This window comes from Monodon monoceros, unplaced genomic scaffold (genome assembly GCF_005190385.1).
Source record: "Monodon monoceros isolate NGI ecotype Baffin Bay Population unplaced genomic scaffold, NGI_Narwhal_1 Super_Scaffold_12, whole genome shotgun sequence".
In the NCBI taxonomy this organism is placed as follows: domain Eukaryota; kingdom Metazoa; phylum Chordata; class Mammalia; order Artiodactyla; family Monodontidae; genus Monodon; species Monodon monoceros.
Genome location: NW_021703768.1, coordinates 155,333,454 through 155,394,401, shown reverse-complemented (window position 1 = coordinate 155,394,401; position 60,948 = coordinate 155,333,454). Strand labels below are relative to the sequence as shown.

At 42.3% G+C, this 60,948-nt stretch overlaps 1 protein-coding gene across 1 annotated transcript; it reads right to left on the bottom strand.

Moving 5' to 3' along the window:
* Positions 1-573: 573 nt before the first annotated feature.
* On the bottom strand, positions 574-45,957 carry LYPD8 (LY6/PLAUR domain containing 8). The gene is made up of 6 exons (XM_029219091.1): positions 45,722-45,957; positions 7,385-7,485; positions 6,885-7,004; positions 4,908-5,063; positions 3,248-3,385; positions 574-1,140 (listed from the first exon to the last, which is right to left on the bottom strand). Exons 1-6 carry the CDS (start codon positions 45,955-45,957, stop codon positions 902-904), a joined length of 990 nt encoding a protein of 329 aa, XP_029074924.1. The 3' UTR covers positions 574-901.
* Between the last annotated feature and the right edge of the window lie 14,991 nt (positions 45,958-60,948).

The window sequence follows — 60,948 nt, the reverse complement described above, 5'->3', positions numbered from 1 at the left end:
GATGAGCTACCATCAGATGGCCTTTCTGGTGGCTTTGGTCTTAATCGTCATCAGCAAGCCTGGACAATAAAGACCCACACTGGGTTACACCTTTAAAAGTTTTTATTACAGAAAACCCCATTCTTCCAGGTCCAGCTCAAGGCCCCCCTTATTTACTAAAACTGGGCTTCTGTGCATATTGGATTGAATGGTTTTCTTGCTCCCTGGGTATCTGCTGTGGAGTTGAGGACTCTGCCTTTGATTGTAGTTCTCTGAGAGGAGGGGCTGGGCCTCTGTAGCCATGTTCCATTCTGCACAAGGCTTAGAGACACCTAGTCAGCAGGGCACTGACAGCATTATGCCCCTGCCTGGGAGGTTAGGCAGGGGAATCTGACAACTTTCAGCAACCCCTGTGCACCCACTTTGGGTCTGGTGGTGATAGTGTCCTAGACAATGTCACTGTGGGCCCGAGACTACAGCCAGTTCAATTGCTGAAGAGCCAAATATCAGTGCTGGGGTCAACACAGGGCATTATGGCTGGGCCCCCCCCCCCCGAGTGTGAGGATGGGGACAGCGGCATGTTGATCCCCAGAAGTGCAGGGCTGTAAGCAAAAGATGCCAGCAAGGTGGAAGGGTCTGCTTCTCAGAAGCAAATTAGACAGGGATCAGGGAGGTCCTGAGAGCCCACACACAAAGGTGCAAAGATTTCAAAGGCAAGTAACTGGGAAGTGGTGCTGGACAGTGGCTTGAAGGAAGCCCAGCCCAGAACATATCAGGACAGATTTGGTCATTGAATGAATCAATGCTTTAATAATAAGGAATAATGTGGCTATCATAGGGCATTACCTGGAAGGCTGTGACTGCTACTGCTACTCACTGAGCAGTGTTAAACAGGGGACGGGAGGGTTTGAGGGTGCAGATCTCAGAGCAGCAACCTCAGCAGGAGAAGGCTGGCAAGGGTCAAGGGTGTGCAGAAGCCTTTAGAGCCAGTGTCACTGGTGGTGCTCAGGGGAGTGGGAGTGGGTGTTGAGGAGGCATTGGAGCTGTCTCCACACTCAAACTTTAGGAAAGTGACTCCTCCAACCATCCGATTTCCAGTAGCCAGGAACTCACAGGTGGAGATGATGACATTGGAGCAGCCTTTCAGCACGAGCTTCATCTCTGTGAATTCAAAAGAGACAGTAAGGACTTCACAGCCCCTTTGCCCTTCCTCCCCAGTCTTCTCAATGACCTGCAAGAGCTGAAACAGGTCTGTTCCTGACACAGGAGCTTGGAAGAAGCAGCCCAGGATCAAGAACACCAAATGGTAATGGCAGAGTGGCTGTGGAGGTGAGGGCCTAGATACCCTTTCCAAATCAGTCCTGCAGGAAACCGAGGCTCCTGGAGGTGGATGCGAACCTGAGCTCACGGGTTAGGGCCAGAGCTGAACCTAAGACTGAACTCTTCAGTGTTTTCCTGAGTAGCTGGCAGGTGGTGAAATCCAGGGACAGGCTCAGACCCTCCGTAGTCCTCTGCTCTCAATCCAGGAGGGAGGCAGCATTTCAGACCTGCTCCTGGCCTCCCCTCTTCTAAGCTCTGCTTTCCATCCCCACTCCTCTCTGGACCTGAGTTCTCTCTGCCTGAGTTTTCCCTGAGAAGAGGGAAAAACAGCCAGAGGGGATGCAGAGAGACCTCTGTGTCTTAACTCTAAATCTGTGTTGTGATGTGTTTAACCCCGTTTTAAGGTGCAGGTCCTAGGAAAAGACAAGGGAATTTGCAAAGATGTGATTGTGATTGCAGCTACCTTTTACTGAGTACTTACTATGTGCCAGTATTGCTCTGTAGGCTGCAAGTCAAACAGCCCTGGAGGAGAGGCAGCTCACAGGGGAGGAAGGGGCTGGAGGAGGTGACTGGCTACTTGTTAGAGGCAGGGCTGCAATTTGAGTTCAAGACTGACTCCATACGTGGTCTGAGAAGGAGGGGGAAGCCTCCACATCCCAGTAAAGAAAGCAATTCGTTGCTGCTTTAGAGCAAATATCAGTGCTGGAGGTTGAATTAGAGTGTGTTAGGAAGATGTGTTGCCTGGCACATGGCTACAGTATTTTTTTTTTAGCATCTTTACTGGAGTATAATTGTTCTACAATGGTGTGTTAGTTTCTGCTTTATAACGAAGTGAATCAGCTATACATATACATATATCCCCATATCCCTTCCCTCTTGTGTTTCCCTCCCACCCTCCCAATCCCACCCCTCTAGGTGGACAAAAAGCACCAAGCAGATCTCCCTGTGTCATACAGCTTGGGCAAAAACAAAAACAAAATCCTACATTTATGATGGCTTTGATCTGTCTGGCTTTCAGATTAAGTCAAAGGTGGCGCAGTGGTTGAGAGTCTGCCTGCCGATGCAGGGGACACGGGCTCATGCTCCGGTCCGGGAAGATCCCACGTGCCGCGGAGCGGCTGGGCCCGTGAGCCATGGCCGCTGAGCCTGCGCGTCTGGAGCCTGTGCTCCGCAACGGGAGAGGCCACAACAGTGAGAGGCCCATGTACCGCAAAAAAAAAAAAAATAGCCTTTTTTATTTATTGGTTTTGTATTGTGTGATGGTTAATTTGTATCTCATAATGGTTAATATGAAATTACTTTTGTAGAAAAGAACAGTTGGTTGGTTTTTTTTTGAGAGAAATCATCAGTATTGTTTATTTTCAAGTTTACAATGACTTTTTTTTAAGTATGAAATGCTGTATTGGTTGTACACCACCACCACAGGGGAATAGATCATGACTAAAATGTTAAATAGATTTTTTTTTTATTTTGTTGTTGTTGTTGTTCTTTTTTCAATTAGTTGGATATTAAAGCCCCGTTTGACTCTTCCTTCCAGGTGACCCAAGCTGTCATAATCCAATACGTCTCAGTGACATGCAGAGAAGGGAAGTGTACATATAAAAGGAAATAAAAGTCAGACCCACCCATACCTACAGGACAGCTCACCCTAGTAAAGAAATAAATGCCAGGAGTGACATGATGCCCTTAAATGAGCCTGGCTTGATTACAAGCCATAAGAGAACAGGGTTCAAGAGACCGACAGCCCAGGAGGAATGAACTCTGGACTGAGGTGGCAGAAATAGCAACCAGCTCAAAGCTACATTAACAGCCTCACTATCTCAAAGGCATCCTGATGTTATCCCCTCTTCTTACTAACCTCCTCCAGGCCTTTTTTGTTAATCCAGAATTTATGATCCAAGGCATGACATGTTTTAAACTCAAGTCCCATAAAAAGGAAATGGCATACCATTCTTAAATTCTGCGATTAGATTGACACATCTTTCTCCTTTATAACATTTCCGGGTTGTCTCAGTACAGGAAGTTTCACTAGATCCATAACATGCAAGGCACTCTGTGTTGCTGGACACCTCTTCCTGTGGGGGATCTGGGTAGAGTAAGAGTCATTAACTCAGAACAGTGTTATCACAAATATCACGGTACTGCCTTGGGTGGAAGGGGAAAGGCGGACAAAGACACTAGCCAGAGAGACCTCTCAGGGTCTCTCTGCATGCTCAGGAATCTCAGATCCTGCCATAAAAATACCAGTCATCCCATCCCATGTCCCACCAAAATATTTACAGCACACAACCTCACAGACCTGCCCTTACAGGCCATCCAGTCTTCAAGAACCGTGGTCAGTGAGGGTGTTGGGATGAGGAGGGAAAGGTAAGATTTTGAGCTAAAACCAACCTATAGCTAATGTCAACGGTAGCCAGCTATTCTAAACATTAGCCAACAGGTGTGTGACTATTACTAAATCTAGCTCTGAACAAATGAACACAGGCCATGATTTAACAACGTGACTTGGATAAAAAAAAAGAAATTACACTGAGACACAGCTCTGCTATTAATGAACCATGCTCTATGACCATGGCCACATTTTCTCCTCTTCAAAAAGAAGGCTTTTTTCCCTGGTGGCGCAGTGGTTGAGCGTCCGCCTGCCGATGCAGGGGACGCGGGTTCGTGCCCCGGTCCGGGAAGATCCCACATGCCGCGGAGCGGCTGGGCCCGTGAGCCATGGCCGCTGAGCCTGCGCGTCCGGAGCCTGTGCTCCGCAACGGGAGAGGCCACGACAGTGAGAGGCCCGCGTACCGCAAAAAAAAAAGAAGGCTTTGATCTAAGCCAACAGTTCTCAAATGGTGGTCCAGGGACTCCTGGGGATCCCTGAGACCCTTTCAGGGAGTCCACTAGGTCAAAATCATTTTCATGATAATACTAAGATGTTCTTTGCTTCTTTTACTCTCTTTCTCTCATGAAAATACAGCGGAGTTTTCCAGAGGCTACATGACATGTGAGATTGCAACAGACTAAGAGAACAAGCAAATCTGAGAACCCAGCTGTATTCTATTAAACCAGAAATTAAGGAGCTTTGAGAAAACATGGAGCAATGCTATTCTTCCCACTAAATATTTTTTGTTTTGGAAAATAGTTATTTCTATGCAAAAACAAGTGTTATTAATGGTAACATGTAATGAGTTTTATTATTTTTTAGTGAACTAATAAATATTTTTAAAATTTCTTAGCCTTATTTTTAATACAGTTAATATTGATAGATATAGTCCACAGAAACAAATGTTATTTGGAGTCCTCAATAATTTTTAAGACTTAGAGTCTTGAAAGAGGTCCTGAGGCCACACAATTTGAAAGCTACTAATGAGCATCTAGTACCCTCCCCCACATCTCGGAGCGCTGTGATTTCTGTCTTTACTGAGAAAGGGGAAAGCATGGTAGTAGCGCTGGTTTTCCTCATTTGTTTCTTAAGTAGTTGTTGTATGTCAGCAGTTAATGTTACCCAAATATTCACTGAAGGGCCTAGACTTAAGATGTCCACCCAAGAGTGAGAACCATAGGTAGTGCAGGAAGGGACGGAGCAGGGAGGACAGAGGAAGGATGTGGCCAGCACCCACCTATGGTGTCACTGGTGTCATTGCACGCCTTTCCTTGGCAACACTGGCTTGCAAAATGGAAGGTTTCATTAGCAGATACGTGGACTGTGAAGGTCTCAGCCACGCTGCAATTATCGGCAGAGCAGGCCTTATCCTCATACAATGTGATGTTTTCTCCTACACAAAGGCAAACACAGACTGTCAGTCCTGGGTACAGAGTGTTCAGGGAGGGCAAAGGTCCTGAAGAGCAACTGCTTTAGGCAAGGGCAGAAAACACACCCTCAGCTCAATGCAGTTTGGGGGACACTGGAGAGGGTTTCCTGCAAAAAGAAAAATCCTTCTCCGTGAGGTAGTTCCTTTGTTTAGCAAGAGATTATCAGAGAAGCAGCTTAAATTCCAGGTGAAAGGCTGATGGGGAGCTTAGAAGTGGGTGGTTCAGGTTGACACACCCAGAGCCCACTGAACAGTCTTAGCATCTAAATATAGACAAGTAGATGTGATGGGTCTATGTGCAACACGATGTTGAACCTGAAGTTAATCAAGCTTCTAGACCAGAGCTATCCAATATGGTAGCCCTAGCTCTATGTGGCCACCTACAAATCAGTCCTCAGTCACACTAACCATATTTCAAGTGACCAATAGCTACATGTGGCTACCACATAGGACAGCATTGACATAGACATTAACATCACTGAAGAAAGTTGTACTGAACAGCATGAGTGCAGTTTACAGGAAAGACCAGGAGTAGGGGAACAAGTGAAATGACATTACAAAGAAGCAATCAAACAAAGCCAGAATATAAGACAGCTACAGGATAAATGGCCCCATTTCTCCAACAAATCAATGGGATTGAGCAAAGAAAGTGATATTAGTTATTATTAAACAAATTAGACACAATAGACCTAACAGCAAAATGCAATGTGAGGATTTTGTTTGGATCCAAATTCCAATGCATCTACTAGAATACATCTTTGAAACACTTGGAACATTTTTAAGGTGGCCTGGGTATTACAAGAAATTTTTAAATTATAGCTAATTTTCTTAGGTGTGATAATTGTATTGTAGTTATATAAAAAGGGGAAAAAAGTTCTTATCAGAGATGAATTAGTGAAGTGTTTATAGGGGAAATAACATGCTATCTAGGGTTGCTTTAAAATATTATGGGGAGAGGGTAAATTAGGAGTTTGGGATTAAAATATACACATTACTGTATATAAAATAAATAACCAACAAGAACCTACTGTATAGCACAGGGAACATACTCAATATCTTGTAATAACCTATAATGGAAAAGAATCCATTTTCCTAAAATGGAAAAGAATTCATATATATGTGTGTCTGTGTGTGAATCACTTTCCTGTACACCTGAAACTAACACAACATTGTAAATCAACTATATTTCAATAAAAATTTAAAAAATAAAATGCTATGGGGAAAAAATAGCAAAATGTTAATTGTTGACACAGGATGGTGGTTACATGGGAGTTCATTATAGTCTTCTACCTGCTTCTGTGTGTGTTTGAAATGTCCATAATAAAAAGTTTAAAATAAGTCAAAATGCTCTGAAAGAGAGGTAACAATCACGCCAGCAGGACACCCTAGAAGGAAGTCTGAGTGAAAATATGTTGGATCTGGAACAGGAAGGAACACTGAGAAGAGGGAAAGGGGGGCAGAAAATGGAAAAATGAAAACACCTAGAGCAAACTGCCTGCTTTGTAATTTAGCTAAGAGCTGCCCCTGCTTCTCACGTTCACTAATACAGGTCTAGCATGAAGTCTGAGTCAGGTGCCACAATTCCAAGGAACCACAGGGCTTGTCTGCTTGCTTGGCTCTACCACTGTTACTGACTCCTGCATGCTGCTCCTCCTGAGAGGCGCCTTCGTGACCCCCTCTCTCCTTGCACAGCCCAGCCTTAGCCTTGCTTTCCTGGCCAACCCCTCCAGCACCTGCCCTGTGCAAGTTCCAGAAATGGGAATGATGAGCATTCCCCAGGCTCACCTAGAGAAAAGTTCGTCAAGAAAGTGGTACAGCTGATACTGGCATTTGCGGGACACTCAGCGGCATTTCTGTCAACACAGCGGTCTGTCAACGAATTACACTGCACACAACTCAAGGATTCTGGGAAGACAAGATGTTCAGCATCGTCAACATTCAGGAGACATTTATAGAGTGTGCTCTGGCCAAAGCACTGCACTCACCTCAGGGTAAAAGAATAGCCAAGATGGCATCCCTTCCCTCTGGGGTCCCCCAAACTTTAAGCTGTGAGGTGTTTATCCCCACTGTCCACCATTCCCCAGTGGGAAGACCCAACCTTGACCCACAGCACTGAGTGGTACCACAGAGGGCAGTGTGCACAGAGAGGTCTCATAGCCTCCACTGCCCACACCTTGACATGAGAGGTCACATGAGGGGATCCCAGGGCACCAAGAGTGAGAAGACCATGGTGAGGTGGAAAAAGGGGTCTTCATTCCAAAAGGGGGCCATGTGGTTTCCCTCACCTACAGCTGCAACCGTGAGCATAACGATGATACCAGCAAAGAGGAAGCCCTTCATGGTGCTGGACATATGTCGTTGAGGATGAGGACTGTGGCCGCGGAGCCTTAAGCCAGAAGAGACACAAAGAGGGCAGTCTGGGGAATCAGAAGGCTGCTGGGGAGTGATATTCCCTAGGATTGCAATCAAACTTCAACAGACCCAGCCCATCCTTGTGACAGACGGAATCAGCAGTCTCAGCTGGGAGCACCGAGCCAAGATGTAGATTCCACCCTGCCCTTATACCCACAAAAGTCGGGTTTTCCCAATCTTAGATGCCTGCAAAGGCATCCACACACAAGTACAAAACACAGCCCAGGGCATTTCCTACAGAGCCACTATGGGTACAAAATGGGCAGAAAGATGACTGCCAACCCCACTGAGGATGGGAGACCAAGAAGAACGCTGGGCTCTCATGTCCCAGGGCTTAATGTCCATCCTGTAGGTGGTATCTTGCCACATTCACATAATGCACATAGGAGCTCTGTCTCTGCCATCGCCACTCCAACAAGCAGGCACATATTGAGCACTTACTCTTGTTCCAAGCACTTATGTGCATTGATTCATGTAATTCCTCCACCCAGCAGGCAGGTACTATTTTTAGCATCACCTTATTTCAAAGGGGAAATCAAGGCCCAGAGAGGTTAAGTAAAGCACTCAAAGTCAAGGTTGCACTCCTGGGAGGGGTTAGAGCTGGATTTGGCCCAGCCCTCTAACCACACTGACTCTAACACACATGACCCCCAAAGCCCCGGACCTGGACACGCTCAACCTACAGAGCTCAATCAGAAGCCCCAGCACACTTCTGACTGGCCTGTCATCAATCTCTCTGCACATGAAAGTCATCTAATAGCTAAGGTTTAGCTGTATTTATTAAGATCCTGGGAGTTTGGGGTTAGCAGGTGTACACTCTTATATATAGGATGGATAGACAACAAGGTCCTACTGTATAGCACAGGGAACTATATTCAACATCCTGTGATAAACCATAATGGAAAAGAATATTTTTTAACATCTTTACTGGAGTATAATTGCTTTACAATGGTGTGTTATTTTCTGCTGTATAACAAAGTGAATCAGCTATACATATCCATACATCCCCATATCTCCTCCCTCTTGCGTCTCCCTCCCTCCCACCCTCCCTATCCCACCCCTCCAGGTGGTCACAAACCACTGAGCTGATCTCCCTGTGCTATGCGGCTGCTTCCCACTAGCTATCTATTTTACATTTGGTTGTATGTATAAGTCCATGCCAGCTGGGACAAAGTGAAAAGAATTTTTTTTAAAAAACAAATGTCTATATGTGTATAACTGAGTCACTTTGCTGTACAGCAGAGATGGGCACAACACTGTAAATCAACTATATTTCAACTAAAAAAAATAAGATCTTGAATCAGAGCTCCTAGAATTTTAATTTGCCCGTGTATCAAACAGCATGGAAGGGAAATGTCTGGCTCTGCACTGAGCCCTTATTCATCGTTAGCTCATTTATCCTATGAATAGTAACCAGGAGCTACATGTGGCTGCTTACCTTTGGATTCATTGAAGGAATAAAAAGGAAAGATACTGTTTCTCAGTCACCAGCCATGTTCCAGTGCTCAGTGGCCACATGTAGCTGGTGGCTGCTGTATTGGTCAGTGCAAGTATGGAACAAGTCCCAGGGCACAGTGCTGCTGTAAAGATTTTTGCCCACTCCACAGCTGAGAAAACTGCAGACGGAGGGATAATGGAAGCTGCCCAAGCTCACCCAGCTTGTAAGACGAAAAGTGGGACTCCATTCAGGGTCCTTCCAGGTCCAAAGCCGAGTTGTACCATAATAGCTGCCACTTACTAAGGAGCAACTGACTTTCATTAGGGCGTTGCAGGCCACCGCCTGCATCTCACCTCACCACACCACATACACATGCTCCCCCACATACACACCACACCACACACACACATACATACACTCCACACCCATACATACACACACCACACACACACACACACAAACAAACAAACACTATGATCCCCTAGTTAACTAAGAGTCGGTGAAAAGATAGAGAAATTAGCCCCAATGGAGGGAGACAGACAGCCCATCAATTATCTAATGGCCCCAATATTTAGAGATCCTAGGAGAAAAATTAAGTATGTTTGGTTTGAAGCTTGTGGCAGATGTTCTGTGCATTGCACCCTGCATCCCCCAATGCCCAGTCACCACTCCAGGCCCAGAACCCCAGTAGAGAGAGAGGTTCAGGGGTTGGGCCTCCTGGGAAGGGCCTCTCAAGCCTTGTAGGTGTAAAGGAAGAGGAGATGGGAGGGCAAGAAAGGAGGGTAAAGAGTCCACAGCAGCCACATCAATTAAGTGCACAAACCACCTCAGCCCTGTGGTATAGACCTGATGGTTAGCCTCATTTTCAGAGGGAAATAATGGAAGCCCAGAGAGGTCAGGACCCTACCTGGGGACATGTAGCAGAAGAGGCAGATCTTGGAGGTGGTGGGACCCAGGGCCCTGTGCACCACCTCTGCAGAAGAGAGGAGCCAGTGAGCTGGGGGTCAGGGCAGGGGCCCCATAGGGGAAATGAGACCAAGTACATCTGTACACCCCTTTGCAAAGTCCTTCCTATTCATCCTATTGTTGGACATTTTCAGCTGTCTGAGAGGGTCTTACCTCAATTGTTCTCATCTTACACAGAGGAGCAAGAGCTCACAGAAGCTGTGAGAAGGACGCAGCACCACACACACATACACACACACACACACACACACACACACACACACACACAGAGAAAACCCCAGCACCTCTCCACTCCAGCCTTCCCCTTCCCGGGCACTGCTGGAGGATCAAGAGAATGCCAGGAGAATGCCCTGGACCCCAGCCAGCGCTGAATGCCCTTCCCCTGCTTTCAGCTTCTCCCAGGCTGGGTCCTGTCTCACAGCCCAGCCCCAGTCCCTTACCTTCTCTGTCTGGCCCAGAGATTGCCCCGAAGAAGGTGGATCCTGGCAGAAGGTTGGAGAACGTGTGTGAGGGCCCTTATATAGCAGGTGGTTGCACAGTCAGAAAGCACAGCTGCCTACAGGGAGGGGCTTCTGGGCCTGACTGGGCCCTGCCCAACCCTAGGGACATAGGTGGCTTAATCCTAGGCAGCTATGATGTTGGTCAACTCTCTGAAGCCTCCAGGAATTGGGAGAAACTTTGGTCAAGACCTGCCTTTGGCAAAATGTGCAAGAGAGAAAGGTGTGTCCCTGGCACTGTCTCATGTTGGCTGTCACCCACCAGATGGATTCTATGACCGGCTAATGTGTTACAAGCATCCCCTTATCCCAACCTGGTAAAGCTGTCACCTTGATTAGCCCATTTACAGCTAAGGAAACCAAGGCACGTAAGAGAAACATAACAGATTTGCCCAAGGTTACACAGCTGGGACCGGGTCAGAACTCAGAATCAGGTTACATGGGGTTTGTGTGGCTCGGGAAAGGGTCTCAGGTACCCTTGGGAAAGTGTTTGAACTTCACTAAGTCTCAGGGTCCTACAGACAAGACGAGGATAAACTCACTGGGTAACCTTACAGGGTAGAGGGACCACAAAGTCCCTGCCTGCAGGATGCCCTATGCACCTCAGTGAGGGGCCTACAGCTACAGCTGCTGCAGCTTCCAACACCCCAGGCAGTTTGTCTGGCAGTGCTGTCCGTGCAGCCATTGCTGGTGAGAGCTCAGGTCAGCCCAGGATTCTCCCAGCCCTGCCCTCACATTGCACTGTGTGTGCTCCTGGCTTTGAATGTGGATTTGAGTTCCCTTCTCTCCTGCTGTTCCTGCCACTTCAGATATTCACACTCACTCACACACACGCAGGCACATGCACACACTCATACACACTCTCACACACACATCACACGCACGGGATGGGTGGGGAACTGAGGATTCAGGGGTTGGGGGTACGCATCACACCAACACCTCCAGCCTACAGTTAAACCTTAGCGATCCCTGCTCTTGAAAATACTCCTTGTTCATTGCTGCTAACTCTGTGCTGGTCTGTGGCTCAGCTCTCCCTCTTTCCCCAAACTCATGCATTTATTCAATATTTTTGGAGGACCCACCATGCATCAGGCCCACTCCAGGCATTTGGGAGGTATTTGAGCAAAGAGACAAAGACTTTGCCTTCCTGGAGTGTAGTCTAGAGGGGGAGACATGACATAAACAAAGTGATAAATAAGCAAATTACAGGGTAGATTAGAATGTGGTGACTGCTCTGGCAAGGAGACAGAGAAGAGCAAAGGTGAGGGATCAACCATACTGGGGGAAAAGGGGGCACATGATTCAATTTTAAATAGAGAGGTCTGCATTGGTCTCATGGAGAAGGCAAAATTTGGGTCATTTCTATAAGCAGGGCCTCTGGCCATCTCTTGTTTTCTCCTTTCTTCCTCTTCTGTCATCAGTCTGACTACAACAGCAATTTCCAAAACAAAGGTAGCTCTCTCCCTAACAGAATCCTGTTCAATCTTCACCATAGCCAGCTGGCAGGGCCCAGTGGGGGAAGTGAGAGCAGGAGCAGCCAATGGGATATGGGTGGGGGAGGGTCTGAGGATAGAGGAGTTGAAGAGCCCACATACGCTGCCTTTGAGATAACAGCCCTGGGTGTGTGTGGAGGGGGGTGGGGTGGGGGGGTGTTGTGCTCCAGTGTCTAGCCAAGGACAGACAGGAAAATCAATCTGATCAATGTTAATTCTTTTCGGAAGGTCTGGGTCTGAATACAGACTTTGCTCCTCATGTCCCGTAAGTTACTTACTAACCTGGCTTGCTGGTCCTGAGCTTCCCGTCTCTAGAAAGAGAACAACAGACTGAAGAAACACCTGCTGATTATTTCATCCTGGAATCCTTACCCTGTTCCATTGTGTTTTTTCCAGTGTCATCTAACAGTAATGCCATGGGGGCATTTGATCTTGTGTGATGCAATGGCAATCCCTGAGCTGGGCTGTGCATGACCACTCACAGCAGGCCTGGGTCTGCCCCTCCCAAGGCCCTGGGCAAGATGAGTATCATTATTCCTTTGACAGATGAGGAGACTGAGCCACAGAGAGGCCTCTCTTCCAGGTCTTCAGATACCAGGGCCAACACAGCTTATGTGGGATCAGCCTCTGCCCATAGAGTTGAGAACATCTACCCAGCTCTCCTCCTCCCTGTTCCAGGGTCACCTCTCTGTCATCACTGTGGGGCTATCAGGGTCCAAGGGCTGGGGTCAGTCACAAGGTATTATAAGAAGACACCCCGCTAAAGCAAACCCTCCTGACTAGCCAAGAAGTCCAGGGACCCAAGAGAGACAGGGTCTCAACACACATCCCAACTTTTGCTCTTAAACTAAGGACAGTGGGCACACCTCAGTCACCCTGGCTCCATTATCCCCTTAGAAGAGGACAAGGCTGACTGTCCTTATGACCACTCTGTGGGGCAATCTGGGACTCACTTGGATCCTGGAGAGTTATCCTAGGGTGTGAACCAGAACCACTGTGGGAAATGGGCTTCTCCCATTTCCCTCGATCATTAGCAGACAAAGTTTTGAGGTGAGTTCTTAGAAGAGTCCACTCTGTTTTGGACCTGCAGGATGGATGGATCTGCAGGATCAGGGCAGGATGGCCAGAGCAGGAACTCCAACAGGTGTCCAAGCCGAGAGCTAAGCAAAGAGTTCAGTCGAGAACCTCCACCCCTGCTTCGTCTGCTCTCCATCTATGTTTGTTTCTGGGAGCTTTCATTGACTGGCTTGTTCCTCCACCTTGGAAATGTGAGAACAGGCTAAAAATAATGAAATTGCTGTCCCTAACTGCAGGCACCATGCAGGAGAAATGTGCATGACCTGAGAGATAGTCCATGCTCTGTGTAAGGTGGTAAGCCTCTGAGTCTTGAGTTCCCCTTTTCTCAAATGGGAAAAGCATTGCCACTCACTCCTTAAGAGTAATTCTGAGAGTTAAAGGAGATCCCTTGGACAAACACTTAGTATACATCCATCATGTTGTAGGGGCTCCAAAAAATGATTACTCCCATTACAGTTACCGCTCCTAGAGTTTGCACCAGTGACACCACAGCCTAGGGGGACACACCAGGTCACATAGGGCAGGGGTTAAGGTGGGGCCCGACCTCAGAGCATGCTGCTGTCACCTACAAATCGATGGAACCTGTACCATTAGTTGCATGTTCTCTGAGTCTCAGTTTCCTCACCTGAGAGAAAAGGGACGTCCACAATATCCAACTTTTCATAAAGATTAAGAGGAAACACATGGCGCTCTTTGCACGGGGTATACGCTATTAAAAATTTGGTCCAAGGAAATTTTGCTATGATTACCATCAACTCAGTCACTGACAGTTTTCCTGGGCTTTCTTTGTGGCAGGCAACAAATCAATGTCTAGGACCAAATCAGTAATCATCTCAGGACATTTTCAATATGACCATCTCTCAAAAAACTCCAGGCTCTAAATATATTTTAAGAGTCATGTACCAAAATGTTCATTGCAGCTTTATTTACAATAGCCCGGAGATGGAAACAACCTAAGTGCCCATCATCGGATGAATGGATAAAGAAATTGTGGCACATGTATACAATGGAATATTACTCAGCCATAAAAAGAAACGAAATTGAGCTATTTGTAATGAGGTGGATAGACCTAGAGTCTGTCATACAGAGTGAAGTAAGTCAGAAAAAAAAAGACAAATACTGTATGCTAACACATATATATGGAATTTAAGAAAAAAAAATGTCATGAAGAACCTAGGGGTAAGACAGGAATAAAGACACAGACCTACTGGAGAACGGACTTGAGGATATGGGGAGGGGGAAGGGTGAGCTGTGACAGGGCGAGAGAGAGTCATGGACATATACACGCTACCAAACGTAAGGTAGATAGCTAGTGGGAAGCAGCCGCATGGCACAGGGATATCGGCTTGGTGCTTTGTGACCGCCTGGAGGGGTGGGATAGGGAGTGTGGGAGGGAGGGAGATGCAAGAGGGAAGAGATATGGGAACATATGTGTACGTATAACTGATTCACTCTGTTATAAAGCAGAAACTAACACACCATTGTAAAGCAATTATACCCCAATAAAGATGTTAAAAAAAAATTATTGCATCTGACGTTATAAAACCAGTTTGTCTGCCTGATCTACTAATGTGAACTTCCACTGGGTTGGTGAGAAAGGACAAAAAAACAACAGACAGGCCTGGTTTGACACTTGTCTACACCAGTTATGAGCTGTGTAACCTGTTTAGGATTCTCAGTATCTCCATCAAAACAAAGGGACAGAGATGTTCATTGTTGCTCATTCACATAGTGGCTGACACACAAAGAATGGCAGCTGCCTTCCCCCCATCCTTTCTCTGACAATTGAACCTTAAATGTCCTCATTTATTCAACAAATATGTGTTTGGGCATTTACTCTATGCCAGACACTGGGTAGTGTGGTTACAAAGTTAATGAGACATATGAGTTCCTCGCCATCCCTAAAATTTTAAGCTAATAACAACTACAAACAAACAAGGAAACATTTTTTAAGTAAATAGACAAAGATAATTGCAAATTGAAGATTTGTTATGGAAACAAAATGGTAACTGAGTTAGGAAAGAATAGGGTTGAGGCGGGAAGACCTCTCCAAGAGGTGAGAAGGAAACAGGCAAGGGAAGAGGGAGGTCAGATGTCTCCCAGAACAGAACAAAAAACATGAGCAATAAAGGTTCCTCAGTGAAGAACATGCCTTGCTGAAGGAACTGGCAAAAAGGCACACCAGTGTATTGAAGAATCACAAGGTTACATCCACACCTTACTGAGCTCATTTCAACATTTTTTGTTGGCTCTTCTCACAAACAGCTTAGATGAAGTGCAAAGAGTACCAGGCTTTTTGACAGAAAATGAGAGTTCAAAACCTAGTTTTGCAATTTACTAGTCAGGTGTTAACTTTTATCCATGAATCACAATTTCCTTATATAAAATGGTAAAATTAGTAATACTTACCTGGGAGAAAATGGACGGTGACTCCCTGCCCTTCATCCATGAAATAGAATGGGAAACAATTAATTTGTCACTGGTTTTATCATTCCTAACGAATGTGGTAGGTGAGCACAGGCTCAGAAACAAGACATCCCTTACAGACCATGTCAAGGTTATTGTGTCCATTTGGAGCAGAGTCAAAGTCATGCTGACTGGGAGACTATACTTTCTTAATATAGGATTGAATTACATTGTCTTGAGAAGAATATTAAGACTCAATATTGCTTTCTAGGCAATGAGTGAGGTAACCTGCAATTTTCCCATTGTTGAAGAGTCCGAACTGATCCCAGCTAACCCCCTCCCCCACTCCGTAGCTCATTCTTCCTCTCTTCAGAACCAACAACCCCGGGCAGAGGACAGCCTCCATTAGCAGCTGGCCAGAGCCCAAGGTGATAGCATTGGTGAGATTCCAGAAGGGAACAAGGGATGAGATTCTGTGTCTCTAGGGATGCAGTGGAGTTGAGTTTCCCTGGGGAGTGGAAAGGAGGGAAAGCAGAGATAATACTGGAGGCTTCATAGGAAACAGAGGGAGATAAATCAGGGAGGAGTGAGAAGAGGTAGACCCAGAAGAAAGAAGAATCACCCAGGACCCTCCTTCCCTCCTTCTGCTTCCTCTGTGAGACCCAAGACAGAAGTAAGTTGACTCAAGCTCCTTCAGGATGTATCGGTCTACAGCACCCAACAACCTGTCACTGAATGCACCTCCACCAGTGAGCAAAACTGCCCTGCTTCAGAGAGGTGTTACAACCACTTTCTCATCACTCTGATGACAGATGGTAGTGCTGTTTTTGTTTGTTACTTTTCAACATAAAATCTAGAAAATCTATGGCAGCTTCAAATATTTGCTTGGGAAACGGGGGGGGGGGCAGACAATTAATTCTTTTATTCAGTTTGTCCTAAAGTCAGAAGCTAGAATGGTGAAGGTCCAAGAAGAACTGGCAAGCTTAAAGGAAGAAAAAACAAGTACAAGGGCAGCTGAAGACAGACAACACATAAGGCAATTTCCTGCCTCTTGCTTACAAGGCTGCGTCTATATGCTTACTGGTACAGGGACAAGCTTTCCATGCCTTTGTGACTCATTCAAATGGCATACACCTATAGGGAATACCATGCTATTTCAGAAATTAAAAATGAGTTTTTAAAGGGTGACACAGTGAAAGACCTATACTGATGCTGGTGGCAATAAGGAAGTATGGAATGTAAGGTTGGTTTCTATTTCTGGTTTTCATAGGCTGTGTGATTTTTGTCAAAGTCCTTCCCCCATATGTGCCCCAGGAAAGACACTGGTAAGTCCAGAATTCAGTCTAGTTTCAATTGTACTATTTTAACAGAACCAACTGGTCTGAGGCCTCAGTCCCCAGAATTTGAATCTCTTTTCTGAGTACAAATATGGTTCTTGAGATTGGGCAACCTGACCTTAGTGCAGACCATGTGCAAACCCATCACACAAAGCCTTTTAAAACTATCTTATAAGTTAAAATGTATTTGAAAAGTTCATAAGGGAAAAATAAAGACAAAATCCTTGACAAAAGAAAACATGGTCAAAGAAATCTCACATTTTACAAACTGGATTCCACTTCAGTAATGGCAACATTAGAAGCTCTGTGAATCCCCTCCCCAATTAAATAAGCATAACTGGTGAGAATTATTAAAAATATCACCATGTAAAAAATCTCTGAAATTGTATATACATATATGTGTGTATATATATATACACATATATATGTATATATATGTGTGTATATATATATATATATATATATATATGTATAATTCAAATAGCAGCCATAAGTTGGAGTATGGCTATACTAATATCAGATAAAAAGGATTTAAAATGAAAAAATATTGCAGGAGATATATGGGGACTTTTATAATGATAAAAGTATCAATCCATCAGGAAGATATAAGGGTTATGAACAGACGTGTACCTAAATAATACATGAAGATGCCAAACAACTAGCAAGACAGGAACACAACCCCACCCATTAGCAAAGACACTGCCTAAAATCATAATAAGGTCATAGACACGCCAAAACACACCACTGGACATGGTCTTGCACACCAGAAAGGCAAGATCCAGCCTCATCCACCAGAACACAGGCACCAGTCCCCTCCATCCAGAAGCCTACAAAAACCACTGAACCAATCTTAGCCACTGGGGGCAGACAACAAAAACAATGGGAATTACAAACCTGCAGACTGCAAAAAGGAGACCCCAAACACAGTGAGTGAAGCCAAATGAGAAGACAGAGAAATACACAGCAGATGAAGGAGCAAGGTAAAAACCCACCAGACCAAACAAATGAAGAGGAAACAGGCAGGCTACCTGAGAAAGAACTCAGAGTAATAATAGTAAAGATATCCAAAATCTTGGAAATAGAATGGAGAAAATACAAGAAACATTTAACAAGGGCCTAGAAGAACTAAAGGACAAACAAACAATGATGAACAACACAATAAATGAAATAAAAAATTCTCTACAAGTAAACAATAGCAGAGTGACTGAAGCAGAAGGATGGATAAGTGACCTGGAAGACAAAATAGTGGAAAAAATGACTGCAGAGCAGAATAAAGAAAAAAGAATGAAAAGAATTGAGGACAGCCTCAGAGACATCTGAGACAACATTAAATGCACCAACATTTGAATTATAGGGGTCCCAGAAAAAGAAGAGAAAAAGAAAGGGACTGAGAAAATATTTGAAGAGATTATAGTTGAAAACTTCCCTAATATGGGAAAGGAAATAGTCAGTCAAGTCCAGGAAGCTCAGAGAACCCTATACATGATACATCCGAGGAGAAACACTCCAAGGCACATATTAATCAAATTATCAACAATTAAATACAAAGAAAAAATATTAAAGCTGCAAGGGAAGGGCAACAAATGACATACAAGGGAATCCCCATAAGGTAAACACTGATCTTTCACAGAAACTCTGCAAGCCAGAACGGTGTGGCAGGACATATTTAAACTGATGAAAGGGAAAACCTACAACCAAAATTACTTTACCTAGCAAGGATCTCATTCATTTTTGAAAGAGAAATTAAAACTTTTACAGACACGCAAAAGCTAAGAGAATTCAGCACCACCAAACCAAATTTACAACAAATGCTAAAGGAATGTCTCTAGGCAGGAAACACAAGAGAAGGAAAAGACCTACAATAACAAACCCCAAACAATTAAGAAAATGGTAATAGGAACATACATAATGATAATTACCTTAAATGTAAATGAATTAAATGCTCCAACAAAAAGACATAGTCTGGCTGAATGGATACAACAACAAGACCTGTATATATGCTGTCTATAAGAGATCCACTTCAGACCATGGGATACATACAGACTGAAAGTGAGGGGATGGAAAAAAGCTATTCCATGCAAATGGAAATTAAAAAACACTGGAGTAGCAATTCTCATATCAGACAAATTGACTTTAAAATAAGGACTAACACAAGAGACAAAGAAGGGCACTACATAATGATCAAGGGATCAATCCAAGAAGAAGATATAACAATTGTAAATATTTATGCACCCAACATAAGACCACCTTGATACATAAGGCAAATGCTAACAGCCATAAGAGGGGAAATCGACAGTAACACAATAATAGTAGGGGACTTTAACACCCCAGTTTCACCAAAGGACAGATCATCCAAAATGAAAATAAATAAGGAAACACAAGCTTTAAATGACACATTAAACAATATGGACTTAATTGATATTTAAAGGACATTCCATCCAAAAACAACAGAATACACTTTCTTCTCAAGTGCTCATGGAACATTCTCCAGAATAGATCATATCTTGGATCACAAATCAAGCCTTAGTATATTTAAGAAAATTGAAATCGTGTCAAGTATCTTTTCCGACCACAACACTATGAGACTAGATATCAAATACACGAAAAAAATCTGTAAAAACATACAAATACATAGAGGCTAAACAATAAACTACTAAATAACCAAGAGATCACTGAAGGAATCAAAGAGGAAGTCAAAAAACACCTAGAAAAAAATGACAATGAAAACACAACAACCCAAAACTTATGGGATGCAGCCAAAGCAGTTCTAAGAGGGAAGTCTATAGCAATACAATCCTACCTCAAGAAACAAGAAACATCTCAATAAACAACCTAACATTACACCTAAAGCAGTTAGAGAAAGAAGAACAAAAAATAAACCCAAAGATAGAAGAAGGAAAGAAATCATAAAGATTAGATCAGAAATAAATGAAAAAGAAATGAAGGAAAAGATAGCAAAGATCAATAAAACTAAAAGCTTGTTCTTTGAGAAGATAAACAAAATTGATAAACCATTAGCCAGACTTATTAAGAAAAAATGGGAGAAGACTCAAATCAATACAATTAGAAATGAAAAAGGAGAAGTAACAACTGACGCTGCAGAAACACAAAAGGTAATGAGAGAATACTGCAAGCAACTATATGCCCATAAAATGGACAACTTGGAAAAAATGGATAAATTTTAGGAAAGCACAACCTTCCGAGACAGAACCAGGAAAAAATAGAAATTGTAAACAGACCAATCACAAGCACTGAAATTGAAACTGTGATTTAAAATCTTCCAACAAACAAAAGCCCAGGACGAGGTGACTCCACAGGCAAATTCTATCAACATTTCGGGAAGAGCTAACACCTATCCTTCTCAAACTCTTCCAAATTACAGCAGAGGGAGGAACACTTCCAAACTCATTCTACGAGGCCACCATCATCCTGATACCAAAACCAGACACTGATGTCACAAAGAAAGAAAACTACAGGCCAATATCACTGATGAACATAGATGCAAAAATCATCAACAAAATACAAGCAAACAGAATCCAACGCACATTAAAAGGATCATACATCATGATCAAGTGGGGTTTATTCCAGGAATGCAAGGATTCTTCAATATACACAATTCAATCAATGTGATACACCATATTAACAAATTGAAGGAGAAAAGCCACATGATCATCTCAATAGATGCAGGAAAAGCTTTTGACAAAATCCAAAACCTATTTATGATAAAAACCCTCCAGAAACTAGCATAGAGGGAACTAAACTCAACATAATAAAGGCCATATATGACAAACTCACAACAAACATCATTCTCAATGGTGAAAAACTGAAACCATTTCCACTAAGATCAGGAATAAGATAAGTTTGCCCACTCTCACCACTATTATTCAACATAGTTTTGGAAATTTTAGCCACAGCAATCAGAAAAGAAAAAGATTCCAAGTTAGAAAGCAGAAGTAAAACTGTCACTGTTTGCAGATGACAAGATACTATACATAAAGAATCTTAAAGATGCTATTGGAAAACTACTAGGACTAATCAATTAATTTGGTAATGTAGCAGGATACAAAATTAAAGCACAGAAATCTCTTGCATTCCTATATAATAATGATGAAAAATCTGAGAGAGAAATAAAGGAAACACTCCAATTTACCAATGAAACGAAAAGAATAAAATACCTAGGAATAAACCTACCTACCTAAGGAGAAAAAAGACCTGTATGCAGAAAACTATAAGACACTGATGAAAGAAATTAAAGACGATACAAACAGATGGAGAGATATAACATGTTCTTGGATTGGAAGAAGCAACATTGTGAAAATGACTATACTATAGTATACTACTATAGTAAAGCAATCTACAGATTCAATGCAATCTATATCAAACTACCAATGGCATTTTTCACAGTACTAGAACAAAAACTTTCACAATTTGTATGGAAACACAAAAGACCCCAAATAGCCAAAGCAATCTTGAGAACAAGAAATGCAGCTGGAGGAATCAGGCTCCCTGACTTCAGACTATACTACAGAGCTACAGTAATCAAGACAGTATGGTACTGGCACAAAAACAGATCAATGGAACAGGATAGAAAGCCCAAAATTAACCCTCTCTCATATGGTCACCTTATCTTTGATAAAGGAGGCAAGAATACACAATGGAGAAAAGAGAGCCTCTTCAATAAGTGGTGCTGGGAAAACTGGACAGCTACATGTAAAAGAATGAAACTAGAACACTCCCTAACACCACACACAAAAATAAACTCAAAATGGATTAAAGACCTAAATGCAAGGTCAGACACTATAAATCTCTTAGAGGAAAACATAGGCAGAACACTCTATGAAATAAATCACAGCAAGATCCTTTTTGATCAACCTCCTAGAGAAATGGAAATAAAAACAAAAATAAACAAATGAGACCTAATGAAACTTAAAAGCTTTTGCACAGCAAAGAAAACCATAAACAAGATGAAAAGAAAATCCTCAGAATGGGATAAAATATTTGCAAACGAAGCAACTGACAAAGGATTAATCTACAAAATTTACATGCAACTCAGTATCAAAAAAACAAACAACCCAGTCCCAAAATGGGCAGAAGACCTAAATAGACATTTCTCCAAAGAAGATATACAGATTGCCAACAAATACATGAAAGGATGCTCAACATCACTAACCATTAGAAAAATGCTAATCAAAACTACAATGAGGTAACACCTCACACCGATCAGGATGGCCGTCAACAAAAAATCTAGAAACAATAAGTGCTGGAGAGGGCGTGGAGAAAAGGGAACCCTCTTGCACTGTTGGTGGGAATGTAAATTGATACAGCCACTATGGAGAACAGTATGGAGGTTCCTTAAAAAACTAAAAATAGAATTACCATATGACCCAGTAATCCCACTACTGGGCATATACCCTGAGAAAAGCATAATTCAAAAAAAGCCATGTACCACATGTTCGTTGCAGCTCTGTTTACAATAGCCAGGACATGGAAGCAACCTAAGTGTCCATCGACAGATGAATGGATAAAGAAGATGTGGCACATTTATACAATGGAATATTAGCCATAAAAAGAAATGAAATTGAGGGCCTCCCTGGGGGCACAGCGGTTGAGAGTCCGTCTGCCGATGCAGGGGACACAGGTTCGTGTCCCAGTCTGGGAAGAACCCACATGCCGCAGAGCGGCTAGGCCCGTGAGCCATGGCCGCTGAGCCTGCATGTCCAGAGCCTGTGCTCTGCAACGGGAGAGGCCACAACAGTGAGAGGCCCACATACTACAGAAAAAAAAAAAAAAAGAAACGAAATTGGGTTAGTTGTGTGAGGTGGATGGACTTAGAGTCTGTCATACAGAGTGAAGTAAGTCAGAAAGAGAAAAAAAATACTGTATGCTAACACGTGTATATGGAATCTAAAGAAAAAAAATGGTTATGAAGAACTTAGAGGCAGGACAGGAATAAAGACGCAGATGTAAAGAATGGACTTGAGGACATGGGGAAGGGGAAGGGTAAGCTGAGGTGAAGTGAGAGAGTGGCATGGACTTATACATATTACCAAATGTAAAATAGATAGTTAGTGGGAAGCAGCTGCACAGCACAGGGAGATCAGCTTGATGACTTGTCACCACCTAGAAGGGTGGGTTAGGGAGGGTGGGAGGGAGATGCAAGAGGGAAGAGATATGGGGATATATGTATATGTATAGCTGATTCACTGTTATAAAGCAGAAACTAACACACCATTGTAAAGCAATTATAGGCCAATAAAGATGTTAAAAAAATAAAAAAATAAAATAAGAGGATGTGGCACATATATACAATGGAATATTACTCAGCCATAAAAAGAAACGAAATTGAGTTATTTATAGTGAGGTGGATGGACCTAGAGTCTGTCATACAGAGTGAAGTAAGTCAGAAAGAGAAAAACAAATACCGTATGCTAACACATAGATATAGAATCTAAAAAGAAAAGAAAAAAATGATTCTGAAGCACATAGGGGCAGGACAGGAACAAAGATGCAGATGTAGAGAATGGACTTGAGGACACCGGAAGGGGGAAGGGTAAGCTGGGACGAAGTGAGAGAGTGGCATGGACATATATACACTACCAAATGTAAAATAGATAGCTAGTGGGAAGCAGTCGCATAGCACAGGGAGATCAGCTCGGGGCTTTGTGACCACCTAGAGGGGTAGGATAGGGAAGGTGGGAGGGAGACGCAAGAGGGAGGAGATATGGGGATATATGTATACGTATAGCAGATTCACTTTGTTATATAGCAGAAACTAACACACCATTGTAACCGATTATACTCCAATAAAGATGTTTAAAAAAATGGGCAGAAGACCTAAATATACATTTCTCCAAAGTAGTATACAGATTGCCAACAAACAGATGAAAGGATGCTCAACATCACTAACCGTTAGAGAAATACTAATCAAAACTACAATGAGGTATCACCTCACACCAGTCAGAATAGCCATCATCAAAAAATCTACAAACAATAAATGCTGGAGTGGATGTGGAGAAAAGGGAACCCTCTTGCACTGTTGGTGGGAATGTAAATTGATACAGCCACTATGGAGAACAGCATGGAGGTTCCTTAAAAAACTAAAAATAGAACTACCATACGACCCAACAATCCCACTACTGTGCATATATCCTGAGTAAACCATAATTCAAAAAGAGTCATGTACCACAATGTTCACTGCACCTCTGTTTACAATGGCCAGGACATGGAAGCAACCTAAGTGTCCATTGACAGACAAATGGATAAACAAGATGTGGCACATTTATATAATGGAATATACTCAGCCATAAAAAGAAACGAAAGTGAGTTATTTGTAGTGAGGTGGATGGACCTAGAGTCTGTCATACAGAGTGAAGTAAGTCAGAAAGAGAAAAACAAATACCGTATGCTAACACATATATATGGAATCTAAGAAAAGAAAAAAAGGTCATGAAGTACCTAGGGGTAAGATGGGAATAAAGACACGGACCTACTAGAGCATGGACTTGAGGATATGGGGAGGGGGACGGGTAAGCTGTGACAAAGTGAGACAGTGGCATGGACATATATACACTACCAAACATAAAATCGATAGCTAGTGGGAAGCAACCTCATAGCACAGGGAGGTCAGCTTGGTGCTTGTGTCCACCTAGAGGAGTGGGATAGGGAGAGTGGGAGGGAGAAGCAAGAAGGAGGGGATATGGGGATATATGTATACATACAGGTGATTCACTTTATTATATAGCAAAAACTACGCATCATAGTAAAGCAATTATACTCCAATAAAGATGTTAAAAAAAAAAGGAATACATTAAGCATACAAGGATATACTGTACAATACAGGGAGTATAGCTAGTATCTTATAATAACTAGAAATAGAGTATAACCTTTAAAAATCGTGACTCACTTTATTGTATAGCTGTAACATATAATATTGTTTACCAACTATTTCAATAAAAATATTTTAATGTAAAAGACAAAAATACAAATACTGTTATTTCTCAAAATGAAATGGCGATTTAGATAAGAGAATGGTAAACTTAAATTTGTGGACGTGTGATTCAAGGCTGCTTTTAAATTTTCTGGTTGCTTTCCCCCAACCACCAATTATTTTTTGACTCAAAGTTAGCTTTGATGCTTCTGAGGTAACAATCAATCAGTCAATCAATCAATCAATAGGCAAATGAAGGTAACTCCCTTCTCCATTACAGACCAGCCTGAGGTTTGTTTGCCTTTTTGTGAGCACCAAGGGGAAATATTCATCAGTGAAATCAGCCTATAACACATTACATGATATAAAATAAATTTAACGTGTCTATGAAAGTGCTTTGCAGCCTAGACTGTAGTGCTTACATGTAAGGATTGTCAAAATTACTAAACTGCTGTAGAAAGAGAAACTTGTCAACACCATTTTGGCTCAAGTCACAGTGATTCAACAGAAAGGGTGACAGCCCTGATTCAGCCAACAGGCATTTACACAGAACTGGGGATGAAGTGCTATGTGAATCATTAGGTTGCATGGAGGGAAAATCACATACACCCTCCTCCCATAGATTGTTGAGACTCCAGCATTTCTAAATAAAATGCTACATACGTTCATTGTGAAGACTGGCTGTGATTCTTACAGAGCAGATAACAATTTAATTTGAACTGCGTCCTTTTCAGCTTCTTTACCATCTGCAAAAACCTCGAGGAGGGCATCCAAAACCTCTCCTGCTACTACAAGGTTGGGGGATCTTTGGTGGCAACCTCAAGCAGAAAATACCCAATGGTCTGGAGACAACAAAACACATCGTTATCCAATACTCCAAGTCAGCTTCCAAAATAAGTACTGACTCTAAATGTGACAACAATTCACACATATTTTATATAAGAATGCTAGGGAAACCTTAAAACTTTTAAAAGACTAAAGACAACATATATCTTTAAAAATATCAAGTAGAATATAAGCAAGATAAATTTAAAATACTAGAGTTTAAATTCCTAAATAAAATAAAGATCCATATATGAAAGTTTGATCTTGGAAATTATTAAAATTTCCCCTCTATCTCCCTCAAAAAAAAGCTTTTACCATGGTGTCACAATGCATAAAAATATTATCTGTAGCAAAAAAAAGTCTGCTTTTTAAATTGTATGAAAATCACTCTTAGACAATTAAAAAAATAACACAATCTCAAAAAATACATGAAGCAAAAACTGACAAAATAAAGAGAGAAATAACAATTCAATAATAATAGTTGAAAACTCCAAAACCCCACTTTCAACAATGGATAGAAAAACTAGAGAGAAGATCATTAAGGAAACAGAAGACTTAAACAATGCAGGAAACCAACTACACATCTATAGAACACTCCACCCAGCAACAGCAGAATATACATTCTGCTTAAACACATACAGAATATTCTCCAAGATAGAGCATATGCCAGGCCACACAATATGCCTCAATAAATTTTAAATGTTAGAAATAATATAAGGTGTGTTCTCCAACAACACTGATTTTAGAAATCAATAACAAAGAAATTAGGAACACTAATAAATGTGTGGAATTTAAACAATATACTTCTATATAGCTATGGATTATCTTATATGTGAACTTGGCTATGCCATGGTACCAGAATTTGACTAAACATTATTCTAGATATTTCTGTGAAAGTATTTTCTAAATGAGGTTAACATTTAAATCATCAGAATTTGAGTAAAGCAGATTACCTTCCATAATGTGGGCCTCATTCAATTAGTTGAAGGCCTTAATAGAATAAGACTGATCCCCTGAAGAAGAGGGAACTCTGCCAAAAGACTGCCTTTGGACTTTAGCTGACAGCATCAAATCTTCCCTGGGTCTCCAGCCCAATGTTGGATTTACCAGCCTCCACAATTTTGTAATCCAATTCCTTAAAATCGCAATCTCTCTCTCTCTCCTCTCTTTCTCTTTTTCTCTCACAGAGAGAGATTACTATGAACAGTTGTATACCAACAAATTTGTTGACTGAGATAAAATGTATACATTCCTAGAAACACACATACTACCAAACTTGATGCAAGAAGATAGAGAAAATATGAATGGACCTATAACAATAAAGAGATTGAGCCAGTAGTCAAAATTTTTCCAAAAAGCCAAAGGCAAGATGACGTCACTGGTGAATTTCACCAAATGTTTAAAGAAGAATTAACACCAATCCTTCTCCAGCTCCTCCAAAAGATAGAAAAAGAGGGACCATTTCTGAACTCATTCTGAGACCAATATTATCCTAATATTACAGCCAAAAACATCACACACAAAAAACTACAGACTAATATTTCTTGTGAATATTAGCAAAAAAGCCTTAAACAAAATAGTAGAAAACTATATCTGGCAGCATGTTAAAAGACTTTCAAACCATGACCAAGTAGGATTTATTCCAAGAATGTAAGGTTGGTTCAACATAAGAATATCAATCTATGTAATGCTCCATATTAATAGAATAAAAAAAACATGGATATCCACATGCAGAAAAATGAATCTGGATACAGACCTTACACCTTTCATAAAAATTAACTCAAAATGGATCATAGACCTAAGTAAAATGCAAAACTATGAAACTACTAGAAAATAACATAAGAGAAAACTAGATGACCCTAGGTTTGGTGATAACTTTTTAGATACAACACCAAAGGCAACCCATGAAAGAAAAAAATGAATAAGCTGGACTTCATTAAAACTAAAAGCTTCTGCTCTGCAAAAGACACTGTAAAAAGAATAAAAAGACAAGCTACAGACTGGGAGAAAATATTTGCAACACATATTTGATAAAGAATAGTTTTCTAAAATATACAAAGAACTCTCAAATAAGAAAATGAACAACCCCATTTAAAAATGGGCAAAAAGGAATTGAGGAAGATGGTGGGAGAGTAAGACGCGGAGATCACCTTCCTCCCCACAGATACATCAGTAATACATCTGCATGTGGAACTGCTCCTATAGAACACCCACTGAACGCTGGCAGAAGACCTCAGACCTCCCAAAAGGCAAGAAAGTCCCCACGTACCTGGGTAGGGCAAAAGATAAAAGAATAAACAGAGACAAAAGAATAGGGACGGGACCTGCACCAGTGGGAGGGAACCGTGAAGGAGGAAAGGTTTCCACACACTAGAAGCCCCTTCGCAGGCAGAGACTGTGGGTGGCGGAGGGGGGAAGCTTCGTAGCCGCGGAGGAGAGCACAGCCACAGGGGTGCGGAGGGCAAAGCGGAGAGTTTCCCGCTCAGAGGATCGGTGCTGACCGGCACTCACCAGCCCGAGAGGCTTTTCTGCTTACCCGCCAGGGCGGGCGGGAGCTGAGAGCTGAGGCTCGGGCTTCGATCCAATCTCAGGGAGAGGACTGGGGTTGGAGGCGTGAACACAGCCTGAAGGGGTTAGTGTACCACGGCTAGCCGGGAGGGAGTCTGGGGAAAAGTCTGGACCTGCCGAAGAGGCAAGAGACTTTTTCTTCCCTCTTTGATTCCTGGTGCACGAGGAGAGGGGTTTAAGAGCACTGCTTAAAGGAACTCCAGAGACGGGCGCGAGCCGCGGCTAACAGCGTGGACCCCTGAGACAGGCATGAGATGCTAAGGTTGCTGCTGCCGCCACCAAGAAGCCTGTGGGCAAGGACAGGTCACTATCCACACCTCCCTCCTGGGAGCCTGTGCAGCCCGCCACTGCCCGGGTCCCGGGATCCAGGGACAACTTCCCCGGGAGAACGCACGGCGCCTCAGGCTGGTGCAATGTCACGCCGGCCTCTGCCGCCGCAGGCTCGCCCCGCATCCGTACCCGTCCCTGCCCCGGCCTGAGCCAGAGCCCCCGAATCAGCTGCTCCTTTAACCCCGTCCTGTCTGAGCGAAGAGCAGATGCCCTCAGGCGACCTACACGCAGAGGCGGGGCCATATCCAAAGCTGAACACCGGGAGCTGTGCGAACAAAGAAGAGAAAGGTAAATTTCTCCCAGTAGCCTCAGGAGCAGCAGATTAAAGCTCCACAATCAACTTGATGTACCACCCTGCATCTGTGGAATACCTGAATAGACAAGGAATGATCCCAAATTGAGGAGGTGGACTTTGGGAGCAAGATATATTATTTTTTCCCCTTTTTGTGAGTGTGTATGTGTATGATTCTATCTGAGATTTTGTCTGTAAAGCTTTGCTTTCACCACTTGTCCTAGGGTTCTGTCCGTCCGTTTTGTTTGTTTGTTTTTACTTAAAAATTTTTTTCTTAATAATTATTTTTTATTTTAATAACTTATTTAATTTATTTATTTCTTTCCTTCTTTCTTTCTTTCTTTCTACTTTTTTTCCCTTTTATTCTGAGCCAAGTGGATGAAAGGCTCTTGGTGCTCCAGCCAGGAGTCAGTGCTGTGCCTCTGAGGTGGGAGAACCAACTTCAGGACACTGGTCCACAAGAGACCTCCCAGCTCCACGTAATACCAAATGGTGAAAATCTCTCAGAGATCTCCGTCTCAATACCAAGACCCAGCTTCATTCAACGACCAGCAAGCTACAGTGTTGGACACCCTATGCCAAACAACTAGCAAGACAGGAACACAGCCCCATCCATTAGCAGAGAGGTTGCCTAAAATCATAATAAGGCCACAGACACCTCAAAACACACCACCATATGTGGACCTGCCCACCAGAAAGACAAGATCCAGCCTCAGCCACCAGAACACAGGAACTAGTCCCCTCAACCAGGAAGCCTACACAACCCACTGAACCAACCTTAGCCACTGGGGACAGACACCAAAAACAATGGGAACTACGAACCTGCAGCCTGCAAAAAGGAGACCCCAAACAGAGTAAGATAAGGAAAATGAGAAGACAGAAAAACACAGAGCAGATGAAGGAGCAAGGTAAAAACCCACCAGACCTAACAAATGAAGAGGAAATAGGCAGTCTACCTGAAAAAGAATTCAGAATAAAGATAGTAAAGATGATCCAAAATCTTGGGAATAGAATAGAGAAAATGCAAGAAACATTTAACAAGGACCTAGAAGAACTAAAGAGGAAATAAGCAATGATGAGCAACACAATAAATGAAATTAAGAATACTCTAGAAGGGATCAATAGCAGAATAACTGAAGCAGAAGAATGGATAAGTGACCTGGAAAATAAAATAGTGGAAATAACTACTGCAGAGAAGAATAAAAAAAAAAAGAATGAAAAGAACTGAGGACAGTCTCAGAGACCTCTGGGACAACATTAAATGCACCAACATTTGAATTATAGGGGTCCCAGAAGAAGAGAAAAAGAAAGAGACTGAGAAAATATTTGAAGAGATTATAGTTGAAAACTTCCCTAATATGGGAAAGGAAATAGTTAATCAATTCCAGGAAGCACAGAGAGTCCCATACAGCATAAATCCAAGGAGAAACACACCAAGACACATATTAATCAAACTATCAAATATTAAATACAAAGAAAACATATTAAAAGCAGCAAGGGAAAAACAACAAATAACACACAAGGGAATCCCCATAAGGTTCACAGCTGATCGTCCAGCAGAAACTCTGCAAGCCAGAAGGGAATGGCAGGACATATTCAAATTGATGAAGGAGAAAAACCTACAACCAAGATTACTCTACGCAGCAAGGGTCTCATTCACATTTGATGGAGAAATTAAAAACTTTACAGACAAGCAAAAGCTGAGAGTGTTCAGCACCACCAAACCAGCTTTACAACAAATGCTAAAGGAACTTCACTAGGCAAGAAACACAAGAGAAGGAAAAGACCTACAATAACAAACCCAAAACAATTAAGAAAATGGGAATAGGAACATACATATCGATAATTACCTTAAATGTAAATGGATTAAATGTTCCCACCAAAAGACACAGACTGGATGAATGGATACAACAACAAGACCTATATATATGCTGTCTACAAGAGACCCACTTCAGACCTAGGGACACATACAGACTGAAAGTGAGGGGATGGAAAAAGATATTCCATGCAAATGGAAATCAAAAGAAAGCTGGAGTAGCAATTCTCATATCATCCAGGGACAACTCAAAATAGACTTTAAAATAAAGACTATTATAAGAGACAAAGAAGGACACTACATAATGATTAAGGGATCGATCCAAGAAGAAAATATAACAATTGTAAATACTTATGCACCCAACATAGGAGCACCTCAATACATAGGGCAAATACTAACAGCCATAAAAGGGGAAATCGAAAGTAACACAATCATAGTAAGGGACTTTAACACCCCACTTTCACCAATGGACAGATCATCCAAAATGAAAATAAAAAAGGAAACACAAGCTTTAAATGACACATTAAACAAGATGGACTTAATTGTTATTTATAGGACTTTCCATCCAAAAACAACAGAATACACATTTTTCTCAAGTGCTCATGGAACATTCTCCAGCATAGATCATATCTTGGGTCACAAATCAAGCCATGGTAAATTTAAGAATATTGAAATCATACCAAGTACCTTTTCCAACCACAACACTATGAGACTAGATATCAATTATAGGAAAAGATCTGTAAAAAAATATAAACACATGGAGCGTAAACAATACACTACTTAATAACGAAGTGATCACTGAAGAAATCAAAGAGGAAATCAAAAAATACCTAGAAATAAATGACAATGGAGGCACGATGACCCAAAACCTATGGGATGCAGCAAAAGCACTTCTAACAGGGAAGTTTATAGAAATACAATCCTACCTTAAGAAACAGGAAACATCTCAAATAAACAACCTAATCTTGCACCTAAAGCAATTAGAGAAAGAAGAATTTAAAAAACCCCAAAGTTAGCAGAAGGAAAGAAATCATAAAGATCAGATCAGAAATAAATGAAAAAGAAATGAAGGAAATGATAGCCAAGATAAATAAAACTAAAAGCTGGTTCTTTGAGAAGATAAACAAAATTGATAAACCATTAGCCAGACTCATCAAGGAAAAAAGGGAGAAGACTCAAATCAATAGAATGAGAAACGAAAAAGCAGAAGTAACAACTGACACTGCATAAATACAAAGGATCATGAGAGATTACTACAAGCAACTCTATGCCAATAAAATGGACGACCTGGAAGAAATGGACAAATTCTTAGAAATGCACAAGGTGCCGAGACTGAACCAGGAAGAAATAGAATATATGAACAGACCAATCACAAGCACTGAAATTGAAACTGTGATTAAAAATCTTCCAACAAACAAAAGCCCAGGACTAGATGGCTTCACAGGCGAATTCTATCAAACATTTAGAGAAGAGCTAACACCTATCCTTCTCAAACTCTTCCAAAATATAGCAGAGGGAGGAACACTCCCAAACTCATTCTATGAGACCACCATCACCATGATACCAAAACCAGACAAACATGTCACAAAGAAAGAAAACTACAAGCCAATATCACTGATGAACATAGATGCAAAAATCCTCAACAAAATACTAGCAAACAGAATCCAACAGCACATTAAAAGGATTATACACCATGATCAAGTGGGGTTTATTCCAGGAATGCTAGGATTCTTCTATATATGCAAATCAATCAATGTGATAAACCATATTAACAAATTGAAGGAGAAAAACCATATGATCATCTCAATAGATGCAGAGAAAGCTTTAGACAAAATTCAACACCCATTTATGATAAAAAAAAAAACGCTGCAGGAAGTAGGCATAGAGGGAACTTTCCTCAACATAATAAAGGCAACAAACCCACAGCCAACATCGTCCTCAATGGTGAAAAACTGAAACCATTTCCACTAAGATCAGGAACAAGAGAAGGTTGCCCACTCTCACCACTATTATTCAACATAGTTTTGGAAGTTTTAGCCACAGCAATCAGAGAATAAAAGGAAATAAAAGGAATCCAAATCAGAAAAGAAGAAGTAAAGCTGTTACTGTTTGCAGATGACATGATACTATACATAGAGAATCCTAAAGATGCTACCAGAAAACTACTAGAGCTCATCAATGAATCTGGTAAAGTAGCAGGATACAAAATTAATGCACAGAAATCTCTGGCATTCCTATACACTAATGATGAAAAATCTGAAAGTGAAATCAAGAAAACACTCCCATTTACCACTGCAACAAAAAGAATAAAATATCTAGGAATAAACCTACCTAAGGAGACAAAAAACCTGTATGCAGAAAATTATAAGACACTGATGAAAGAAATAAAAGATGTTACAAACAGATGGAGAGATATACCATGTTCTTGGATTGGAAGAATCAACATTGTGAAAATGACTCTACTACCCAAAGCAATCTACGGATTCAATGCAATCCCTATCAAACTACCACTGGCATTTTTCACAGAACTAGAACAAAAAATTTCACAATTTGTATGGAAACACAAAAGACCCCGAATAGCCAAAGCAATCTTGAGAACGAAAAATTGAGCTGGAGAAATCACGTTCCCTGACTTCAGACTATACTACAAAGCTACAGTAATCAAGACAGTATGGTACTGGCACAAACACAGAGAGATAGATCAATGGAAGAGGATAGAAAGCCCAGAGACAAACCCACGCACATATGGTTACCTTATCTTTGATAAAGGAAGCAGGAATATACAGTGGAGAAAAGACAGCCTCTTCAATAAGTGGTGCTGGAAAACTGGACAGGTACATGTAAAAGTATGAAATTAGAACACTCCCTAACACCATACACAAAAATAAGCTCAAAATGGATTAAAGACCTAAATGTAAGGCCAGACTGTATCAAACTCTTAGAGGAAAGCATAGGCAGAACGCTCTATGATATAAATCACAGCAAGATCCTTTTTGACCTACCTCCTAGAGAAATGGAAATAAAAACAAAAATAAACAAATGGGACCAATGAAACTTCAAAGCTTTTGCACAGCAAAGGAAACCATAAACGAGACCAAAAGACAACCCTCAGAATGGGAGAAGATATTTGCAAATGAAGCAACTGACAAAGGATTAATCTCCAAAATTTACAAGCAGCTCATGCAGCTCAATAACAAAAACCAAACAACCCAATCCAAACATGGGCAGAAGACCTAAATAGACATTTCTCCAAGGAAGATATACAGATTGCCAATAAACACATGAAAGAATGCTCAACATCATTAATCATTAGAGAAATGCAAATCAAAACTACAATGAGGTATCACCTCACACCAGTCAGAATGGCCATCATCAAAAATTCTAGAAGCAATAAATGGTGGAGAGGGTGTGGAGAAAAGGGAACACTCTTGCACTGTTGGTGGGAATGTAAATTGATACAGTTGCTATGGAGAACAGTATGGAGGTTCCTTAAAAAACTACAAATAGAACTATCATATGACCCAGCAATCCCACTACTGGGCATATACCCTGAGAAAACGTTAATTCAAAAAGAGTCATGTACCAAAATGTTCATTGCAGCTCTATTTACAATAGCCAGGACATGGAAGCAACCTAAGTGTCCATCAACAGATGAATGGATAAAGAAGATGTGACACTATATCCAATGGAATATTACTCAGCCATAAAAAGAAATGAAATTGAGTTATTTGTAGTGAGTTGGATGGACCTAGAGTCTGTCATACAGAGTGAAGTAAGTCAGAAAGAGAAAAACAAATACCGTATGCTAACACATATATATGGTATCTAAGAAAAAAAAAAAAAGGTCATGAAGTACCTAGGGGTAAGATGGGAATAAAGACACAGACCTACTAGAGCATGGACTTGAGGATATGGGGAGGGGGACGGGTAAGCTGTGACAAAGTGAGACAGTGGCATGGACATATATACACTACCAAACGTAAACTAGATAGCTAGTGGGAAGAAACTGCATAGCACAGGGAGATCAGCTCAGTTATTTGTGACCGCCTGGAGGGGTGGGATAAGGAGGGTGGGAGGGCGGGAGATGCAAGAGGGAAGAGATATGGGAACATATGTATATGTATAACTGATTCACTTTGTTATAAAGCAGAAACTAACACACCATTGTAAAGCAATTATACTCCAATAAAGATGTTTTAAAAAATGGGCAATAGATCTGAACAGAAATCTCACAAAAGTTATGCAGATGAGAAACAAACATATGAAAGTATATTCAGCATCATAAGTCATTAGAGAAATGCAAATTAAAACAACAATGTTATGCCACTACACACCTATTAGAATGGCTAAAATCCAAAATACTGACAACATCAAATGCTGACAAAGATGTAGAACAACAGGAACTCTCATTCAATTGTTAGTGGGAAAGCAAAATGGTAGGAGTAGGAATTATATCAATAAATCTACAATGTACTTAATAACATATGTATGTTCAGGGTACTGGGTCAGGCACCAGAGATCCTGTGTCTTGTTAACAGCTAATATTTTTGAGTGCTTATCTTTCTCCAGGGAAGTTTATTTTTGTTAGCTGGAATCCTGTACATAGATTATATATATACTCATTAAATACTCATAGAAACACTGTAGGGTAAACCTTATTATTATTTCCATTGTAAGATATGCAAACATGAGTCTCACAGAGATAAACTAACTTGCTGAATGTAAATGATATAAAGATGTAGAGAGCCAGTGAATTTGGAGAAAATAAGCCATTATCCTGGAGGATAGTGAAAAATGCCAGACCTTCTCTCCTAAGGCTGGTAGGGATTCCCAGAAACACGAAGAGGAGGAAGGGAGTAAGTAGATAAAGACATATTTGAGTATGCTGACATTTTAGGGACTATCCACTAAGATGACCTACTTTATGGCCAACTTTTTCTGTCAAGTCAATTTCCAGGAAATTCCAAGAGAGTTTTAAGACATCAAATTATTTCTGGAGAGAAATCTCGAGCTTGGTGAGAACAGCCCCATAAGACGCAGGTCCTGGGGTTCAGATGATGTTAGCCCCTTATTTCACTCTCATCTCAGCCTTCCATTTTCATTTAGACCTTATGAAGATGTGATCAAAGTGCTTAGCATTCAGTAGGCCTCAATAAATCATAGCTGTTAGCATGTAGCATAGCTTATGATGTTGTGTTCCATTATATTACTGTTTGTCATTGCTACCTGGGAGTTAAATTATAAACTCAGTCTGCAATGGGCTGAACCAGATATTTGTAAATTCACATCAGACAGAATATCTTCTGGGCCAGTAAGAACTTTTCAAACTCTTTGATCATGACCAATTTTAAGAAATAGATTTCACATTGCAACCCAATACATACACACACCGAAATCAAGCAAGACCCCATGGGCCCTTCCCAAGGACAGAATCCCTATGTCCTCCACCTCTTGTTTGTAAAATACTTCTAGCCTCTGAGACCTTCCTGAGTTCCAAAGAGCAAATTTAATCAGAAAAGTTAACCAGTCAAGCAAGACAAAATAATAATAGTTTAGCCAAAAAACAAAGTCAAGGATTGTTAGTTCCTCCTCAAGGGCTATAGATAATATCCAGAGCCATATCCTTGAGTTGTTTTAGAGATACTAAAACCCCCACCAGTTGGAAAAAGTTAACCAGAAAGTTGATGATTGTGATATGCAAAACATCACACTGTTATCTAACCATCAGCCAATCAGAAAATTGTGAACAAACTGATCATGCACCCTGTGACACTCTCCCTCACACTGTGTTTAAAAACTCTTCCCTAAAAGCCATTGAGGAGTTTGGGTCTTTTGAGCATGAGCTGCCCATTCTCCTTGCTTGGCACCCTACAATAAACGCTGTACTTTCCTTCACCACAACCAGATGTCAGTAGATTGGCTTTGCTCCATGTTAGGTGAGCAGACCCAGCTTCAGTTCAGTGAAAACACAACTTGAATAAGTTTCATAAAATAATACTTAATCCTTAGTACAAGCAATTTAATATTCTCTATTCTATTTCCTCTTTTGTTTTGTTTTGCTTTGCTTTGTTTTGTTTTTTCTATACTGATGGACAGAAAGTATGGCAATTATGATCACAGACTCTAGGGACAGCCCAATTGGGTTCAAATTCTACTTCTGAAGTTGAAGGATACAAAATTGACATGACAAACAGAAATCAATTGCATTTCTATACACTAAGGATGAAATAGCTGAAAAAGAAATAAAGAAAACTATTCTGTTCACAGTAACATAAAAACAATAAAATACTTCAAAATAAGTTTAACCAAGGAAGTGAAATATCTGTACATGAAAACCATAAGACTTGCTGAAAGAAATCAAATAAGATGCAAACAAATGGAAAGACATCCTGTGTTCATAGATCAGAAGAATTAATATTGTTAAAATGTCCATACTACCCAAATCCATCTATAGATTCAATGCAATCTCCATCAAAAAACCAATGACATTTCTCACAGAAATAGAAAAAACAATCCTAAAATTTGTATGGAACCACAAAAGACTCCAAATATCAAAAGCAATCCTGAGAAAAAAGAAGAAAGCCAAAGGTATTACACTTTCTGATTTCAAACTATACTACAGAGCCACAGTAACAAAAACAGTATGGTACTGGCACAAAAATAGACACATAGACCAATGGAACATAATAGAGGGCCCAGAATTAAACTCCTGTTTATACAGTCAACTAATACTCAACAAGGAAGCTAAAAGCATCCAATAGGGAGAGGATAGTCTCTTTAACAAATGTTGGGAAAACTGGACAAACACGTGCAGAGCAATAAAATTGGACCCCACAAAATTACTCACAAAAATTAACTCAAAATGAATGAAAAACTTAAACATAAAACCTGATACTAATAAAACTCCAAGAAGAAAGGTTAGGGAAAGAAAAACCACTCCTGGACAGTGGTTTTGGTAATGATTTTTTAGGATATGACACCAAAAACACACACAAAAAAGCAAAAATCAGCAATTGGGACTACATAAAACTTAAGAGCTTTTGCAAAGCAAAAAGCAAACAAACAAACAAAAACCACTTACAAAATAAAAAGATAACCTACAGAATTGGAGAAAAATTTTGCAAACCATATATTGGATAAGGGGTTAATATCCAAAATATATAAAGAACTCATACAACTCAGAATCCAAAAAATCCAGTTAAAAAATGGACAGAAGAACTAAATAGACATTTTTCCTAAGAAGACATCCAAATCGCCACAGGCACATGAAAATATGCTCAACATCACTAAACATCAGGGAAATGCAAATCAAAACCACAATGAGATACCACCTAACACTTATTAGAATGGCTATCATCAAGAAGACAAGAGATATGTTGTCAAGGACATGGAGAAAAGGGAACCCTTATAAACTGTTAGTGGGAATGTAAATTAGTTTAACCACTATGGAAAACAATATGAAGGGTCTTCAAAAAATTAAAAATAGATCTACCATATGTGACCCAGCAATTCCACTTCTGGATGTATACCCAAAGGAAATGAAAACAGGATATCAAATATATATGTACACTCCCATGTTTATTGCAGCATTATTTACAAAAGCTAAGATATGGAAACAATCTAAATGCCTATCAACAGATGAATGGATAAAGGAGATGTTTTATACATATACATATATATATATATATAAAACATGTAATGAAATATTATATATATAATGGATATTATATACATATTATATATACATAATGGAATATTATTCAGCTGTGAGAAAGGAGGACATCCTGCCATTTGCAAAAACAACATGGATGGACCTTGAGCACATTATGCTAAGTGAGATAAGTCAGACAGAGAAAGACAAATACTGTATGATATCACTCATATGTAAAAATTTTTAAATCCTAACTTGTAAAAACAGAGAATAAAATGATAGTTACCAGGTGTGTGGGGGGGGGTGAAGAGACAGGACAAATGTTGTTTAAGGCTATAACTTACAACAAGTAGTAAATAAGCCCTAGAGATACAATGCACAATACAGTGAATATAGACAACAATATTGTATTACAATCATCAAACTTGCTAAGAGACTAGGACTTAATTATTCCAACTACTTAAAAGAAAGGATAATTATGTAATGTGATAGAGGTGCTAATTATCCTTACAATGGAAATCATATCAATGTATAGAACTAAAATGTTGTAACTCTTAAATTTACAAAATATTATATGTCAAATATATTTCAATATAAATAAATAAATATCCCAGTTCTGCCAGGTATTAACTCTGTGACTTAAGGGCTCTGTGCCTTAGTTTCCCCTTGTGAAAACTGGAAATAATAATAGCCCTACTCATAGGGTGGACATGAAGATTAAATGAGGAAATACATGTAGAGCACTTCAGACAGAGCTTGACAGTGAGGGATGTTTACATGTTTGTACAGTGACAATAATTACTATTTGTAAAAGCTAGTCAAGACCCACTGTATTGACTTTATGACTCAGTAACAGGTCAGAGCCAGTAGTTTAGAAACCATAGTCTAGGGGCTTCCCTGGTGGCGCAGTGGTTGAGAGTCCGCCTGCCGATGCAGGGGACGCAGGTCCATCCTCCAGTCCCGGAGGATCCCACATGCCGTGGAGTGACTGGGCCTGTGAGCCATGGCCGCTGAGCCTGCGTGTCCAGAGCCTGTGCTCTGCAACAGGAGAGGCCACAACAGTGAGAGGCCCGTGTACCGCAAAAAAAAAAAAAAAAGAAAGAAACCATAGTCTATACTATAACCTGGACTGAGACCTTCAGATCTGAATAGGCTGCCCAGCCACACAGCACCCAAGGAGGGCAGCATCTGCAGCCAGTGTGAGCAGGCTCCCAAGCGAGCAGTCAACAGAGCTGGACCCTGTCACACAGATGTCACCAGGCTGTCTGCACCCTCACGTCATGGTAGTATCCCCTCTCTGTGATTCACAGCTTACCAGGACACCTTAGGACCATCTGCTACCTTTCAGTCCTTGCTCACTGAATAGAGAGGCTGCATTGGTGAAGAAGAAGCTGCTCCTTATGATAACATAAAAGGGGGATATGTCAGTGGCAATATTTCCTTATTCTGCTAACTAGGGCCAGAGACAGAGAATTCGGAGCCTACAGTCAGGGAAGAGGAGGTCTGCTGAAGTGCTCTCACTTTCTTTCCAGGGAGAGGGGTGCCTTATCATAATGGAGAAAGCTAGGGGCCAAAGAGCCATTCTGCAAGGGCCCCTGCCAAAGACCACTGCTGACATTGGCTCAGAGAAGGCTGCAGTGTTGATGAGACCTCACGCAACGAGAAAAGTAAGGTGTTAGTGACATTGCATGTGACAGTAGAAAAACCAGTGGGAAGGTAGAACCTTAAAAAGTTGCATCTTTTCCATCTTTGACACTCCTGAAAGTGGCCCCTTGGCCCCAGCAGCATGCTTCGCACACCCCTGATTCATACCCCTTCACAGTGCCCAGGCATTTGAATCTAATGCTGGCTTGACCCAGAGGAAGCAGGAGTCCATGAAGGCAGCCATTCTGTGTGTCAGAAAGGAAAGTTAACAGCCCTGGGATTACTTCTGTAGTCCAGAAAGCAGAAATTTTCTCACAAATGTCAGTGTCACATATGAAGGACCAAGGAGCCAACCTATTGGCCATGATATGACAATCTGAGCAGCAAATATTAATATATAAGCAAGACTCTGAAAGACTATGAGTTCACAGTGACCCTCAAAGAAAAAAGTTCAGCCAGTGGAAGATAATATGTTTCATTTCTATCCAGTTTACCAAGTAGGGAAGGGTAATAGCCTGGATAACGGGCCCCAAAGATATTAGTTCCTAATCCCTGGAACCTTAGAATGTTACCTTAGATAGCAAAGACTTTGCAAATGTGATCAAGTTAAGGATCCTGCATTGGGATCCTGGGTTATGTGGGTGAACCCTAATTGCCATCACAAGTGTCCTTATAAGATACAGGCAGGAAGAGATTTGACACAGAAAAGAGGAGAAGGTGATGTGTTTGTGAAGGCAGAGATTGGAGGGATGCAGCCTCAAGCCAAGGGATGCCAGCAGTCAGGAGAAGCTGGAAGAGGCAAGAGATGGATTCTCCCCCAGAGCCTCTGGGGGGGTTGTGACCCTACCAACACTTGGATTTCAGTCCAGTGAAACTGATTTCAGGCTGCTGGCCTCCAGAACTGTGAGGGAATAAATTTAAGTTGTTTTGAGCCACAGCTGAATGGTCATTTGTTACAGCAGCCACAGAAAGCCGATACAGGAAGTGTTCACGGGAAATGGGTTTTTGCTTCTTCTGCTAAGTACAGACTTACAATGGTTTGACTCATGGTTTTTTGACTTCACAATGGTGCAAAAGCAATATGCATTCAGTAGAAACCATACTTTGAGTTTTGATCTTTTCCTGGGCTAGCAATATGTGGTACTATACTCTCTCATGATGCTGGGCAGTGGCAGTGAGCCATAGCTCCTAGTCAGCCATGCAGTCATGAAAGTAAACAACCAATACACTTAGAACCATTCTATACCCATACAACCATTCTGTTTTTCACTTTCAGTGCTATATTTAATAAATTACAAGAGATATTCAACACTTTATTATAAAATAGATCTTGTGTTCTTTGATTTTACCCAACTTTAAGCTAATATTAGTATTCTGAGAACTTTTTTTAAAATTTTATTCTTTTTTTATGGCTGAGTAGTATGCCATTGTATATAAATGTATATATATATATATATCACATCTTTTTTTTAATATTTATTTATTTGGCTGCATCAGGTCTTAGTTGAAGCACATGGTATATTTGTTGTGGCACGTGGGATCTTTCTTTGCAGTGCATGGACTCTTCCTTGCAGCACGTGGACTTCTTTCTAGTTGTGGCATGGGCTCAGTAGTTGTGGCACACAGGCTTAGGTGCCCCATGGCATGTGAGATCTTCGTTCCCCCACCAGGGGTCGAACACGTGTCCCCTGCATTGGAAGGTGGATTCTTAACCACTGGACCATCAGGGAAGTCCCAGTGTTCTGAGAACTTTTAAGGTAGGTTGGGCTAAGCTATGGTGTTTGGTAGGTCAGATGTATTAAATGCATGTTCTACTTATGACATTTTCAGCCTACAGTGGGTTTATTGGAACTTACCCCTTGTAAGTTGAGGAAAATCTGCACACGTCATTTTCTGTATAAGCAGGAGGAGGGGAAAAGATTAGGATCTAACTCTAAATGTACCAAATAGAAGCAGATAAAACAAGATGAACCAGGAGGAGGGGGTTCAAGAGTGTGTTCCACAGGGAAGAAGGAGCCAAGTTCCTAAAGGAAAGCTCATTCACCTAGATTCAATGCCCTCTTCTCCACTGGACCGCACCCTGGCCTTTAAAGACTTGCACAAAACCCCAATATAGTTTCTAACGGCTCAAGATCACAACCCTAGGATGAACCCAACTTAAAAATCCCTACTGAGAAAACTCAAGGCTGCCAGAAGAATTGACTGCTCCAGCCAGCACCTGTTTCCCAACCTGTGTGGGAGGGCAGGAACCTAACTTCTATAAGCACCAGTTAGCTAACGCAGATGGGCTTCACATGGACCAATCCCCTCTTCACTATTTTTGTAATTTTTCACTTCCCTGTCCTTGCTCAAGCCCCTGGACCCCTCAATTCCCCAGCCCTAGTCCCTCATTCTCTCTTTAAAACCTCCTGTCACCCCTGTACAAATCAAAGTTGAGTTCAATTCATGCTGGACTCTTTTCCCTACTGAAATTGTATATTACTGATTAAAATCTGTCCTTACCACTTTAGCTAGTCCAGGTTTATTTATCTTTGACTCCTACACATCCTGGAAATTGGATCCTCCATGGCCCACTGATTATAACAGAATACTGAGGAGGATTCCAGGGTGTTTAACTCTGCTAGCAGGTCAAGTCTCCATACCACATTGATCAGGCTCTTAGATACACAGCACTGGCCAAGTCAACACCAAGAGAACACAACTGGGGAAAGACTACATTGTAAAAACAAAACAAGAGGGCTTCCCTGGTGGTGCAGTGGTTAAGAGTCCGCCTGCCGATGCAGGGGACACGGGTTCGTGCCCCGGTCTGGGAAGATCCCACATGCCACGGAGGGGCTGGGCCCGTGAGCCATGGCCGCTGAGCCTGCGCGTCCGGAGCCTGTGCTCCACAACGGGAGAGGCCACAACAGTAGGAGGCCCTCATACCGCAAAACAAAACAAAACAAAACAAGACAAAACAAAAAAATTATGAGAACAGTGTGGACTTTAAAGTCTTACTGACATGTTTAATGGAGATCACTTAAGAGAGGTAGTTTTGAATCACCTGGAACTACATATGTATGTCAGGACCCAATGAGAGCTACCTGCTCAGTTACCCAGACCAAGGACGTGGCTGGAAGGATACCATTTCTGCTTTAAAGTTCTGGTAAGATTACAGCATGATGGGGAGGAGTAAGAATAGTGATATTCCTGAGACCTGAGGGAGGCAAACCCTAAGAAAGAGTAGGGCAAAAAGGAAGAAAAGGTAAACAATTATCCATCAATTCCTGGCATCAGAGCAGTTAGAAGCAGTGCTGGTGTCCCCACAATGGTGGACTTTGCAATCCTATAAAGCTGTGCATACCTTCTCAGTGCACTAAAAGGATTAAATTGTTTCACAGGCAGCTGACACATCAGGCTGTGACTAATTCAACACGTAGAAGTGTTTTGTTCATTTTACAATTAATGCATTTGGGGAAATGTAATTTGTTAAACCCAAGTACGGATATTTAGATGATTGCTGATTGTTTGCTATGTTTAAAAAAAGCTAATTGTTAGCATAAGATTAGCGACATGGGTATTAAATAGCATGTGTCGGGCCTCAGGCAATACAGACTCCTTTCCACTGATGAACTCTAGGAGGTGTGAGGTGTGATACACAACTTTACTTTTTCCTTCTTGGAAAGAGAGAGGCTGGGAGGAGGAAGGGAGTTTCCAGAGTTCCGATGGGAAAGGATGAACGGAAGGCTTATCTGTACTTAGCCCCACACCCAGGCAATGGCCAATGTGACTGGGTGGAGGAGAGAGCCTCAGGATCATCCTTACTTGGGGTGGGGTAGGTAGGAGGGTGGAACACTGGATTTTGTTTTTGTTTCTCTCTCTAGGCAGAGCAAGTGGGGAGAGGTACACAGGTCCCAAGTGCTGCCTCTCCTCTTTGCCCCTAACCCTAATTCCCACTCAGCAACTTCTCAAAGGTGTATTCTTCCCGGGGTTCCATCTGAGCTCAAAGAGCAAGGCAGCTGGGTGGGGGTATCAAATCCAAGATATCATGTCCCGTCTGCCCTATGTGCACCAGCTTGGGGCCTCCAGAGCTCACTGAAGCTGTGAAGGGGCAGAGGTAGGACTCAACAACAAGGCTACTGACTCCAAACCAACCCCAAGACCACAGCTGCCCCCATCACCCGTCCTACTGCTGCATGCTCCTGGCAGACACAGCTTGGATCCCCAGAACCTTCTACAGTGGTCCCAACACATGTTTTATCCACCCTTCACATAGATCTCAGGCCACTCTGGAGATCTCATGAAGCACACCAGGCCCTCCCATCCCCTCCCCCCACCATTTCCATATGGGTGGTATCTGCTTACAGTTAAAGCCAAGGGCAGGTAAAGGAGCAGCTTAATCATTTAGAGCATTTCCCTGTACATTTATGACGGAGTTACTGTGAAACTCATGGGCCTCAGCATACAGAAGACCATCACCAGAGAATTCCTGGCAACAACCCTGCAATCAGATTATGGAGCCCTGGTTGAAACACAGCTTCCTCAGTAGAAGTGGTGAGGGGGGGGAGGAGTGTCAGTCCTCTCAACTGTTCTTTGGGGTAAGGTTGCTCTCAGCTGGGTTTGACATCTATAAGCTAGAAAAAAAGTAACATCACACAAACACACACATTAGGCTCAAAAAACTCAGCCTTTCCCCAGGGGAGCCCCTCTCAAACATGGTGTTTTCTACAGGTTTCCAATGAGCTTTGAGGTGTGTCCAAAGCAAACTTTAATAAATAATAACTGAAGAACCACCCCCCACCCCACCCACTGAAGAGGACTCAAGGTCACCTTTTCCTCAGGTCCAGAACTCTCCCTCTCCAGAGTGCCATTCTGGTGTCTCCATCTCAACCAGGATATTGATGGGGAACTGAAATTCAACACCACTCCAGCTAAGTTCAACTTGGCTTCTCAAACCTGTTTATTCTCCTATTCCCTCTCCCATTGTAGGCAGTGGTACTGTAATCCAGCCAGTCAGCCACTCCAGAAACCAGAGTCATCTTAAATTGTTCCATCTCCTACTAATGTTTCTGGCCTCTTAACTGGGACATACACAGTCCCAAGCTAGCTCACCAGACCACAGTTCTAATTTCTGTTGAGGTTTACCTCTTTATGAGGGAAGAAGATCAAAGAGCTTCTCTCCAGCACCAAAGGAGACTAGCACATATCTGTCCCCTTCTTGGTTTCCACACCCACTCTGTGGTGCCCTCTTCACCCTCAGCCCCACTCCCTCCGCCTCCCCTTCGGCCCCACATTTCTGACATGAGCTCAGACTTAGTTGAGCAGCAATAATCCCCATGCTGGCCAGTTACTCAAACTGGGAAGTGGGTGCCCATGTAGCCTGTCAGCGCTTCCAGCCTGGAAGATTAAGGTGAGGACAGCCATGTCCATAGTGAGCACCAGCTACAATCTAACAGGGGAAGACAATACCAGGCACCCATCTGTAAGGGGAAGCTCCATCAGAAGGGGTATCATTGTGGAGTCAAACAATCTGTCTCTAGGGCCTCCAGTTTATGCTCCCCATAGCCAGTACCCAAATACAATCCTTCCTGCTGGCTGCACCCACATGGGTACCCATCCATGGAAGCTCTGTAACCTCTCTCTTCCCACCAAAACTGCTCTTGGGAGCAACTTGAGATCTGCATTCACACCACTGTTAATCAGAGCCACTGAGTTCCCCCCAGCCCCAGGGACTTGCACATGTGAAGCTTCACCTGTCACTATGGACTTCCAGCTTGGAAGTTTCTAAGAGAGAGGGGCTCCCATCTCCCACCTCCAGGAGAGACTGATCCAGGCCAGCATACAGCGGTATGCCATGAGGTGGATACAGAGGGACACAGCGTGTGGCCCAGGCCCTGAGAGGCAGAGGCAGGGGCCTGTTCTTAGCCTCACTCCCTGATCATAGCCTGAGACACACCCCCTCACCTGGCCAGGCAGCAGCACGCAGCGGCACTGTGCAGGGAGAAGCACACCCTTTGCAGGAGGCTTGGGCAGAGCGAAGAGACACCACATGTCTGACAAAGTGCTTTGTAAACTGTGGAGAACCAGAGCTGTGAATGGTTTAGTGTGTGCCCTGTGGCAATAATGACAGGAGAGACTGCCATTGTTGAGGGGATGGAAAAGCTTCCTGAAACAATAAACACACAGACATCAGTGTTCATGTTACTTGAGCCCTACAGTGAGCCCATCACTAGTGCTTTCTCCTTTGATTCTGAGAACTGAATGTCCACGCTTCATGGGGGCAGCAGAGTGCGACAAATGTCACCTTTTGCCGAAGCAAGGATTCATGGTCATACTACCTTGCACAGAGTGGGGAATGTCAATCCAACATATCCCCAGGAGGGCTAGAACAGAAATAAAGTCACTGGATTTTGGAATCAAAAGAATCTGAATTCAAACTCAGCCCCTAACTGTGCAATAGGTGCTCATGATTTGGCCTTTCCAAACCTCAGCGTTTTCATCAGTGTAGTGACAATAATAGCAGAAGCTGCTACTTATTGATCATTCACTACATACCAAACATGGCACTAAATATTTTACATTTCACTGGATTGACCAAAGAGCTATGAGTTGGATGTTATCATGAGGGAAATAATATCTTCCTTAGGATAATGTTATAAGAACCAAATGAGGTAATGTATGCAAACCATAGTTGGTGCTTAGAAAACTGCAATTGAGTCCAGCTCTGTGAAAGATATGGTAGGAGGTGGGGAAGAAGCAGGGTAGGAGGAGCTTAAGAAAAGGAGTACAGAACTTAGATGTAAACTTCAAGAAGGTTATAGACAGTTGGGAAGATAAGACATGAGTGCGTGAACCAGAAAACTGTGAGACGCTCTCCCTGCCATGGGAGAGTAGAATTTCTCTAAGGAGGGATACAAACAGATTTTGAAGAAGCAGAGAATAAAGAAGAGGGAATACCAAGCTGGGGGAAAAGTAAGCCAAGATATGAAAACAGGTGGAGACTTTAGGGTCATGTGCTGGTGAGGGCCTGGACAAGAGTACCTGCTATTTCACATTGTACTCTGCTATCTCAGGGCAAACCATGAGTCACTCCCCTGACAGATCTTGGCTCTTCACATAGTTGCAGTCAGCTCCAGCCAACACCAGACTTAGCACTCGTCGAGTCCAAGCTCCTCTTTTTCAGATGAGGAATCTGAGGCTCAGAGAAGATACAAAACTTGGCTGATGCTGAAAGAGAGCTATCTAGGTCTTCTGATTTCCTCTAATGCCCATCGTCCCCACCACTAATTGCCATCAACATCAGGAGAGCCAGAGAAGGCTCACTCTACCTTGCAGCTGCCCCACTTCCCCAGTTCTGAGAGGAATAGATAGCCAAAAGCTTGCTCTTGCAATCCAAGTAGGGTCTGGGAGACAATACTAATATTTCCAGAGATTCACGGACCCTCCCTGGGGTAGATTATACTCCCCTGTCTCATTGATGGCAGGTCATATGACTTGCTAGTGTGTAATAGTTTTCCATTCTCTCTCTCTCTCTCTCTCATATTTTGTTGTAGTAAAATACACATTACAAAATTTACCTTCTTAGCAATTTTTTTTTTTTTGCGGTACGCGGGCCTCTCACTGTTGCGGCCTCTCCCATTGCGGAGCACAGGTTCCGGACGCGCAGGCTCAGCGGCCATGGCTCACCGGCCTAGCCACTCCGCGGCATGTGGGATCTTCCCGGACTGGGGCACGAACCCGTGTCCCCTGCATCGGCAGGCAGACTCTCAACCACTGCACAACCAGGGAAGCCCCTTCTTAACCATTTTTAATTGCACAGTCCAGTGGTGTTAATCACCATGCTCTCTTTTCTCTCCATCACGACAACCAGCAATTCTTTAAATGGGATCTTCTTCATCAGTCTGTGTCCCAGGTTAAAATGACATGGAGAGGAAATGCAACTGACTCAGTTAGCATGAGCAAGGAATACATCTTTGATGTTGTAGCTTCCAGCATCTTGGGGTTGCTTGTTACTCCAGCAGCACCTAACCTCTCCTGGCTGATACACAGGATAACACACTGTCATCTCCAACTTGCTATTCACACTGCTGTCTAAAGACCATGAAGGTTCCATGTCATAGCATCTGACTTGAACAAAAGTAGAAGATACTGTTTCTACCCTCTAAAATCTCAAGATGCAGGATAGAGACCAGGAATGGAACTAGCTGAAAAACAAGGGCAAATGCATACAACTGAACAAGCGCATTCTTCAGCATGGGCATGTTGAAAAGGACTGATCCTCCAGGCTGCTGAGAAAGGATTTTCTTCAGAAGGGAGTCTTTTGAGACAGGGTGTCACATCCAATCTTCTCAACCTAAAGAGAAAGACAGGGAGGAGGAAAGCCAGGGTAGGGGAATCACTGACTATCATCTCAGGCAGGGGTTTTATTGCTATCTATCCCTGATAACATGTGGGTAGACCCCTATCAAAGAGATGTGAGGGTGTCAAGTTGTCCAGTCCTGACCTGGGACCGCCCACCACTTGCACAATCCCTGGCAGCTTGTCTCCAGGAGAACAGGGTCTTAGAGTATCCAAGGCCTCTGCTACCTGTAACAAGAGACAGATGGTGTTTGCACTTCTTTCAAAGACAGATCTGTGTCATGTGAAGGTGGAGGAGGAAATAAGAGCTCTACAAACATACTCAGTCTCTCTTTATGGTACCCATTTATATACCTGGCAGCTGTCCAACTCATCAAAGTCCCACTCTTCCTGAACATGTAAAATGGGTGAAAAATGACTTGGGTCAAAGTTTAAGGAGCCAGGTAAGGGCCCAGAGGTGATAGAGTCAGGCTGAGCATAGGCAGTGTCCACCCTAGAGAAGGGTGACCAACTATGCAGCTCCCCCTCATCTTTGGGACCCTGGTGGACCCACCAATATCTATTATGCCCTTTGTAAGATCCTGAGCATAAGGAAAATATAAAAGCTTACAGTTTTCTTACCTGGACTCTGGAGCCAGAGCACCTGAGTTCAAAGCAGCTAGAACAGCACCTGCAAGACTAGGTCTGAAGAAGGTTTAGCTTCAGTTGCTGCCACAGTGCTCTCACCCATCATTTGCCATGGAGCTCATAAGCCAGGAACACAGATGTGCAGGAGTGGTCTGAGTCTGAGGCTTGGAATAAGTGAGATTCAGATGGGGCCATGGGCCCTTGGTCTGTGGAAGTCCCACTTCCCGGGACCTGCAGGGAAAATAAAGAGGCAGTTGTCATGTGTGAAGAAACCACTGGACCAACCATGAAGATCCCATCCCTGAGTCCCAGCTTTTTTCTTTAGTTCAAGAGGTAGAGACGGAATTTATCAAAAGCCACAGCTTGGGGGCTAGGAGCGAGGTTTCATCCCAAGGCCCACATTTGTTCATCTGAGAAGTGAGCGAGTCAAAGTAAGGATGTACGGCAGAGCATCTGGTGGAAAGGAGCAGGGCTGCAGGGCCTGATGTGCAGGGCATAGTGCCCTATCTTGTGACACTTGCAGCAGCCCTGCAAGGAGACCCTAGGAGACCAAGGTTACAGTGCAGGTCCGGGCTGGAGTCTGGGCCCCAATATCAGTCTTCTTCCCTGAGACTGTTCCTCAATGGAAGCCGAGACTCTGGATCCAGCTGTTGTGAGGACATGAGAGGAGATGAGTAAAAGAGAAAATGTCACCCCTGCTGTTTCTCACTACTGGCTTCAAAGCACTTTTCCCCACTGACTAATTCACAGGGCGAGAAAGTGCTTTCTGGCTTTCATCATAAACATGCAAGGAGCTGAAGTGGGCTGGGGACTTGAACTGGACTTGAAAGAGAGTTAGGTTGGAGATGTGGAAGTTTTCCAGATGGTGGAGTAGGTCTAGATGTCAAAACTAAAAGGTCTATGTGGGGGCTATGAATGGATCAGTTTGGACTGGGTGGTGGGTGTGTGAAGGCAAGAGGCAGGAAGGCATCTTGGGTTCAAACTATGAAGGTAACTGTCTTAGTTTCCTAAGGCTGCCATAACAAAGTTCCAACAACTTGGTGGCTTAAACAACAAAAATGTATTCTCTCAAGCTGTGGAGACTAGAAGTCTGAAACCATGGTATCAACAGGGTTGGTTCCCTCTAGAGGCTCTGAGAAAGAGTCTGTCTTGGCATCTGGTGGCTGCAGCAATCCTTGGTTTGTAGATACATCACTCCAGTCTTTGCCTTCATCCTCACATGGAGTTCTTCCTGTGTATGTCCCTCTTCTCTTCTTATAAGGACACAAGTCATACTGGATTGGGGTCCACCCTATTCAAGTATGATCTCATCTTAACTAAACTAGTAACATCAGAAATGACCCTATTTCCAAATGAGAGTACATTCTAAGGTATCAAGGGTTAGGACTTCAATATATCTTTCTTGGAGGACACAACTCAATGCATAACAGGTACATAACCCCCGGGTTTCCCCACTCTCTGTGCTCCAGTCCCCCTCTCCAGATCCCTCCAGTTCTGTCCTTTCTGGTGCCCATTCAAGCAGCAAGCACTGCTCCCCCAGGGACACACTCATTCCTGTATGAAATTGCTCTATCTGGAAATATAAATTGGTAGAGCTACTCTGAAGAACAGAATGGAGGTTCCTCAAAAAATTAAAAAGATAACTACCATATGATCCAGCAATTCCACTTCTGGGTATATAGCTGAAGGAAATGAAATCAGTGTGTCAAAGAGATATGTGCACCCCCATATTCACTGCAGCATTATTCACAATAGCAAGACATGAAAACAACCTAAGTGTCCATGGATGGATGAATGGATAAAGAAAATGTGGTATGCAACTTAATATCAAAAAACAAATAACTCAATTATAAAATGGGCAGAGGCTAGCGGTTAGGATTCTGGGCTTTCACTGCTGTGGTCCAGGTTCAATCCCTGGTTGGGGAACTGAGATCCTGTAAACTGTGCAGCATGGCCAAAAAAAAAATAATGGGCAGAGGAACTAAATAGACATTTCTCCAAAGAAAACATACAGATGGCCAACATACATGACAAGATGATCCATATCACTCATTATCAGGTAAATACAAATCAAAACCACATTGAGATATCACCTCACACCTGTCAGAATGGCTATCATCAAAAAGACAACAAATAAAAAGTGTTGATGAAGATTTGGAGAAAAGGGAACCCTCATGCAGTGTTGGTGGGAAGGTAAACTGGTACAGCCACTGTGAAAAACAGTATAGAAGTTCCTCAAAAAATTAAAAATAGAACTATGATACAATCCAGCAATTCCACTTCTGGGTATTTACTCAAAGAAAACTAAGACACTAATTTGAAAAGACACATACATCTCAATGTTCATAATAGCATTATTTATAATAGCGAAGATATGAAAGCAACTTAAATGTCCATCAATAGATGAATGGATAAAGAAGATGTGGTACATAGATATACAATGGAATACTACTCAGTCATAAAAAAAATGAAATATTGCCATTTGTAAAAACATGGTTGGACCTACAGGGTATGCTAAGTGAAATAAGTAAGACAGAGAAAAGCAAATACCATAGAATCTCACTTAAAATGAAACAAACAAAACAAAACAGACTTATAGATAGAGAAAACTGGTGGTTACCAGAGGGGAAGGGGGTAGGGGTTGGGCAAAATAGGTGAAGGGGATTGAGAGATAAAAATTTCCAGTTATAAAATAAATAAGTCATAGTTATGTAATGTACAACATGAGGAATATATATGATAATACTGTAATAATTTTGCATGGTGACAGGTGGTTATTGGACTTGTGGTGATCGTTTCATACTGTATTTGATTGTTGAATCACTATGTTGTATGGCTGAACCTAACATAATATTGTACATCAACTACACTTCAATAAAATACTTTATTTAAGAAAGGAAAATGAGATATATAATATATTATATATATAGGAATACTATTCAGCCATTAAAAATAAGGAAATTTGTGATGACATGAATGGACATTGAGGGTATTGTGTGACCTTATTTGGTGTCCAGGGCCACACACTTGGAAGGGGAAGGAGCTTATACCTCCACCTTCTGACCTTGGACACATTCTTTCTCTACCACACCAAACAGCTCTGACACATTTCTGTCACAAAAATTATTTATAGAGAGAGAGCTGAACAGGAGATGGAAGTCTCTGAGGAGAGTGCTAAGGGCTGTCCCTGTCTGTGAGGGGAGATGATCTGAAACTGAAAGATGATCTAGGACTCAGTGGATTATCTGGACAGAAATGAATGAAGGAGGTTTGGTCCCTGCCCACCCTCTAAGGTGTCCAGGGTAGAAGAATATCTGAGTTCAAAGAGACTACATGCTCCATTCCTGATCACTCAAGGACCCTTATCTCCATATATGTCTCCGCGCTGGGACATGGGGAACCCAGGTCCCCCTTTGCTCTGGTAGCAGCCAGTATGTTGGGCCACAACCATAGAAGAATCCCTGGGACCTGTAACCCTGTCCACAACCCCACCCAGCCAGGAGTGGGAGAGGCTCAGGATGGACAATGAGGGGCTCAGCCAACTGAGGCCTCTCCTGGAGTCCAAGGATAGGATCCTCACTGGAGCCTCTTCCACTTGATCATTCTCACTATGGCCAACATAGAAGTGGTGTGTGGGATGACAAGGCTGGACTTGGGTGACAGGGTGAGGTAGGATTGCCATGAGCTGGTGTGGCTGGATAGGTTGTTGTGAATGTGTGAGTGGGAAGAGGGAAGAAGGGGGGGGAGGGAGGGAGGAAGGGAGGGAGGGAGGAGACAATGCACATGTGTGAGTCACCTGCCATGCTCTGGGTCTGATAAACATTTGGAAGACTCTCCCTACACCATCCTTTCCCACATACATAACCACAACAGGAAATGGTGGTTTAATTCTGAACTCACATATAATCAGCATGTCCTGGCTCCAGCAGGCTCTGGGTACTCCTGAGAACAAATTAAAGTGGCACCCAGGTGAGAGTTCCACTTCTAGCCCAACAGTGTGAAAAGCTCTGCAGACCAGTCAACTACTGAAAATTACTATATTTTAAATGTAAGTCTCTGCAAATGGTCCTAAGGGCATATAGTAAATTTTAAAAGTTATTCAAGAAAATTTACTAAAATTCAGTAAAAATAGTTGAAACATTATTTGAACCAAAATCCATGCTCATCCCCTCTCCCAGCTCAGTGAGATGGAAACTTTACTCCATACTGTTACAGTCAAGAACACAGAGCTCCTTCTCACCCTTCCTCCCAGTCAGAGGACTGTCCTCCTGGGAAAGGCAGAAGTCAACATTTCTCATCCTGCCCTTGGCCTCTTCTTGCTAAGGATAAGTTCCAGGGGAGTGTGGCTGAAAGGTAGGGGTTCCCTTCTTCTTCACAACCAACACTCCTGGGATGGAGGCTCTACCTTGAGAATACTCCAATACTGGAGCCCTGATCACCCCTTACCCAGCTCACGGAACAAGTTTCCATGCCAAGAGAGGCAAGAAAAGTTCTGAGACTGTTGCCCACCACTCCAACGAGCACTCAGCTCCTAATGCAAGTGTGTCACTCGGAGAGAAGCCTGACATTGTTCCCACCTCCAGCACCAGAGTCACTGCTCAGAAATTTTGCCCAGGGGGAGAATCATACGAGAGAACAGAGAAAAAAGCAAACCACAGAACAGAGAGCTCCAAATATCTTCCCAAAGGAACTGACTTCATTTGCAACAGAGTGAGAAATGTTTAAACCTAAGGGTGTTCTAAAAACAGTGAAGGTTGTGGTGAAAGGCAGCTGGGAAGTAAACGATGTATTCATTGGAGATACAGACTAAACTATAGGTCCACTGGTTTACAGAGAGAACAGGAAAAGAGAAAGGTATGAAGAGCCTCTGGAGTCAGAACAAATTTCAAACACTGACTTTGGGAACTATTTCTTCAAAGGAGACAGAATTTGGTTTGGAGGGAGAGTTGCTTTGGGGGTTGGGGTTTTTTTTTGGTGGGTGGATCATCTCAAAGAATGCAATTTTAGTATTTCTAAGGGCAGACAAGTGTCTATAATGACTCACATTAAGAATATCCTAAGGTACATGGGGACATGCCTTAATAAATAGATAAGAATGTTGTATAACTTGCATATCACTTAATAATTGAGTGACCCTCAAGTACTTAAAAAAAAAACCTCTTGTTCTCTTGAGTAATCTAATTTCTAATGTTTACTGAGCAAATCTTTAAATATTTTAATGAAATTGTAATGCAAGAAATAACTGCACATGTTTAACATATAAAATAGTACAGAAAGGCTAATGAGAGAGAGTTAAAAAAAGACGGAGAGAGCAAGAAGGAGAGAGGGAAAGGAAAAAAAGAGGGAGAGAGAGGGAGAGGTGTAACGACAAAGGGAGGAAGGGAGGGAGAGAAGAAAGGGAGAGGGAATGAGGGCCTCTAAATGAGTTTCCCTGTCTTTTAGACTTGCTCCTTTGAGGTAACCACTTTTAACTGGTACATAGACAAAGATTTATTTTAAAGAATTAGCTTATGTGATTGTGGAGGTTTGGCAAGTCCAATATGTGCAGAGTAGGCTGCCAGCTGGAGGCCCAGGGTATAGCTGCAGTTCAGGTCTAAATGCTTGCTGGCAGAATTCCCTCATCTTCCGGGAGGTTGTTTTTTTCTAAAAAGGCCTTCAACTGACTGGATGAGATTCATCCACATTATGGTACGTAATCTGCTTTACACAGTCTGAAACTGAGCAGGACTCTGTGGGAACTTTCCAAGTACAAAAGCCTTTCCTTGTCCCCTGTTTCTTGTTTGTACGGAATGCAGAAAGGAGGAGCAGTCAGGAAACAATAGTGCCTCAATAAAGCAGGGTCCTGGTTCCTCCTAAAGAGATATCCATAACAATTATCTTTGAGTTCTTCTTCTACAGGTGCTAAGGCCCCCACCCAGGTGGAGGATGATAACTGCACGCTGAGCACAGGATTCCTGGAATACCACCGTTACCTCACCACCAACCAGTAAGAAGAAAGTCATACACCCTGCAGCCCTCACCCTAAGTTTTGCCTATAAAAACACTCCCCTGAAAATCATCAGGGAGTTTGGATTTTTTGGGCATGAGCCACGTGTTCTCCTTGCTTGGTCATGCAATGAAACTTTCTCTGCTCCAAACTCCAGTGTTTCAGTTTGTTTGGCCTCACAATGTGTCAGGCACACAAACTTGCATTAGACACCAAGTCTACTGATTTAAGTGGTAATCTTACCTTAAAAAATACCTTCACAAAAACACCCAGAATGTTTGACCAAATATCTGGGTACTGTGGTCCAGCCAAATTGACACATAAAAATCAGACAAGGGTCTCATTCTGGGACAATAGCCTGGTAACAATAGGACAAGTGTTATTTCCCAATGTCATTGACACTAATAAACTGCTTCAAAGATTGTAAAATTGCATTCTATAAGAAGTCTATGATAAGTCATAATGACCAATTTTATTACCCCCACTTAATATTGTGTGTATTTCTTTTATTATTTTTTAATTAAATTTTATTAGAGTATAGTTGATTTACAATATTGCATTCGTTTCTGCTGTACAGTGAAGTGTGTCAGTTATATATATACATATGTCCACTCTTTTTTAGATTCTTTTCCCATATGGGCCATTACAGATATCGAGAAGAGTTCCCTGCGCTATACAGTAGGTCCTTATTAGTTATCTATTGCATAGCAGTGTGTATTTGTCAAGCCCAGTCTCCCAATTTATTCCTACGTCCCCAACATATAAAAGTAACTATCACATTTCTACTCCTTGTCAACTAGGCACCCATACACATCTCATTAAATCATACTACATCTCCAAGTAAAGACAATAACAAGGTCACACTTCCACCTGATACAACCATCTTACATATGAGGAAAATCGCCCTAAGCTGTTCTCCAGAAGAGGATACAAAGTCTTTGGGTTATGTTTACTCTTCCCCTTGATATTCCATAACTTAAATACTATGATGTAATGTTAGCAATACTTAAATACTGTTATGTAAAGCCAATATATCTTATCTTATATGATAAGATGATAAGAAAGATAGAGAAGAAAACAAATATATTTGCTTTATATAAATATATAGAGATACACACACACAAACACACACACATACTTATAACAAAATAAGAAACAAATACTGATGACAGTTATAGTCCTTGGCTCTGTAACTGGTCATGTAGTTGTAGCTGGTATTTATAATCACCTTCTTCTACTACCCATTCAGCATTCCCTTTGCCTTCATTAGGCACTTCAGCTTGTTTTAATTCTTTACCTGGTGGAGTGACCCAAACTTCCATTCCTGGGCCATTAGTAGTCCTGTCCGGTTTGAGCTGTTGTATCTTCCACTGACTTTAACCACAGGACACGTTAATACTGAGAGATGCCCCAAGGGATTCCAGGCATACTCTTTGCTATGGGCTGAATGTGTCCCCCCAAAGTACACAGGTTAAAATCCTAATGTTACCTGAAAACTGGGTTCACCTTTTGGTAGGTGTTGAGCCAAAAGATACAACCAAGCCAAGGCATGGGAGAAGGAAGGATTTATTATTACTTGCAACAAATAAGGAGAATACTGGGGCTCTTTCCCAAAGCAGTATTTTCCCAAACAGCAAAATTGGGGAAATTTGAATCTAAGGGTACGTGCACATTTATGAAGGAGCTTGAGAGAGAATTCAGCAGAGAATTGGGTAAAGGTCAACAGAGTCAGAGCTTTAGTTGAAGTCTGGAGGGTCAACATCATCATTCCATCCTTCACCTGGGTGGGAGCCTTAGCTCCTGCAGAACTCAAAGATATATTATTATGTATATCCCTTGAGGAGGAGCTAGGACTCTGCTTTATCACTGTACTGTTGTTTGACTGCCTTTTCTCTGTTCCTGCATTTCTTCTTTCCCCTTATGATTGTTAATTACTGAGACCTGTTCAAGGGCAAGCATTGCAGCCAGGTTTAGGTCACAAAATGTCTTAGGCCAAATTGGGTTCTCTTATGTCAAGAAAGCCATTCCTGGTTCGCTTTCTCCAAAGACCCCCTAATCCATCTGCTTACACTAATACTCAGTATGCTGGTATTTGGAGGTGAGGCCTTTTGTAGGTAATATGGATTAGATTAGGTCATGAGAATGGAGCCATCATGATGGGGTTAATGCCCTTACAAAAGGGGAAGAGACACGGGATTTCTCTTTCTGAATGCATGCACCAAGGAAGACCATGTGAGGACATAATCAGGAAGAGGGTCCTCACCAAGACCCCAACCATGCTGATACACTGATCTCAGACTTATAGCCTCCAGAACTGTGAGAAATAAATGTTTATTGTTTAATCCATCCCGTCTACGGTACTCTAGTATAGTAGCCTGAACTAAGACACTCTTTCTTACTTCCGTTGTGGAATAGTAGTTCAATTTCCCCTTGGCGGTCAGGATCAAACACCTCAGCCAGCACAGCAACTCCCTTCTTTTCCTATTGATTCAGAGGCATGAGGAACCCAAAGAGGCCAAGTGACAATTTTAACTTCCAGCTTAATGGAATTGTTGTTACATCTCCTGGTCAAATTGTTCTTCCCACAGGAACTAAGACCTCTAGGCCAGCAGAGCATAAGGTCTTGAGGACAAGAAGCCAAAATTTTGCTAGTGGGTCACTAGGGGTAATAGTAAGTGGCGCCACTTCCATTTCACACCTTGACTCCTAGGCCTGTGAATCCTGGCTATGGAAGAAACAGCACATATAATGGACACTGATTCAGAGCATATACAGTCTTCTGGAGAACCTTGCCCTGGCCCCGCAAGGTGCTGTCACATAGCTGGCACTGTCACTGTGTCTTTAAAAAGCCATTCCACTAATTCTATCAAATCAACTGCTTCGGCATAATGGGGAATATGGTAAGATCAGTAAATGTCATGTGCATGGGCCCATTGCTACACTTCTTTTTCTGTGAAGTGAGTTCCTTGAACAGAAGAAATGTTATGTAGAATACCATAATGGTGGATAAGGCATTCCGTAAGCCCATTGATGGTAGTTGTGGCAAAAGCATAGCATTAAGGGAAGGCAAATCTGTTTCTAAAGTAAGTGTCTATTCCAGTAAGAACAAAACACTGCCCCTTCCCTGATGGAAGTGGTAACAGTCCACACAGTTACTGGCTAATCACCCTAGAGAATGAGGTAATATCAAGGACTTAGTGTTAGTCCCTGCTGCTGACAGATTAGGCACTCAGCAGTGGCTCTAATCACGTCAACCTTGATGAATGAAAGTCCATGTTGCTGAGCCCATTGGGCGATGACAAAAGTGGCTGGTGAAAGAGGTTGACTGACATCCACATAACTGGTCATGGTATCCACCTGATTATTAAAATCCTTCCCTGCTGAGATCACTCTTTGGTGAGCATTCACATGGGACACAAATATCTTCATGTTTTTCATCCATTCAGAGCGGTCTATCTACATACCTCTTCCCCAGACTTCCTTGTCACCAATTTTCCAATCATGTTCCTTCCAAGTCCCCGACCATCCAGCCAACTCTTTGGCCACAGCCCATGATCAGCATATAATAATACAACTGGCAATTTTTCCTTCTAAGCGAAGTGAAAAACCAGGTGCACTGCCCAAATTTCTGCTCACTGGAAGGATTTCTCTTCACCAATGTCCTATAGGGATGTCTCAGAGAGGGGCTATAATGCTGTAGCTGTCTGCTTCTGCATGATGCCTGAATATTGTGAGGAATCATCTGTAAATCAGGCTCAAGTCTTCTCTTTCTCTGTCAAGTGATGGCAGGGAACTCCCCATGAGGCCATACTTACAGGCTGGGAAAGAGAAGGCAGTGTACCAGGAGTAGGGGCCATGGGTATTTGGGCCACCACTTCATGTAAATTTCTGGTGACTTCAGGGCCTTCCCAGGGCTAATATCATATACGCCACTTCTGTCTGATGATGGAGTGCTGCTGTATACACCCAACTTTATGGTATAGTGGGTCAGATAACACCCAGTTCACGATGGGCAGCTCGCATTGTATGGTTTTCCATGGTTAAGCATTCTGTCTACTAAGGACCAATCGAAAGCCAAAAGCTGCTTCTCAAAAGGAGAGTAGTTATCCACAGAGGGCGGCAGGGCTTTGCTCCGTTTTGGGTTTATGCTCTGATCCACATATAGAGGTCTGCCAAAGAACCCAGACTGCATATCTATCTGCCAGTGACACCAGTACCATTGGATCTGCTGGATCACATAACCTAAGTAGCAGAACAGGTTGCATGGCAGGCTGTATCTGTTGCAGAATGTTCTCTTGTTCTGGGCTCCATTCACAACTAGCAGCTTTGGGTCACTTGGTAAAGGGACCAGAGTAACACACCCAAATGAGGACTATGTTGATTCTAAAATCCAAAGAGGTTCACTAGAGGGGAATTCTCTGTCGGTCCAGTGGTGAGGACTCAGTGCTTTCACTACCATGGTCCTGGGTTGAATCCCTGGTTGGGGAACTAAGATTCTGCAAGCTGCATGGCATGGCCAAGAAAAAATACAGGTTCACTAGGGGTTGTGCCTCTTTCTTGGTAATAGGAGAGGCCAGATGCAACAACATATCCTTCACATAGAAGGGATATCTCGACTTGCTCCACACCACTGGACCTCTAGAAATTTCACTGAGGTGGAAGTTCCCGGGATTTTTGTTGGATTTATTTCTCACCCTCTGACACAAAAATGTATTACTAATAAGCCTAGAGCGGTTGCTACTTCTTGCTCATTAGGTTCAATCATAACAGTGTCATCAATGTAATGGAGTAGTGTGATGTCTTATGGAAGGAAAGGCAAGCCTACAAACTAAATTATGACATAGGGCTGGAGAGTTGATATAACTCTAAAGTAGAACAGTGAACATGTACTGCTGACCTTGCCAGCTGAGATCAAACGGCTTCTGGTGGTCTTTACTAACAGAGATGGAGAAAAAGATTATTTGCCAGATCAGTAGCTGCATACAAGGTACTAGGGGTTTGTTAATTTGCTCAAGCAATGAAACCACATCTGGTACAGCAGTTGCAAGTACAGTCACTAACCAGTTAAGCGTACAATAATCTACTGTCATTATCCAAGATCCATCTCTTTTCTGCACAGAATAAATAGGCGAGTCGAATCGTGGAGGTGTGGTGGAAATCACCATCCCTGCAACTTTCAAATCTTTGATGGTGGTACCATTCTCTGCAATCCCTTCAGGGGTGCAGTACTGCTTTTGGTTTACTATTTTTCTAGGTAGAAGCAGTTCTAGTGCTTCCACTTGGTCTTTCCCACCATAATAGCTCTCACTCCAGAGATCAGGGAAACAAAGTGGAGATTCTGCCAGTTGCTGAGTATGTCTATTCCAGTTATGCATTCCAGAACTTGGAAAATAACCACAGAATGGGGTTAGGGACCCATCGAGCCTACTGTGAGATAGATCTGAGCTAAAACTCCATTGACCACTTGCCTTCCATAGCCCCTATTCTAATTGCTGGACCACAGTGACATTTTGGGTCTCCTGGAATCGGTGTGAGTTCAGAGTAAGTGTCTGGTAGTTCCCAAAAGGTCTGATTATTTCCTTTTTCCCAGTCACCCTTGTAAAAGGCTGTATGTCTCTCTGGGGAAGGCTGGGAGGAAGATTAACAGTATAAATTTTTGGCAGTATATCATGGTTCTTCCTCAAGGAAACCTGGCCTCTCTTTCCTTCAAGGAATTCTGGACCTGTAAACAGGATCAAGTCTGAGAATTGATTGAGGGGTCATGACTCTATGTTCTTATGATTCAAGTTAGATTTTTGTTTACTTGACCTAGAAATATACAGATAAAGTAAAAATTTTGTTGACTGCCTACCTATTTCACTTCTTGGAACACCATGATCAACTAGCCAATACCACAATGCCTCTGAAAGTCAAGCTATTCTAATTTCCGCTTTAAATCTGCTATTCATTATGGTAACCACACCCACCTTGCAGCCACATGGCCCCTGCCACCTCCTGATCCAATTATACCCATTACATTTAGTTTTCCCAGTTCACTGGCAACAGTTCTCACTAAGTTCCCAGTCTACAGAGAAGAGTGGTAACAGAGCTCTTCAAGATGCTGGGGCAACCCTCACAAATTTATTTCTCACAGTCATGGTGAAAAGTGTGTCCTCTGAACTCTCCCAGGGTCGATGATAGGTCTTAGATGACAAATCCATTCTAACATTCCAAGCACCAT

Coding starts and splice junctions, on each gene's coding strand:
- LYPD8 (XM_029219091.1), bottom strand. CDS start 45,957: ATGAACACTGATGTCTGTGTGTTTATTGTTTCAGGAAGCTTTTCCATC. Junction 7,005..7,384: donor GCTCACGGTTGCAGCTGTAG/GTGAGGGAAACC, acceptor TTGTCTTCCCAG/AATCCTTGAGTTGTGTGCAG. Junction 5,064..6,884: donor CTTGACGAACTTTTCTCTAG/GTGAGCCTGGGG, acceptor GCCTTTGTGTAG/GAGAAAACATCACATTGTAT.